The sequence below is a fragment of the Notolepis coatsorum genome (genome assembly GCF_963971535.1).
Source record: "Notolepis coatsorum genome assembly, chromosome: 7".
NCBI lineage: Eukaryota > Metazoa > Chordata > Actinopteri > Aulopiformes > Paralepididae > Notolepis > Notolepis coatsorum.
In genome coordinates this window covers 36,714,947-36,786,449 of record NC_140171.1, presented here as the reverse complement: position 1 = coordinate 36,786,449, position 71,503 = coordinate 36,714,947, and the positions used below count along the sequence as shown (strand labels likewise).

At 42.1% G+C, this 71,503-nt stretch overlaps 5 protein-coding genes across 5 annotated transcripts in view; 2 read left to right on the top strand and 3 right to left on the bottom strand.

Annotated features, from left to right (window-relative positions):
* The window catches only part of wdr19 (WD repeat domain 19), a 42,560-nt gene extending 31,680 nt beyond the window's left edge, over positions 1 to 10,880 (top strand). The window contains 8 exon segments of the mRNA XM_084319028.1: positions 294 to 390; positions 684 to 808; positions 1,248 to 1,329; positions 1,423 to 1,573; positions 2,101 to 2,130; positions 2,132 to 2,222; positions 6,662 to 6,738; positions 10,596 to 10,880. Coding sequence (XP_084175154.1) covers positions 294 to 390; positions 684 to 808; positions 1,248 to 1,329; positions 1,423 to 1,573; positions 2,101 to 2,130; positions 2,132 to 2,222; positions 6,662 to 6,738; positions 10,596 to 10,710 — 768 coding nt within the window. The 3' untranslated portion in view covers positions 10,711 to 10,880.
* A 2,040-nt stretch (positions 10,881 to 12,920) lies between these two features.
* On the bottom strand, positions 12,921 to 34,376 carry rfc1 (replication factor C (activator 1) 1). The gene is made up of 23 exons (XM_084319030.1): positions 34,285 to 34,376; positions 33,662 to 33,805; positions 30,144 to 30,219; positions 29,717 to 29,821; positions 29,128 to 29,462; positions 28,884 to 28,958; positions 28,260 to 28,340; positions 27,474 to 27,854; positions 27,242 to 27,355; positions 26,571 to 26,750; positions 25,787 to 25,891; positions 22,687 to 23,092; positions 22,409 to 22,524; positions 22,188 to 22,302; positions 21,517 to 21,605; positions 19,079 to 19,216; positions 18,864 to 18,959; positions 18,229 to 18,482; positions 16,520 to 16,637; positions 16,103 to 16,248; positions 15,675 to 15,888; positions 15,272 to 15,463; positions 12,921 to 13,528 (listed from the first exon to the last, which is right to left on the bottom strand). Exons 1-23 carry the CDS (start codon positions 34,285 to 34,287, stop codon positions 13,415 to 13,417), a joined length of 3,597 nt encoding a protein of 1,198 aa, XP_084175156.1. The 5' UTR covers positions 34,288 to 34,376; the 3' UTR covers positions 12,921 to 13,414.
* A 3,862-nt stretch (positions 34,377 to 38,238) lies between these two features.
* rpl9 (ribosomal protein L9) lies at positions 38,239 to 47,103 on the bottom strand. The gene is made up of 8 exons (XM_084319037.1): positions 47,069 to 47,103; positions 45,606 to 45,652; positions 45,140 to 45,255; positions 44,834 to 44,929; positions 44,444 to 44,576; positions 41,093 to 41,173; positions 38,930 to 39,064; positions 38,239 to 38,403 (listed from the first exon to the last, which is right to left on the bottom strand). The coding sequence occupies exons 2-7, from the start codon at positions 45,649 to 45,651 to the stop codon at positions 38,955 to 38,957; spliced, it is 582 nt and encodes a 193-aa protein (XP_084175163.1). The 5' UTR covers position 45,652; positions 47,069 to 47,103; the 3' UTR covers positions 38,239 to 38,403; positions 38,930 to 38,954.
* Positions 47,104 to 47,355: 252 nt separating this feature from the next.
* On the top strand, positions 47,356 to 59,594 carry lias (lipoic acid synthetase). Its single transcript, XM_084319035.1, has 11 exons — positions 47,356 to 47,482; positions 48,149 to 48,321; positions 48,959 to 49,052; positions 50,281 to 50,361; positions 50,587 to 50,743; positions 51,160 to 51,217; positions 51,449 to 51,577; positions 53,384 to 53,529; positions 53,700 to 53,770; positions 55,654 to 55,765; positions 56,125 to 59,594. The coding sequence occupies exons 1-11, from the start codon at positions 47,399 to 47,401 to the stop codon at positions 56,184 to 56,186; spliced, it is 1,167 nt and encodes a 388-aa protein (XP_084175161.1). The 5' UTR covers positions 47,356 to 47,398; the 3' UTR covers positions 56,187 to 59,594.
* Positions 59,595 to 61,520: 1,926 nt separating this feature from the next.
* Positions 61,521 to 70,753, bottom strand: ugdh (UDP-glucose 6-dehydrogenase). The gene is made up of 12 exons (XM_084319034.1): positions 70,476 to 70,753; positions 69,439 to 69,600; positions 68,697 to 68,798; positions 68,364 to 68,564; positions 68,076 to 68,273; positions 67,635 to 67,782; positions 67,419 to 67,513; positions 67,063 to 67,193; positions 64,551 to 64,687; positions 64,199 to 64,290; positions 63,983 to 64,093; positions 61,521 to 62,463 (listed from the first exon to the last, which is right to left on the bottom strand). Exons 2-12 carry the CDS (start codon positions 69,598 to 69,600, stop codon positions 62,377 to 62,379), a joined length of 1,464 nt encoding a protein of 487 aa, XP_084175160.1. The 5' UTR covers positions 70,476 to 70,753; the 3' UTR covers positions 61,521 to 62,376.
* Between the last annotated feature and the right edge of the window lie 750 nt (positions 70,754 to 71,503).

Genomic DNA, 71,503 nt, shown 5'->3' with positions numbered 1-71,503 from the left:
ATTGAGAGCTAACAAGTTTGTCCTCCAGCGATGTCATCGGAAGACACGTGTTGTCTTTATTACAGCTCAGTTAAATGATGTAGATGAAAAAAAAAAAAAAACTCCATCATTTTATTAACTTTCATTAACACAATGCAAGGATTCATTTATTGAATGTGTACTACATTAGATTTCTCATTCGATTTAGAATCTGAATTGTTAGACCCCTATGCAAAAAGTAGTGTTTTCTACACACCTGGAGTGCTGAGAGAGAAGGAGAGAGGTAGAGCTGACCTGTGTCCCCCCCTTCCCAGGACGCCAAGTACCTGTTCCGTCTCTACATGGCCCTCCAGCGCTACCCTGAGGCCGCGCGCACCGCCATCATCATCGCCAGGGAGGAGCAGTCTGCAGGTACTCTCACTCTCACTCACTCTCACTCTCTCTCACTCACTCTCACTCACTCTCTCTCTCCTGGAGAAAGGCTGTTTTTACATTGTGCTATGTTGTGTTTTCTGTTTAGTTAACTCCTGTGTCTTTACATGGTTACATTATGTTTTCTGTTCATTTAATTCCTATTTTCTTTATGTGCATTATTATTATTCCTTGCTTTTGGTTTTCTGTAAACTCTATTTTAGATCAGTGCTACAAAAGTAAGGTTTTTATTACTATTCGTTATAATTACTGTGTGTTTGTGTCTGTAACAGGGAACTATCGTAATGCCCATGATGTATTGTTCAGTATGTACACGGAGCTGCAGACCCAGAAGATCAAGATCCCTGCTGAGATGGCCACCAACCTCATGATCCTTCACTCCTACATCCTGGTCAAGGTCCTCACTGCTATCCTTACTATGTACTGAGTCATAAAGGTCCTTTCCGCTCTGTTAGCTACTGCTTTATCCATTCCATCTTTACTATGTACTGAGTCATAAAGGTCCTTGCCGCTCTGTTAGCTACTACTTTATCCATTACATCTTTACTATATACTGAGTCATAAAGGTCCTTGCCGCTCTGTTAGCTACTGCTTTATCCATTCCATCCTTACTATGTATCATGTACAATCTGCATGGCTGAAACTACCAGCTGAATAATACAAAATACTGTGCCTTTTTCTACATTCACACTTGTGGAAATTATGATAATTAATTGAACACAATTTCGTTTTTATTTTCTTTGTCCTTCTACCTTTACACCTTTTGTATGTTATAGTGGCCTTCATAGTTTCATCATCACTCTAATATGCTTTTGTAAATGGCCTGTTCTCTGCAGATCCATGTGAAGAGAGGGGACCACCTTAAGGGCGCCCGGATGCTCATCCGCGTCAGCAACAACATCAGCAGGTTCCCCACGCGTGAGTCAACACATAGTATTCATTCCCCTTCATTCTAACTAAGAGTTGTGTCCAGTCTTGATGCTCAGAAATAAACGATGTGCGTGTCAACAGACATCGTCCCCATCCTGACGTCAGCCGTGATCGAGTGTCACCGCGCTGGACTGAAGAACTCTGCCTTCAGCTTCGCCGCCATGCTGATGAGGCCAGAGTACCGCAATAAGATCGACCCCAAGTACAGGAAGAAGATCGAGGCCATGGTCCGGTGAGCAGCCGCATGGAAACAATCTCTCTCTCTCTCTCTCTCTCTCTCTCTCTCTCTCTCTCCTCTTCCTCTCTCTCTCTCTCTCTCTCTCTCTCTCGCTCTCTCTCTCTATATATCTTTCTTTCTCTCTCTATATATATATATCTTTCTTTGCTTGCTCTTGATCCTCCACTCTGCTTTTAAAGACTGGAATATTACAGACATAAACAAACCTTTTCCAGCCACAAAATACAACAAATACAATAAAAAATTTTGATCTGCTGCCTAGTGTTAGTCATGCAACGAAAGAATTAAAATATGGCTCCATAGCTTTTTTTTCTTTGCTACTCATTTATTTATGTTTGGATTACGGATTGAGCCTTACATGTCCATGTTTCTTTCTTCCACTACCCCTCTGTCTCCTCTTTGTCTCACTCTATATATCTTTCTCTCTCTCTCTCTCTCTCTCTCTCTCTCTCTCTCTCTCTCTCTCTCTCTCTCTCTCTCTCTCTCTCTCTCTCTCTCTCTCTCTCTCTCTCCACCCCTAGTCGTCCAGACACATCAGAAGTGGACGAGGACGACTCCCTGTCCCTTCTGTGGCTTCCAGCTGCCTCAGAACGAGCTGCTGTGTGTCTCCTGCAAGAACAACCTGCCCTACTGCATCGCCACGGTAGACACACACACACACACACACACACACACACACACACACACACACACACACACACACACACACACCTCACTAGGGGTGTAATGATCTCAATCCAGAATCTAGAATTCAGTTCAATACAGTGTATCTAAAATGTAAAACTATTGACGATTCCCTGGGTCAAATTTCTTTCTCTTGGTGGTATGGTATGCGTAGAGGATGACATCTTTTCGGGATTCCCACGGGATGGGAGTCAATTTCACTTTGAATCATGTGATTGGGCAGGACCGGGAGTAAAAGTCAACGGGAGCAGAAGGGAGTTGGAACTATGACAACAAAATCAACGGGATTTGGACGGGAGTGATATTTGAACATTTCTCACCCTCGTAGTTTTCATTCAGTCACCAAACACTGCAGCACAAGCTAACTACACCGGAAGTCTAGTACTGCATCCGGCATGCAACACACTTGTGTGTGACCTCAAGCCTGTTAGGCTGAGCAGAGCGAGAGTAATGGAGGCTCGTATTGCAAACACTTCCATGGCTGGTCAAGAGCGGTTAAGTCCGAATTGTCACGTAAGGTTAAAAACAAGGACCCGTCTGTCAAACTTAGAGATTTCCAGGAAATATGCACTTTGTGAAAGGTTTGCGAGAGTCGAGTGTGACGGTGTCGACACAGAATATGCTGCTTGTGTTATGTGTACGGTCTTAGTGAAATACACAAGTGAGTCGGGTACGAGTGGCCTCAAAAGGCAGAAATGCCAAACGCCAAAGGCTGCCGACAATCAACCAAAGATGACTGCGTTCTCCAACACACAAACACACACACACAAATGTTACATTGTTCTTGTGTGACTTTGAGTTCTCCAACACACACACACACACACACACACACACACACACACACACACACACACACACACGCACACACAAATGTTACATTGTTCTTGTGTGACTGAGTGAGTTCTCCAACACACACACACACTCAAATGTTATATTGTTCTTGTGTGACTTTGTGAATGTGACATGTGTTCATGTTGAAATGTGCTGCTGATGAAGTATTATTATTCAATAAATACAGTGCAATGTTAGATGTAAATGTTTGGTGGTTTTATATTTAACTAAGGCAGACATGATGTGACCCATGTACTGCATATTTTATGCTGAGGAAGAAAAACGGAGCAGGATTGGGTGGGAGTAAACAGGGATGGGAGTGGGATTCAATAAAAGTTTGGCTCTGGATTGGGATCAGTCCTCTGTGGGAGTGGGGGGGAGTGGGATTTTTTTTTAAACTCTCACTTGGCCCGGAGTCAGCATTGCCCTGCGGCTTGTGCCGGTCGTCATACTAACTCGTTTGGCTGAGTTAGGGGGAGGGAAGTCGTGGGTGGTAATCTGGCGTTGTGGACAGCGACGCCTACAGGTCAGGTCTGGGCGCCTGCTCAGCGAAAGGCAGGAAATGGTGAAGGCAGCGTGACCTCCCACGCGTTACGCTTCACCAATGAGAGTCCTCGCTGCCAGGTGAGAAGAGGGCCACTGGCTGTCTCCACATGTGTTGGAGGAAGCATGTGGTGGACTTCAGGGTTCCCTTGTACCGACCAGTAGGAGGAACATGCGCACAACAACCAGGTAGGGGAGGGGGGAATTGGCATAACGACTAAATTGGGATGGGGAGAAAAATTGAAAAATCATGCGGAGAAAAAGAGGATATAAAATAAAAAAATAAAATAAAAACTCTCACTTGGGATTGGGATGGGATGGGATTCTTTTTGTGGGAGTGGGAAGGAGCGGGAGTCAAAATCCACTCACATGTCAGCCTCTATGGTATGGCTACTGCTATTAACTCATTCAGCACCAGCGTGTATCCCCATCCCTGTGGTCAATGGGCCATGCTTTAAAAGATAGGCATTTTCACGATGCGTCACATATATCTATATTCTATATTATAGCTATGGAAACTAAAAATTGTAAGTTTTTCATGTATAGGTTTGCGTGTTATCCCGTGGTGAATATTGTATAGTTTCAGTGTGATCCGGGCTAATTCCTGGAAGCTGAGTTATGGAGCGCTATGTGCATTTTGTGAAAATCGTTTGCGTTGCTCGCCTGGACACGATACTATTTCCAAATCAAAGGTATATAATAGGTATTATGTTTCATCATGAAGGCATCAAAGGGGGGGGGGGGTCGTTTTGTGATGCTCTGATTGTCAGCAACGGCATACCTTTTGGAGTACGTAACATATGATCGTTGAGATCTATGTGAAATCATTGTAGGATCAAAGTAGGATTGATGTCATATAGTCCTTACCTTTGCTAGGAGGTATTGCAAAAAGAATATTCCAATTGTCTGATCGCAATTTCCAGTATTGATGTCCATCGGGTCCCTGACATGAAATGGGACAAATTATGCATGAAGTGGTGCTGGACGCGTTCCAAGAATGAAGCCTTTTACTTGCCCGGGTACCATTTCTCTGCCCGGACCGCGTCTAGTTTTTTACAGTTCTATTTTTTTCCAGTTCCGCGTTTCCACTGACGTTTCTGGTCGTGTGACATGTGCTGCCAATCGTGTGACGCCTGTTTCTTTCACCGGTTAAGCTTAGGCACTCTTTTGAAGTTGGTTAAGGTTAGAGTTTGTCTTAGAGCAGGGCGATAGAACACCAGCCCTGATTCCAAACTCTAACCTTAACCAACTTCGAAAGAGTCGCCTAAGCTTAACCAGTGATAAACTAGGCGTTAGGTAGTTTGCATGCTGTTCGAGGAGGAAATGGGCAAAGACACAGGCGTCACGCGATTGGGCGCACATGTCACATGACCAGAAATGTCAGTGGCCAATCAGATCGCACAAGAAACGTCAGTGGCCAATCAGATTGCAGAACGCGGAACTGGAAATGGTAAAAAACTAGACGCGCCCGGACCATATAAAATGTAACACACAGTGTGAAATAAGGTTTCAAAGGGTAGGCGATACTGCCACCTAGCAGGATTCGGCCGGCATTGCAATCTCGGGGTCTCAGAATGAGTCCCAATGATACACCGAGGTCCGTGAGAGTGTATAGAATAAAAAAAAATGAATAAAAGAAAAAACGATAAACGATCGAAAACCCGACTATACTCTGGTTTTGGTGCTCAACGCATGGCGAGATAACCCGACTATACTCGTGATTGGCGCTGAAAGTGTTAACATAATATCTTGAAATAAAATATTTATTTCTCTGAGCCAAACCAAGCTGTGTTGAATAATATCATTTATGATTAGAGGTCCTGTATGTAGTACGGAGGAAACATTTTAACACTTTGGGTGCCGGGAGCCGTCTTTAGACGTCTTTGCTGGCCATGCTAAAGTTGCCGGGGGACGCTGTACGTTGTCTTTATATCAATATTTCAAAAATCTGCGATCGGATTCATAATGTCCCTCCGCTGGCCTGAGATCCACCAGCAGGACCCACTGAGCTCTCTGGCGGTTCAGGAGCGCCATCTGGTGGCCGATCGGCGCAAGCGCTTAACAGGAAGCGCACTAGAGGTTTTGCTAGACGTCCGTATTGCTTCCGGCCACTCGGTACATGTCCCGTGACTCTAGCTCGTCACTCTACATAGCGATCGATTGCCAATAACTCGATAAACAACATGATTTGGACGTATATACCATTATACAAGCTGGAGATGGACCGGGTAATAATATATCCCATAATGATAAAATTTCTACTCGACGATGATCGCCCAACGGCGCGCAGAGACTGGGGTGAGTTTCAGCGTGTAACGTTACCGTCTTCGATAATAACTGATATTATCAACATTTGACCCACATTAGATGATTGGTATAACGCTGCCCACGGAATTATAAACGCCCCCTCGCCCATCCGGTCAACATCAGATGACGTGTAGTAACTTCTAGAAGTACGTCTAGTTGGAATTTTTTATATCGCGCTGATTGCCATCAAACTGTATTTCATCATCAATATAATGCATTTGGGGCTATATATCACGTTCTGGAGAAAGCTGCAGAAAGAGATGAAAACATACTTATACATTAGACCATACTTTACTATGAATATGTGAATGAAAAAGTTTAACGTTGCTACACAATGAACAATACATATAGGACTTTGAATGGGCCCTAATAATGGCAATGTAGCAATAGAATTTAAAAAGTTATAGCCCTGCAAAGAAGGGGACTTTCTCCATAGACAAATAGCGCTGGCAATCTATGGTATATCATTAATTTAACCTTAGGCAACCAAAGTGTTAACATTAAAATCGAGATGGTGACCACCAAAATCTAAATTCATATTGATTCTGAAGATGTGTGTAAATGGTTACACCTTCACACCACACAATGAAGAGAATACATGAGAAAAGTTCTACCTGCTCACATGCAGTAATAGTTTCCTGTCAGTGATATCATCTTCTGCCACGCGTCTCTAGTCTCGGATGCATCGTCCCCCAACACCCTGTTTCCTCTCCGCAGGGTCGTCACATGCTGAAGGAGGACTGGTCTGTGTGTCCCCACTGTGAATTCCCTGCTCTCTACTCCCAATTCATCCTGTGAGTGAACACGCATACAATCACACCAACACAGTTCAAAACAGTAGTAAATATAAACGTGAACAACTCTCCTCCAAAGCTAGAAACCAGAGGACTGGAAAGAAGACAACTGGAGTTGTTACATTGATGTTGAATTGAATACTGACCATTTTTTACATCCAAATTATGCTTTTTTTATCCACTTCTTCCTCCTTTTTTTCAAATTTTCTCACATCCCAATTTAGCCGTGCCAATTCTCCCCTCCTCTGTCTTGATCGTTGCTCGCATGTGCCCCCCACTGGCCGATTGTAGGGAGGATAGAAGCCCATCGCATGTCCCCTCCGATACATGTGTAGGCAGCCAGTCGCATCTTTTCACCTGCCAGCGCGGACTCTCATTTGGCGAGGAGTAACGTGTAGGAGGCTCACACTGCCCCCGCCATTTTCCTGTCTCTGCTGTGCAGGCGCCCCAACCGACCTGTAGGAGTCGCTGTTTACAACGTCCAGATTACCACCCATCGACTTCCCACCCACTAACTCTGCCAATTGAGTTAGTATGATGGCCGGCCCAAGCCGGAGGCAACGGATTCGATACCGGTGTCTCATGTGTTGGTGACGAGCGCAATGTCCGCTGCGCCACCCAGCCGCCCCAAATTATGCTTTTTATATTGTGGGACTAACAGTTAAAACCCAGAGAATGTGCTCAAAGAATCACTTAGAGATACTGTCACACCCATGTCCCATACACTGTCAGTGGAGCAGGATTTCTCTCTCGGTTACATCATATTGGGTCTCATTCTCCAACGGACTTACGACAAGAAATTTGCTCTCAGGGCCATTTGAGACATCTTAGGGCCGGTTGTGGGATTCCCCAACCGTCCCTAAACTTGGATTCGGCCGTGGCTGAGAGCAGGATTTAGGAGTGCTGAGGAGCACACTTAACTTGACAGACTGGTGTGCTCCGTGTTCTTAAGGGCTTTATTTGGGAGGAATCATAGTAATTCCTTCATGTCAACCCTACAGGCCTCATTGGAATTAATAAATTAATCAGAATTAAAAGAAATATGACTATTTGTACGATAAGAAATTACGCATTTGATGTCGGAAAAATAAATCATATGGATTAATCTGATCACAGGGCAGCTGGATTAACCATATCTGAACCAGCTATTTTGGACAAATGTATAATTACTTAATTACTCAGATATTCAAACACAATTATGCAATTATTGTGAACTGATTGAAAATAATAATTATTGAATGCCTTCTGTGGAATTTGTATTCCTTATTTGTTAAATATCTGTTTAATTGATTAATTATATATTTGAAATAATGCAGGTTATAGCCAACATGCAATATATCCCATTGATTGGTACAATGGGACAGGCATTTGTTTTATATAGCTATAACCTGCATTCTTTCAAATATATCATTAATCAATAAAACAGATATTGGAATACACTATGTAGCCTACGTGTCTAATGAATGTTTCAAGTTTCAAGTTTCTTTAATAGTTGTCATACAGAAGTACAGAATACTTTTATACAAAATGCTTCTTACTGTTACGCTCCAGAGACTGTGCAAGACAAGATAAGTATGAAATAAAATAACATAGTATAGCATGTAAATTAGAAGTAAAAAAATGAGGTCACAGTGTTCAGTATAGACATATGTACAATGTTCGATGCAGAATAGACGTAACTGAGTTACCATATAATATACAATATACTATGCAGTGTACTAATATACAATACTATATAGTGCAAGGCAGAAATGGGATGAGGTGCAATTTAGGTACAATTTACAGTAGGTGTACGATTTGTAGTGCAAATCCTTTATCAATAAATATAAAGTGTGTTTGTGTGATCTAAAGTGTGGAGAGTGGGTGCTGCAGTGTGTTGTTTGTTTAAGTGAGTGTGGGTGTGTGTGCTGTTTGCATTTGATGGTTGTTGCATAGTGTTTATTGTTCGTTTAGCAGCCTGATGGCCTGGGGATAGAAGCTTCTTCTGAGTCTTTCTGTGCTCGCCTTAAGACTCCGGTATCGCTTGCCTGACCGCAGCAGTTCAAAGAGGCAGTTGTTCGGGTGGCTGGAGTCCTTGATGATTCTCTTAGCCTTCCCCCTGCACCGCTTGTTGTAAATGTTCTGGAGGGTGGGAAGCCCCCCTCCAATTGTGCGTTCGGCTGAACGTGTCACTCTTTGTAGTCTGCTACGGTCTTGTGCAGTGCTATTCCCAAACCAGGAGGTGATGTTGCCAGTCAGGATGCTCTCTATTGTACATGAGTAGAAGTTCCTAAGGATCTTCTGACTGACTTGGAACTTCCTTAGGCGCCTGAGGAAGTAGAGGCGTTGTCGTGCCTTCTTCACAACACTGTCAATGTGTGTGGTCCATGTCAAGTCCTCGGATATGTGGGCTCCGAGGTACTTGAAACTGTTCACTCTCTCAACCGGTGCCCCGTCGATGCTGAGGGGGCTGTAGTCCTTGACCCCCGACCTCCTGAAGTCCACAATCATCTCTTTTGTTTTGCTGACGTTCAGGGAGAGGCAGTTCTCCTGACACCACTGTGACAGATTCTCTACCTCTTCCAGGTAGGCCCTCTCGTCGTTGACAGAGATCAGGCCCACCACTACTGTGTCATCAGCAAATTTGATGATTGTGTTGTTGTTCCGCTGTGCCACGCAGTCATGTGTGTACAGGGAGTAGAGGAGGGGGCTCAGAACACAGAATGAACAGTAGGCTTATATTATTCTAATTAATTGTTTAATTAGGATTTAGTAGATACTATATATATGCTCTGCCCTATACGTACAGTAAGTATAGTACACATATTAAGGCCGCCAGAGTCAGGCAGCGGACTGGTGGACTGTACTACTATAGGCAGCGCAGTATCAGCACAGTATTTCCTAATAAAACAAGTCATTAGAATAATATAAGCCTACTGCGTTCATTCATTACGCACGTAGACTATACAGTACTGCGAGTGTGTGTGTGTGCACGTGCGCTGCGGCAGGTGGTCACGAGCTGTAGTAGCCTGTATATATGATGACAATACATTAATCTAATCTCATTTTGATCGGTCGCAAAGCGCTTCCGCCACCATTTTTACACGGCTTCATCGCATCAGTTGCATTTAATGAGCTGGACAGGTGTGTCTAAACTCTCGACTTATTGCGATTTCATTTGCACACGGCACAGAGCCTGGCTCATAAGGAGCTCTCGGAGGCGTGTCTTGTATGCAAATGACCTAGACGGGAACGTGCGTTCATAGTGACATTCCTCATCGCCGGCATCCCAGCTGGGATTGTTTGGGCCACTTAAGACAGCTTCCCCACGCGTTGGGGAATCAGGCTGTACTTGTCGTTGATTCTGTCTCAGTCGGTTCCAAGATGGTTGTCCTAAGAGAAGTCTTTGGGAAATGTTGGAGAATGAGACCCATTGTTCTTAGCTTTATAGAGATTTGTCCATATGCACAGGATTAAGATTGATCATAGCAATTACGTCTGATTTATTTAGCACATAATCTCACACACACAAATCCGAAATCTCTTGGAATATGGCCTCCGGTGATGTCATCCTTGTGTTGTGTTAATTACATAATTTCATGGTGCTGTAATTAATACAAGGATTCAATGTCCCCGATGACATCACCGGTGGCCATATTCAAACTAATCTACATAACTGTCGAGCTAAATTAATCTGTGGAAGAGTGTGTTTAGAGTTTTTGGATGTGTGTGAGATTTATGTGCAAAATAAATTTGTATTGTTTGTGCCTAAGAATCATAAGTGAATTAGGTTTTGCCTGTTTAATATGAAACACGACCAAAAGCTTCAGTTGAATCAGCGATATAGTAACAGAAAGGTGTTATTTCTTTGTGTCCAGGCTGCTGGAGACGGAGAGCGTGTGTCCCATGTGCTCAGAGACCCTGAGTGTAAACCAGGTGAAGAAGATCTCCGACTGTTCCAACTATTTACAACCTGATGAGCTGGAACAATGATATGAAATCATTCTTAAAAGATGATACACAAATGTACATATTTATTCATATTATTGTGCAAGAATTTTGGGCAACAGGTTTTTGTATCTTGTAAAGACTTGGAAGATTTTAACAATTTTGATATTTATATGTATGCCGATATGTTTATACCGATTAAATGTTAATAAAATTAAGAGTGTCTGAAGGATGTGATGTCAATTTCAGATACAAATGTAGAAAAACATTTAGAAATGTATACATGCACTTGTTACAGCTCTGAAGATGAAAGGTTCACATTGTTACTAGTCAGCAATGTAGCCCACTAAATGATGCTAGATACACAAGTGAACAGAGTTATTCTATTTGAAAGAAATATATTATTTGCTCAGGAGAAAACATGGAAACCTAGAGTATGTTGCTATGGCTCAGTCTTTGCATATTTCTTTTCAACAGTATTTTAATAATATTACTAAACACAACTATATTTTTAACGGTATTTTAATAACGCTACTAAACATAACTATTTCTATTTTGTAATCCCAGTGCATCAATAGAAGCCTCCTGCTGTGTCCTGGTTAGACTGCCATGATGATAGACTAGCTCTTTCCCAATCTATGTATCTTTGTTTTCACAAGTTGGATCCATTTCTGTTATATATCTGCTGATATAGAAAACAACGATAAAGGATTCTGTGACTGTATTTCTATAGTGCTTTTCTAATACTAGGACACTTAAGTACTTTACAGTGGAATTACTGCATACTTTCTCAGTAATGGTGGCCCTAGTTCCCCCGGCTTGCATGAGTACATGTGTACATAAACCAGGATAGGCCCCAGTGGGAATCAAACTACTGGCAGTGTACCAGTGCACGGTACCCATACAGGAGCTATACAGTGTACCAGTGCACGGTACCCATACAGGAGCTATACAGTACCAGTGCACGGTACCCATACAGGAGCTATACAGTGTACCAGTGCACGGTACCCATACAGGAGCTATACAGTACCAGTGCACGGTACCCATACAGGAGCTATACAGTACCAGTGCACGGTACCCATACAGGAGCTATACAGTGTACCAGTGCACGGTACCCATACAGGAGCTATACAGTACCAGTGCACAGTACCCATACAGGAGCTATACAGTACCAGTGCACGGTACCCATACAGGAGCTATACAGTACCAGTGCACGGTACCCATACAGGAGCTATAGTGTACCAGTGCACGGTACCCATACAGGAGCTATAGTGTACCAGTGCACGGTACCCATACAGGAGCTATACAGTGTACCAGTGCACGGTACCCACACAGGAGCTATACAGTGTACCAGTGCACGGTACCCACACAGGAGCTATACAGTGTACCAGTGCACGGTACCCATACAGGAGCTATAGTGAACCAGTGCACGGTACCCATAGAGGAGCTATAGTGTATGGTACCCACATAGGAGCTATACAGGACCACGTCAGTTTGCGGTGTAATTAATTACTTAATGGTATTACACAATTGTCATTCAAACCGAATGACAAATGGTGAATTGAACTATAAGAATTTTCCTACCGTTTACATTTTGTAATTTAGCTGACGCTTTTATCCAAAGCGACTTACAAGTTCTGGACAACATGTGTACAACTCTGGCAGCTAAGGGTAAGTAACATTGTTCATCAAACAGTGTTGAACTTCAGTGCTGCAGTCTTGAGTGCATAGTAGTATAGACGTATTAGCATAGTAGGTAGTAATATAGGCATCCTAAGTAGCAGAGTAATAAAAGTATGTTTCAACAATGCCAACAATAAACTAAACTTACGTGAGACAATTACAAGTGACAAGCACCTAACATGTTAATTCAAGGTTCATAAATAATTATTCCCATATGGATAAGACCTTTATTGTCCACAAGGAGACCTTTTGTTGACAACAGCACCCTATGGTAATGAATGGAGCAACTTTTTATACTGTATATACAGGTGTAAAGGTGGCAACTGAAAGTTAAGAGTATCCTACTATGTGACCATATAATACAGATCAAAAATTGTATTGCTTTCATGAATGAGGCCCTTGTTGGTCCAATTATGATGATTTATTTTAGGACTAGGAGGCGGGATTCTGTAATATGTAACATGCAGGTCACTTAAAGATGTAGCGTGGTGTAGCCTTCCCTTGTCTACCGTCAGTCAGCATTCTACAGTAATACAAGTTAACCAAACAAGACGTCCTTGACACTGAAGGAAAATATTTTACATTTCTTTATTCATCATGAATTTGTACAAATATGCCATGATGCACATGACAGCTTGGTGGTTCTCCTCTGGTTAAGTGCTCACTAAAGAAAACAAGTATTATTTTTGTACAGAGTTCCATTGCAGTAGTAAAAAAAAAAGTAAGTCTTTCACACTACAAAGTTATATTTACAGCTAATGCTCCAAAAAAACAGAAGAAATTAGTCGCACACGTGACTTTTGAAGAGGAGATACGCATGATATGTAACAGACTAAGAGCATCGGCTCACTGCGGAGACAGTGATGAAGATGACACTTAGGAAAAGAGAGGAAAGGCTTCAATCTCAACACATCAGAGTTTAGACTGGACCAGTCCCTCTACCTGGGTTCTCTTTAGACTGGACCAGTCCCTCTACCTGGGTTAGCTAAAGAGAGGAGCTTTATGGTCCCCTGTGGTGTTTCCAGAGGAGGCAGGAGCAGTTTTGTTTTTCTTCACCAACCATGGTTCACTTCTTGGCCTTGCCCCTCCCCTTGCCTTTACCCTTCCCAGAATCCCCTGCCTTCTCCTTTTTGGGCTCCTTTTTGGGCTCCTTGGTTGCCTTGGCCTTGGCCTTCTTCTGCTGTGGGGAAGAAGATGCATGGAAATTGATCAGATATGAAGTTAATCGCATGATAGGCTATGATTAATTGCAATCAACACAAATAAAGAATTACACAGCAAAATGCACCTGTAGGGGCTGTGGTCATAATGAAATGCATGACAAAATGGTTAGGAAGTTAGGAAGACACAGGAGTTTTAACATGATAACAATAACATGAATGGCAATCCAGTGTGTGAATACATTTGTTCTAATGTAACAATATCTTTGTTGACAGACGGATTATTTAGATAAGGCCTTAAAGAAATAAGAAAAAAGGTCAAGGTGTTGCTGTTTCCTTGACAACAGTTGGAGGTTCAGTGCCCACAGGACACAAGGTACAAAACAATGTTCTTGTACATGAAGGTATGGTCACCGATGTGGAAGTAAATGACTACTGAAGTGCTGACTGGGACAAGCTTTCTTTTTTCTTTTCCCTCCATTTTCTTCCGACTTTCTCCCATCCCAATGTTAGTCGTTATGCCAATTCCCAGTCCCCTTCCTGGTCGCTGCGCACTTACCCCCCACAGTCGGTCTGGGAGAGTGGAGGCTACCACGTGCTTCCTCCGACACACGTCCAGCCAATCACCGCTTCTTTTCACCTGGCAGCGCGGATATTCTCTGAGAGGGCGTAGCGTGTGGAAGGATCACACTATCCCACTCAGGTCCTATCCGCGCTTAGCAGGCGCCCCGACCGAACTGTAGGAGTCGCTGTTTACAACGACCCGGACCCACCCCACCAGCTTCTCCCACCCTCTAATACTGCCAATTGTATTAGTGTGAACGGCCAGCCAAGCTGGTGACAACCCCGGAGCTGTGAGCTGGATTCGAACAGGCGAATCCTAGCGTCTCCGAGGTTGGTGACAAACGCAATCTCCGCTACGCCACCTAACCGCCCTGGGGACAAGCTTTCTGAACGTTTCATTCACTGAAATAGAATCTGGTCCCAGTCAGCACTCCAGTAGTCATTTACTTCCACATCGGTGACCATACCTTCATGTACAAGAACCATGCCTTTGGTCTATCTGATGATAACGACACCGCTAGCATAATTAGCATATTGTAGCTCAGCCTGCATCAGTGACCATACCTTCCTTATACAGGAACCTTGCCTTTGGTCTGTCTGATAATAACAACACTGATTGAATAATTAGCAAAGATAGCGTAGCTCAGGCCTGTACGGTGGTATTTCAAATGTGTTGCTTCGCTGGGAAAGACCCTTCATTGCTGCCATGTGCATACAACTCCAAAATCCATTTAGGAAACTGAATAATGAAATGCAAATGCGCCATTCGGCGGTTGTTGACCCTCATTGTTCCGGTTAAGCCTGTCAAGAGTGATTGGGAACCACACTGGTCACTGCGGCTCGCTTTCCAAGGTATGGGAGGCAGTTTGGGTCAAAAAGGGTATTGTGTGATTATTTACACAAATTTTTTACATTAAAACTTTCAAATGAAATCTCCAAAATGAACACATTGATATTGTAACAATAGTATTGTTGTTCCTAGGTTGGTGTTCCGGGGACCAATATAAGGGTAACACAGACTTTGAGTAGGAGCGCTAGCGATGCATGAAGTGGATGCCTGTCCGGATATAATAAAGAAGTAAGTATAATAGAAGTGCTTTAATCGTCCATTCTGTAAGTTGGAGAACGGAACAGAATGAAACAGATACAGTCCTAGTTACGTCATCTTCATTTGTCATCTGGAGGTTAAGTGCTCTTACTTTGATCATGGCATCAACCGTGAGGCCTTCCTCCTCCTCTTCCTCAACTTCCTGTGATTCGTGTTCCGTCCCCTCCCCTCCCAGCTCAGACTCCGCCCCTCCGCCACCACGGCGACCCTTCTTGACGGTCTGCAGGGAGTAGGGTGTCAGGTGCACCTCCCGGTTGTACGCCCGCGTGAAGGCTGCCTTCACCTGGAGCAAGTAGACGGAGGTGTCATCAGTATCAGAGCAAGTGGACGGATACCAAGAGCCACGTGTAATAGATCACAAGTCAAAGTGTGTGCATTTTATACATAGAAATATCCTTAAAATTATGAAAGAAATATCTCAATCAATTTAGTCCAACGTGACCCCAAAACAATAGATTAGAATATCATATCATCTTTCAGACTCCCCTGCTGACCTTGGGGTCCAGTTTAGAGTAGGGGTCGGCCTGTCCTCCCCAGACGCTGATCTCCATGATGTTATCCACGTCCTCCCTGATGAGCTGGTAGTCGTCCAGCAGCTGTACGGCCTGGCCGGCCCCCTCCGCCCCCTGCCTCTGGAGGGGGTTCAGCAGCGCCCCCCGCAGGTAGGGCAAGTAGTCCTGGTTCACTGCCTCTCTGCTGCTCAATGTCCTGGGGGTGAAGTGTGTGTGTGTGTGTGGCGGAGGGGGGGGGGGGGGGGGGGGGGGTGAGAAGATGGAAAGAGAATAGAAGCAGCAGCACAGGAGTCAAAAAGAAGATCAAAGTCTGTATTTTAAGGATTAAGGATTAGAATTGATAGCGGGCATGAGTACAGTATCTGTTGATTTGAATAATCTGACATGTGTGTGTAGGACGTGCTACTCACTTCAAGCTCATGTGCGAGGCCAGCTCCTGGACGATGCGGGAGTGTTTGCTGGTGGAGGAGTACTTGCCCAGCCAGCTGGGGAACGTGGGGAACTGGCTCATGTAGCCCCGCATCAGCTCCCCTGGCAACACGCTGGCATAGACTGCCTGGAACACACACAAGAATGAGAACCGTGCATTGATTCTGTGTGCATTGATCCTGTCACAGATAGATAGGATAGTAGATGAGAGAATATTGTCTCTACTGACTGTATATAGTCTTGTATGCTCCGATGAAGGTCGCTTGACCGAAAGCTCAGTTTAATCAGGTGGATTATAGCATTTGGTATAAGTGTATATTCAGAGTCGGACATCTACTATGGATATGTGTGTGTGTGTGTGTGTGTGTGTGTGTGTGTGTGTGTACATGCATCGTTACCTGTGTGGGGAGCAGCGACCAGTTCTGTCTAGAGCGGATCTGTCTGTCAACCAGGTCTCCATCACAGATAGAGTCAGCAGTCTTACTGAGCAGTACCAGGTGAGACTTCAGATTACCACTGAAGAGGGAGAGAGACAGAGACAGACAGACAGACAGACAGACAGAGACAGAGACAGACAGACAGAGAGAGAGACACACACACACACACACACACAGAGACAGAGAAAGACAGAGAGAGACAGGACTGTTACACACCATTTCATAGTATACGTTTGGGGAAAATAGATGAAATTCATTAACAGGCTAATTAACATAATATGTTTATACAGCCTTTCATGTGGTGAGTGTGTATTAGGGTATTAATGCAGACATGCTGCTTCAGGTAGGGATGAACCCATATCGACAGGTTTGGGGGTTAAAAAAAGCTTTGAATCGGTCAGATTGCATTTTATGGAAGATTGTGAAAGTGGTGTTTTTTGTGACCTTTTCACTGAGAGTGTGTTGTCGGATGAACAGAAGAATAACAAGTTAAAGATATAACTTCTGGCGGCTACGTGGCGTAGTGGGCAAGGCGCTCGCCACGAATGCGGAGACGCTGGGCTCGCCTGTTCGAGCCCAGCGCTCCACATTGCTTTCAGTTTAGCTGGTCGTTCATACTAATACACATTGGCCGTATTAGGGGGTGGGAAACTGATGGGTGGGGATCGGGCGTTGTGGACAGCGACTCCTACAGGTCGGTTGGTGCGCCTGCGCAGTAGAATCAGGAAGTGTCGGGGGCAGCGTGAGCCTCCCACGCGTTACTCCTCGCCACTGAGAGATCGAGCTGCGCAGGTGAAAAGATGCAACTGCTGTTACCTCAAGTACCGGAGGGGACTTTTTTCAAGTTTCAAGTTTCTTTAATAGTTGTCATACAGAAGTATAGAATACTTTTATACAAAATGCTTATTTTTTTTTTTAAACTTTGGCCATTCCGCTGGCTCTTTTTTGCGTTTATCGCATTTACTCTGGTCAAGAATGACCGACAGAAACAGGCTGAAGGGGTACAGATGGGGGGGAAGACACTCTGGGAAAGGCACGGCTGCAGTCCGGGATTCGAACTCGCTAAACCCCAGATCCGTGACGAGCACGGTTGTCCCCGGCGCCGAAATAGCGCTCGAGGTATGCGGTGAGCTACTGGAGCTCCCCTACAAAATGCTTCTTACTGTTACGCTCCAGAGACTGTGCTAGACAAGATAAGTATCAAATAACATAGTATAGCATGTAAATTAGAAGTAGAAAAAGAGGTCACAGTGTTCAGTATAGACATATGTACAATGTGCTATGTATGACTTAGTCCACATTGCAGCCGGCTTGTGGGAGGCAAGAAACAGCGTTTGTGACAGGGGAGGGTTGAATTGGATGATACGAAATTGGGATGGGAGAAAATATAGAAAATGGGAGAAAAAGTGGATAAAAAAAAAAAAGATATAACTTCTATACACTCATGATAACACTTGATTATCTGAAGACGGGTTGCAGTGAGATGAACAGACTGAAAACGATAAAACGGATGTCGTATATATAATTTGCAGTTGAAAAAAGGTAATATATCGTAGGGATTCGCACCCCTAATGAAATGCACCATATCAATGCCTCCCTAGTCTCAACCTTGCTTGTTGTATGAGCAGGAATCTCCCCTCTCCCTCCCTCCCTCCCTCCCTCCCTCTCACCCTGCGGCTGCTGGTCGTACGTGTAGGTAGTTCTCCTGGACGAAGAGCGGCGCTAGCGAGTAGTCGTGGAAGAAGAGGTCTGATTTGTCTATGAAGCTCATGTGAGAGGTCTCCTCCCCAGAGGCGAAGACCCTCCTGCAGACGTCGAAGGGCCCCATCTTCATGTCCTTGCGGGCGCTGGCCGCGTCAGTCTTGCACTGGTCGTACGTCATAACCTTGTCCTTAACCGACCACATGCACAGGTTGTGGAGCACCTGGGGAGACGGGACAGGAGGGATAGAGGGATGAAGGAGAGGCAGACGCACCAGCTGCCACACTCCACACCTGGGAGCTGCCTTGTAAAAACCACACCAACCACTGGAGTAGTGAAGGGGTTAAGCACCTTGCTTATGGCACTTTGGCAGAGCTTGTTGAGGGAAAGAGGGGTTAGTGGTACAGTAGCTTAAGACTTATATAGTCTTGTGTAACTGGGTTGATGATGGCATCACCATTGCCAATGTCCACTGGAGCCGTCATGTATGCAGTGCACTCACCCCAAACCCACTGTATCCCAATATGTATGCGGTCATGTTACTGTAAGGTGCTGGGGATGAGGTTCTTTTCAATTAAAGTATGTTATTATTGGGTTTCTTTACCTGTCTGATGTCCTGATTGGATGCCAGAATGATTTCGTTAAGTGCTGGGGGCGGGACTTTGAGGCCCTCCTTGAAGGCTATGGACATCATCGCTCCCTGAAAAACAGAGGAAAGATGAGGAGGAAGAGAGAGTAGCAGGAGGGAGAGACGTAGTGAGAAGGTGAACATGTAAGACACTCTGCAGCTCTGGGTGTCTCTACACGGGTGTCCAGTACCTTGATCATCTCCAGCCGGGGTCTCTGGAAGCGCAGATCGAAGCAGTGGTTGGCCAGCGACCTGATCTTCTGGTGGTTGCGGTCATTGCACATAAAGATGATGGGGATCTTGGACTGTTTGATCAGGCCGATCATCTCCTAGAGGTCAAAAGGTCAGGTCAGCGGTCACAGAGAGATCCAGAAAGAATAGCAGGATATATCTATAAGCAACAAAAGTACATACATAATTTGATGAATGAATGATTAACAGCTTATGAAGGCTGTGTTTTTGTTTTGTAGCAAAATAATCATTTGGTGCGTTATAAAAATTCATGCGCATTGCAACGTAAAACCAGATGATTTAGACGCAAGGACAGGAAGCAGTCATGAAATTGCCCTAGTCCTAAGAAAGAGGAGACCCAGGGCTTTCGATGGATGTCTAGATTTCATAGAACTACACTACCCAACTCACACCAGCAGCAGACAAATGCAGGCCAACCATTTTTTAAATTCCAAATATTTACGTAAATGTCATGTTTCGAACAAACCTCAACGTTATTGCCATAAAATACAACGCATATTGTTTCTATACCTTTCTGTGAATGTCTAGGAACAAACTGCATCGCAATCCGGAGCTATGGACATTATACAAAAGTAACTGTACTTACAGTAGATTTCATTCACAGCCTTTGCTGCCCTGTAACAGGCGCCAGGTGATACTAAATCCAGATTTAAGTGCCATTGGAAAGAGGAGATTTAGCCTGATTCAAAGATTTATGACTTGGCTATAATAAGGTCATTTATATTCTATATTCATATTGCATGTGTTCGGATGGCAAAATTCAGTACTGCATCTACAAAAAAAACCTGTATATCATCTGAACTCTTCGGTTCAAATAAACTCAGCAAGACCGACGGCTTCTCAGTTACAGTGGGTGACAATATTGTCACAAGGACAGATCAAATTACCTACCTGGGTTCCATCCTAAAGGTTAATCTTTCCTGTGACAAAATGGCATCCAATGTAATAAAAAAAAGTCAACCAACAAACTCGATTCTTGTACCGGATCTCCTCTCTGGTAAACAAGAATACCCTGAAGACTCTGGCAGGAGCACTCATTCAAGGGTACTACGACTATGCTTGCACCTCATGGTACCAAAGCACCTCAAAGGCACTAAAAACCAAATTACAAACATCTCAAAACAAACTAGTCAGACTACTGCTTGACCTTACTCCTAGAACCCACCTCACCCCTGCCCACTTTGACAACCTAGGATGGCTTAGAGTAGACGACAGAGTACAGCAACTTGCAATGGGCCTGGTCTACAAGATACACTACACGACCAAGGTACCCATGTACATGTCAAAATACTTCCCAAAGGTCAGTGAATACCACGATCACAACACCAGAGGTAGCTCCACAAATCATGTTCAACCCAGATTCGGCTCAAACAAGGGACTAAACACGTTTCGCAATTATGCCACATCAATGTGGAACGCCTTACCCAAAGCTGTAAAGGAATGTGAATCACTACCCACTTTCAAAAACACTCTCAAAGAACACCTACGGGAGACTGCAATTCGAAACTGGCCCCTACAAATGTCCTAACCCAGTTGTACAGTAAATGACCAAGTATGGCTTTGTCAGTATTCCAATGTACAGTGTGTCCCCCCCCCCCCCCCCCCCACCTACCCAACCTCTCCCAATGTACAGTTTCTACGTCAAATGTATATACACTCTTTTTCTGGACACTTTTTGTATCACAAACAGTACTGTATTTGCAAATCTGGTATGTCATAAATGTATAGATGTAGCAGTACTGTCTATCTGTATGTCGTGTGTGTCATATATGTTATGATGAATTGAAAATGGGGGACCCTGATGTAAACCAGACGAAAGTCTTTCTCTGGTCTGCATTCCCTTAACAATTGTATGTATTGAGCTGTACTGTACCCATTCTGCAATCTGTTAATACACTTTTCAATCAATCAATCAATCAATCCCTTTGTTCATTTGCTTAGATGTTTAGTACACTTGATCTCAAGAAGGTGCCGAATAAGCTCAGTGGCAATTTCTCTCTTTTGGTCAATGTTAGCATGGTGTTATTCAGCGTCAAAGATGAAAACATTTTAATAAAGTTATAATTATTATATTCTCCTTTGGTTCATAAAAATGTACTCAAGCATAGTAACCGACACAACATTTCTGACACTGTATTGTACCTGTGTATTGTATTATTATTATTGTACCCGTGTAATATGTGTATTGTACCAGAATTATTGCATTATTATTGTACCTGTGTAATGTGTATTTTACCTGTGTAATCTGTGTATTGTACCTGTATTATTATTGTACCTGTATTATTATTGTACCTGTGTAATCTGTGTATTGTACCTGTATTATTATAGTACCTGTGTAATACGTGTATTGTACCTGTATTATTGTATTATATTGTACCTGTATTCCTCCTCGGTCCTCGTTACCCGCCATGCCGTCCACCTCGTCCATGATCAGAACATGTTTACTGCTCACCGTCTGAGATGTGCCTATATTACACACACACACAGTCCACCTATTAAAATACACATACACTCCCAACTGTTAACCCTTTCAGTTGTATGATATTACATGTGAGGTAGAACTTTGTATATCTGTATAGTCAGTTTATCTTTGTGTATACTTGTATATAGTCCATTTCTCTTTGTGTATACCTGTATAAAGTCAGTTTGTCTTTGTGTATACCTGTATAGTCGGTCTTTGTGTATACCTGTATAAAGTACGTTTGTCTTTGTGTATTACCTGTATAGTCTGTCTTTGTGTATCCCTGTATAGTCCGTCTTTGTGTATAGTCGGTTTGTCTTTGTGTATACAGTCAGTTCATCTTAGTGTATACTTGTATAGAGTGTTTATCATTGTGTATCCCTGTATAGTCAGTTTGCCTTTGTGTATACCTGTATAGTCAGCTTGTCTGTGTGTATCCCTGTATACCGTAGTCAGTTTGTCTTTATGTATAGTCAGTTTGTCATTGTGTATACCTGTATAAAGTCAGTTTGTCTTTATGTATACCTGTATAAAGTCAGTTTGTCATTGTGTATACCTGTATATAGTCAGTTTGTCATTGTGTATACCTGTATAAAAGTCCTTGATGCTGGTATTATTGAGTGACTCTGCAACCACTTGCTTCAGGCTGTTCTTGCTGCGTGTACAGCTGGCATTCATCTCCACGTAGCTATAGCGCAACTCCTACAAAACACACACAGAGCAACGAACAAAGAGTGAGAGGGGAGTGAGAAGTCAAAGTGCAGGGGTGATGTGCTGTGTGTGTGTATGCGTGTGTCTTCAGACTGACCTCGCAGACGAGGGCAGCTGTGGTGGTCTTCCCCACCCCCGGAGGCCCGGACAGCAAGGCAGCCTTAAACGATGAACCATCATCCTTCGCACCTGCATACTTGCCAAACTTGGCAGCTGCAGAGGGAGAGCAGAGCGAGTGTTACATATACACTACTCAGTCCTTCGTGTATATCCACCATTTAAACAAGCTTAGTTCACTCATGTCGGTACTCGGCATCATCACAGAATAGGAATAACAACGGTACATGTCAAAAACGTAGAAGCGCTCCGTCCTACCTGGCGGTTTAGCCAACCCGCCGGCCTGGTGCCGGTGCCAGTTCTTCAGCCAGCGCAGCAGCTTATTGGCACAGCTCTGGTCCCCCTGCTGCCCAATCACAGCCTTCAGAGAGCGGGGGCGGTACTTGTCTACCCACAGAAGACTCTCCTCTCCAGACTGGGTAGGAGAGGAGGAAGAGTTGGAAGACGACAGGCCGAGTCCCCTGCGGACCTCAGACCCTGAGCCTCTGCCGGGTGGGGTGGTACTGCATCCAGGACCAGCGCCTCTGCCCTGGATGCGGCCCGTCTTGGAGGGGCTGGGGGTCTGAGGGGACCTGGAGTTACCCTTGGAGGGGGATATTTTTTGACCATGGGGGGTGCTCTTGGAGGGCTGGCTGGTGGGAGTTCTGCTCTTGGAAGTCTTGTTCTAGACAAAAAAAAATGAAATAATATATATGACATTTTATATCATAAATTACACTGTTAAAAAGACTCTAGTACAAATTACTCTAGACTAGAGTCTAGACCTAGCTTGTAATCATATGTGTTCTAGTGTTGTCAAGATACCAACGTTTTGACTTAGATACCAATACCAAGTTTAGTAGTACGATAATCGATACGGGAACGATACTCGAAACTGATGGAATACTGATTTGATACTCTGTACCCAATAGATCAGAAAGAGAATGTCCACAAGGGTTGATCACATTTTCAAATTCACAGTGAGTCTTTCTTACTGTCCGAGCTGTAGAGCCAGTAACAGAGCTAGAGCCACCATAGTCTAGAAGTGAGTCCATGTCCAAGTCCATGTCTAAAATATTGGAGAAGCTGGTTTATACCAGAATTTTTAAACATCTTAATGACAATAATATATTATATGAACATCAATACGGTTTCAGACAAAAACATTCTACTTACATGGCTCTCTTACAGTTTATTGATAGAATCACAGATGCACTAGACAATAAGACATTTTCAATTATATATTTTCCCTAATAGATAGTGTGTACGTAAATGAAAATGTATGTGTCTGATAAAGAGATAGGTATATATGGATGAAAAGGCATGTGTCTGATATGGATATATTATTAAAATATTGTATAATTGGCTGATATGAACATAGATAATGTATGTAAAAGCTAAATACCGGTAGTATATTATGCTGTATTGTATTATGAATTAATTATGAGTAGGTATTATTGTATTATGAATTCATAAGGCGTATATATTTTTATATTGTATTATGAATTTGATTAGGGTTTTTATTGTTGTTTTAATTGTCTGTATGACATGTAAATGTTGTGAGTGTATAAGGGTTTTTATTGTTGTTTTAATTGTCTGTATGACATGTAAATATTATGAGTGTATAAGGGTTTTTATTGTTGTTTTAATTGTCTGTATGACATGTAAATGTTGTGAGTGTATAAGTCTGTAACTGTATTTTATGTGTTATGGACCCCAGGAAGAATAGCCCCAGCACTGCTGTGGCTAATGGGGATCCAAATAAACTTAAACTGGATTTATCCAAAGCTTTTGATACTGTGGACCATAAAATACTTATATCAAAGCTTCAGAGGTATGGTTTGGCTGGCGACGTGATTAAATGGCTCAGTGACTATCTTTATAATAGGGAACCGTTTGTTTCCATTAATAGCGATGACTCTGACAGGGCAAAGCTAGTTTGTGGGGTTCCTCAGGGCTCTATACTTGGCCCCCTTTTATTTTTGATTTATATAAATGATTTTGATTGGGTATCTCCTAGAGTATTTTCGACCTTCTTTGCTGATGACACCAACATTATAATGTCACATGAGAATTTTGCAGTATTAATTAGGGAAGCCAATGATTGTTTATCTTGTGTCTCAGATTGGTTCCAGACTAATAAACTATCGTTAAATGTAGAAAAATATAATTGTATTGTATTTTGTAATAAAGGTAAAATTTATTCGAAAAAGAAGGCAAAGCTATTAATCAGTGACACCGAAATCAAACAAGTAACTTCAACAAAGTTTTTAGGGATCTTAGTTGATGATAAACTCTAAACACATTTATCATGTTTGTAAAAAAGCAATGAAGTCAGTAGGTATAATTAGGAAGGTGTGTTCATTGATAAATAGAAGTTGTTTTTTAATCCTGTATTATAGTCTGATCTTACCTTACATATCTTATTGTAACATAATATGGGCTAGCTAGCACTCATTCATCTAATCTTCGAAAAATTATTTTACTTCAAAAAAGATTCGAACCCTCTGCTCCTCTTTTCAAGAAACTAAACATTCTGACTGTGTCTGAGGTTAATTCTTTACAGATATGTATATTTGTGTACAAATGCATTTATGATCATCACAATCTACCAAATGGTTTTAATAGTTTTTTTTCTTTTAATTTGGATGTTCATTCATATGTTACACGTCAGTCCAGGGACCTGCATATACCTTTGTGGTACTTCACTTAGACAGTTCTCAGTGAGGTATAGAGGGTCCAATCTTTGAAATGCAGCTGATCCTATGCTGAGGAAATCTCCATCTCTGCTTATTTTTTTAAGTAAACTATAGGTCATACATGTAGGTATGCATTTGGTTATGTGGGTGGGTAGGTTTGTATGCAGGTGAGTGGGTGGTTATGTATTATTATGTATGCAGTTTGTGTTAACACATGATTTTACAAAACAGGGGAAGTTCTCGGTAAGCCTCTAGGCTTTTAACTTCTCCTTCACAATATAGTTATGTTTTTTTTCTTTTTACTTTTGTTTAACTCTGTTAATAAATAAATACAAAAAAATATATACAAAATATGCTTGTCATGCTATTTACGATACAGTAGGCCTGACATTAAGCTATGTATCGGAAGTGTTTCCTCTCTTGCACGACACTGTTTTATAGCATACAGGCTTCGTTATGTCAGTGGGTTCGCCATCAGCATCAGCTCTGTATGCAGAGTGGTCCCACAGTAGACTTCAGCAGCCCAGTTTGTTAAAGGCGTGGAGGTATTATTTCTGAAACAACTAAATAAGTACATACGAAAAGGTACATACGTTTCGGTATAGCGTGCAACACTAGTTATAACTCAGTACAATCATAGCAGTGTGTGTGTGTGTGTGTGTGTGTCTGTGTGCGCTGACCTCAGTCTCAGCAGCGATCTCATACTTGGACTTCTTCCCTGGTTTGGTTCTGATCAACTCCAATAAGCCGTCTTCATCCAGGATTTTAGTACCGAAACTCTCCGCCTGGACGCAGAAGCACCATAGAGGAGAAACTCAATAAAACAGAGACTAAAATGATATGAGACGAGCGTAATATGGCCACAAATCTGACCGGAACACAGGTTTTCACAGTGAACAATAACAACGTGGGAAGAAAGAAGATAAAGACAAATGAGACTATAAAAGCAAGATCAACTGATCTGGTCTCCATCAGATGTTACCTTGTGTCTGAAGGTGGTCTCTATCAGATGTTACCTTGTGTCTGAAGGTGGTCTCTATCAGATGTTACCTTGTGTCTGAAGGTGGTCTCTATCAGATGTTACCTTGTGTCTGAAGGTGGTCTCTATCAGATGTTACCTTGTGTCTGAAGGTGGTCTCTATCAGATGTTACCTTGTGTCTGAAGGTGGTCTCCATCAGATGTTACCTTGTGTCTGAAGGTGGTCTCTATCAGATGTTACCTTGTGTCTGAAGGTGGTCTCTATCAGATGTTACCTTGTGTCTGAAGGTGGTCTCTATCAGATATTACCTTGTGTCTGAAGGTGGTCTCCATCAGATGCTGTTACCTTGTGTCTGAAGGTGGTCTCTATCAGATGTTACCTTGTGTCTGAAGGTGGTCTCCATCAGATGTTACCTTGTGTCTGAAGGTGGTCTCTATCAGATGTTACCTTGTGTCTGAAGGTGGTCTCCATCAGATGCTGTTACCTTGTCGGTCTTGGAGGCTCCGCTGTCTCGTCCGAGCACCAGGTAGGTGGTCCGCTTGCTGACGTTGCCCGTCACTTTGCCTCCATAGCGCTCAATCAGGACCTTGGCGACATCCCTCTCCATGGACTCCATGACCCCCGTCAGCACAAACACACAGCCCTCCAGGCAGTTGTCCGCACCCTGGAAACGCACAGCAATGAACATTTAAAAAGATTACCAAAGGATAAATACTAGGGATGCTCGATATTGGCTTTTTTACCGATACACCGATATTGTCCAACTCTTAATTTCCGATACAGATATCAACCGATACCGATATATACAGGGTTTCCCGCCCCAAAAAACGGAATAATTTCAGGTAATTAACATTACATATCTCTTGTTGTGGAATTAACACAACATTATGCATACTTTTGACACTAAATAAAATCAGAATTTGTTCTTACTTGTTTGCCTGGGTAAATAAAGGTCATAGAAATGTAAAAAAAAAAAAAAAAAAAAAAAAAAAAATTTACAGATACCGATATTTTCCCGATATCACATTTTAATGCCAATATCGGCCGATAATATCGGTAGGCCGATAATATCGGACATGCCTAATAAATACAAATAAAAAAGCAGTAAAAGTAAGAGGACATTAGCCGTTTGTTTGTATTAATCTGTTAGAGTACCGTGGGTATTTCCTTTGAGCCCAGTGCTCGTGGTCCGTCTCTGTTGAGGAAGTTCCTGTAGGCTGTAGTGTTGCCTCTCTTCTTCTCTGAATCTTCAGGACTAGTACTGGTGCTCTGTGTTAACATAGGAGAGGACATGGCTTCCATCATGAGAATACACATTACTTTCAGTAATTAATCCAACTTTAAAGTGTTTGTTGTTTTTTTAAGATAAGACATCTCAGTGGCTCACCTCTGGTTTCTTGGGTGATGTTTTTAACGAAGTGGGTGTGGTTCCCACGGCAACACTTCCTGTTCTGGGTGTGAACTTGACCTCTGTGCTTGAGGGGGTGAGGGGTTCCTTTTTGGGAGAGATTTTGCTTTTCTTGGGTGAAATGGGTGTTTTGCTCCTCTCCTTCTTGACAACTTCCTCTTCCTCTCTCTTCATGGAAGCCAGTTTGGAGCTGGTTTTGGCAGGAGCAGGGGCCTTTTTAGGGGATGGACCAATGACATCATCCGCAAAGCTGCCCCGCCCATTGGTCTGTGAACGACTGCTGCTGCTGGGGGCGGAGTCTGAGCTGGTCTTCTTTGGTGATGTGGACGACTTGTGTTTCTCACCAGAGTCCTTACGAGCCTAAACGTACCCACCCACATACACAGTCATATGTTACAATCAGCCTAAACGTACCCACCCACATACAGTCATATATTACAATCAGCCTAAACGTACCCACCCACCTACAGTCATGTTACAATCAGCCTAAACATACCCATCCACATAGTCATGTTACAATCAGCCTAAACTTACCCACACACCCAGTCATGTTACAATCAGCCTAAATGTACCCACCCACCCACAGTCATGTTACAATCAGCCTAAATGTACCCACCCACCCATGTTACAATCAGCCTAAATGTACCCAACCACCCACATACACAGTCATATGTCACAATCTGCCTAAACGTACCCACCCACATGCACAATCGTATGCAATAACCAGGGGAATTCATAGTGTGTCCGAGTGGTACTATTGGTCACCTTCTTGGCATGTGGTTCCACCTGGTCCAGCATGGCCAGTGTCCTGGCAAACTCCTCATCTTCATGGACCTGCTTCTCCATCTGAGAGAGAGAGAGAGCAGGACAGGACAGGCGAGACACAAAGTATGGTGAAACAAACATGTAAGTAGTATTTTGTAACATTTTAAAAAGTATTTTTAATTATTCTACAGCATTCTGATCAAATTAACACTTAGGCAAGCCTTAGCAATTGACTTATGTCAAACCTTGCCCACTTTTCTTGATCCTCCAATCACAACTATTCCTTTCCTTGTAAATGGTAAATGGCTGCATTTATATAGCGCTTTTATCCAAATTTGTTCCTCACATTTTACCCATTCACTCACACATTCACACACCGACGGCGGAGGCAACCATGCAAGGTGCCACCTGCTCATTGGGAGCATTTAGGGGTCAAGTGTCTTGCTCAAGGACACTTCGACACGCTGCCCGGGAGGAGCGGGAATTGAACCGGGAACCTCCAGATAACCAGACGACTGCTCTACCTACCGAGCCATTGTCGCCCCCTTGTCTGAGGGAAGCAACAGTTATGATTGGAGGATCAAGAAGAGGGCGGAGCTCGAGATTGCATTGGGGTCAGCCTACCTCCATGTCCTCATCCATCTGCAGCTGCTTGGCAATGACCTCATCACTCATCTCCTCGTCGGGGTCCTGAGTTGGCTGAGGAGGGGAGAACATTAATTACAAAACAGCCCCACCCTCCACATCCCGCTACAGAGCTGCGTTCATGAGCACAAATACCCATTTTCCACCAAATTAGTGAACACTTGGTGAAGTTTAAAAGGAAGAAAAAGTAGAGAACATAATATACAGATCTCAAAACACTCACAGCCTTCCTCTTGGCGCTGGACACCAGCTTCTTCTCTGAACGCTGCACACTTGCACTGCCAAAGAAGTCCAGCACTGAGGTAGGGGTGCGTTTGGGCTGGGGTGGGGGTGCAGACTTGGGGGTGCGTTTGGGCTGGGCTGGGGGTGCCGACTTAGGGCTGACCGTTACAGGCGGGGACTTCACTTTCCCCTGGGTAGAGGAGGGCTTAGTGGGCGACTTGGTCCTCGCTTTGGTCCCTGAGGGAGGCTTCACTGCATCTTTTCTCATTGGTTTGGCGACGCCATTCTCCTTGGATTTCGAGGGCTTCAGTGACAGGAAGCGGTCGCTGTCCGAGTCTACAAGCACAAAGACAGAAACAAGAAACCATGAATGACAATACAACAAACATTATTCCTTGGGTTGGCTTGGGCAATGGCACTGGTAAATCCTTGCCTCTAAGTCTAAGAGGTGAAATTTGTCTTTTGGTTTAGTGACACTGGCTGCTGGTGTATTGAAATATCTAATGTAACTCCCGATATAGGAGCATGATAATATACCCTGTACATGCATTTCTGTTGGTGACATTAAGCGTATTCGACCTCCACCTGACCTGTTTCAGAGACATACTGCACGGGATCCTTCTTGGCGGGGGGTTCTGTCTTGGTGGTCTTCTGGCTCCCTTTCTGGGGTTTTGTCTCTGGCTCCTCCTCCGAGTCTGGGTCAGAGAGAGAAGGGAGATCAGCGGGACTGACCAGTGTGCCGGGACATGGCAAAACTTCTTGAGAAGATATCGAAACAGACAGTGATATTTCATAATGACGTTGTCTTTCTTCTTGGGCTATATCTAGCTATAAAGGAAGGAATCTCTGCACGTCTGTGGCACGCATATCTCCAGAACCATTCATCCAATCAACTGGCCCGATCCAAACAGGTGCTGCACTAGTGGTATAAGATTCAAGAGATTTATTTGTCACATACACATCCAGACATGTAGTGAAATTACGGTAAAAGATGGGAGTTAAGCACAGACAACCTACCCGATTCTATGACTGCACGCTTCTTGCGTTTCTTCTCACTGTCTTTCCGTTTCTCCTCCGTCTTGGAGGTTGAGACCTGAAGCACATGACCATAATTAACACTAGCTCGTAACCCAACCCATACTGTGCTCAACCACATAGGATGAGGTTGGCTGAAAATACCATATGCCAGAAAACAAATGCTCGCCAATTGAGCATGATGTAATGTAAAGACATGAAATTACCTTGTTGGCTTTGTTAATATACTACCTTAGTCGCGCCAATAGCGCAAAATAACAATATTCAGTCGATTGTTTGTAATGTGCAATAATCCCAGCACTGTTTACATTATGGTGTAGGAGCCAAAGCTATATATTTAGGTTATTGTATTGTATGAATGTTTATATGTTTATTTTTGTAACCTTACATTGAAACAGCATTAAGGAATATTGATTGGATTTAGATAGTCATTGAACCGTCTTATTTGTCATAATAGAACATTCTAGAACATTTGTGATGTCACAGTATGATGTCATAATCAAACATTCTAGAACATTTGTGATGATGTCATTATTATTATTATCAGACTGAGCTATAATCTGACCAGCAGGTAACTTCAATTAGGGAAACCCATAGGGAACCCTCATTCTAACATCGCAGGTCACCTGGAAATGCAATCATGTGTCAGATTGTGTAGCTCAGCTTATGGAAATATCATAAACATTGCACTTTACAAAAGGTTGACTGAATATTGAACTTTGGATAAGGTAGTATAATAACAAAGCCAACAAAGTAAGTTATTGTATTTACATTACTACGCGGTACGCGCCCAATTGGCAGCCTTTTGGCCTATGGTATTTTCACACAACAGCAATTGCGCATAGTAATAATAATAATAATAATTGGATTTATATAGCGCTCTTCATGACACCCCAGTGACCCCAGAGCGCTTACAGAGTCCATTATTCGTTCATACACAGTCATACCGGTGGTGGTAAGCTACAATTGCAGCCAGAGCTGCCCTGAGGCAGACTCACGCAAGCGTGGCGAATAATCATCGCCTACGGCCCCTCCGACCACCACCAACATTCATTCACATGCATACACATTCATACGAGGCAAGTAGGTTAAGTGTCTTAAGTAGAGGTTGGGTATCAGCTAAATTAACACCTGGCTGATTGATTTATTGAATTGATTAAAATTTGTATTAACAGATTGCTATAGTCAAGTTAGACCGCGCTCACAAGTTCTCACACTGGGTGCTGTAATCCCATAAAGTTCAGTATATCAAAGCAGGGTAGCCGGACCAGCACTCACAGGTTCAATGTTTTCTAGCCATACCACTGATGAAGGACATTGTCCGAAACATGTCTGCTTTTGATTCAGGCTGCCAATAAAAAACATTGAACCTGTGAGTGCTGGTCCGGCTACCCTGCTTTGATATATTAACAGATTGCAGAATGGGTACAATACAGTACAGCTCAATACACACAATTGTTAACACTTTGAGTGCCACGGACGCGTTTTGTCGTTAGTTCATGCCGCCAGTTGAGTGCCACCAACGACATATAGCGTTTGTCATATTGTTTTTATTAGCGATTTGAATTCATATTTCATCAATCGAGCCTCACGCTAGTGTTGCAGACTCTCTCTGAGCTCAATTGGGAAAATACCGCCCCCTATCGTCTCTCCCTGCGTAACTGCACCCCATTGGTTTAGACTGATGGGGGGGGGGGGGGGGGGAGTCGTTATTTCCAGTACCCAACGCTGAATCAATAAACGCGATCGATATTTGGAATGGCGATCAGGAATTGGAATAATCTTTTTGGATAACATCTGATCTGAGGTAAGCAATTTATTTGACCAGTCTTGGGGTAATCGGATCTGTTTTGACCTATATATCAGCGTGTGCCCCATGTGTGTGTGTGTGTGTCGGTGTGTGCGCGCTGATCAGGAAATGAGAATATATTTTTCAGATCGCTTCTATAGCGTGCATAAGTACACATACCATCGATAATCTAGTGTTTATTTGAAAACGATTCATAAATAGGCCGAAAAATGACAACGTTTTTTGTGTATTCCAGAATATTCCAGTAAAGGGCGTTTATCACGGAATCTAAATTTTTTCCTGAAAAACGAGGGCTTTTCAAAATGCTATAAAACGGAAATGAACTGATTAATTGATTAAAAGAAATCTGTCTCGACAATGTTGACTGCAAACAAGTCATTGATAAACGACGGGTAGATTAGACACATAGCCATAATTTAAGACAGAGATTATGCGTTTAGAGCGCTATCATTGAAGTGGGTGGTGGCATCCAACGATAAATAGTGCACACCACGCTGGCAATCAAAGTGTTAAGGGGATGCAGACCAGAGAAAGACTTTCGTCTCGTTTACATCAGGGTCCCGGATCTCCTCACTGGTAAACAAGAATACCCTGAAGACTCTGGCAGGAGCACTCATTCAAGGGTACTACGACTATGCTTGCACCTCATGGTACCAAAGCACCTCAAAGGCGCTAAAAACAAAATTACAAACATCTCAAAACAAACTGGTCAGACTACTGCTTGACCTTAATCCTAGAACCCACCTCACCCCTGCCCACTTTGACAACCTAGGATGGCTTAGAGTAGACGACAGAGTACAGCAACTTGCAATGGGCCTGGTCTACAAGATACACTACACGACCAAGGTACCCATGTACATGTAAAAATACTTCCCAAAGGTCAGTGAATACCACGATCACAACACCAGAGGGAGCTCCACAAATCATGTTAAACCCAGATTCGGCTCAAACAAGGGACTAAACACGTTTCGCAATTATGCCACATCAATGTGGAACGCCCTACCCAAAGCTGTAAAGGAATGTGAATCACTACCCACTTTCAAAAACACTCTAAAAAAAACACCTACGGGAGACTGCAATTCGGAACTGGCCCCTGTAAATGTCCCAACACAACCCCCTCAAATGTACAGTAAATTACCAAGTATGGTCTTGTCAATATTCCAAGTTTTGCTTGTACAGTTGTACAGTGTCCCCCACCCACCCACCCCCCCTACCCAACCCCCCCCCCCCCCCAACCACCTCCAATGTACAGTCCCCCCCACCTACCCAACCTCCTCCAATGTACAGTTTCTACATCAAATGTATATACTCTCTTTTCTGGACTCTTCTCGTATCACAAACAGTTCTGTATTTGCAAATCTGGTATGTCATAAATGTATAGCTGTAGCAGTACTGTCTATCTGTATGTCATGTATGTCATATATGTTATGATGAATTGAAAATGGGGGACCCCAGTGATGTAAACAAGACGAAAGTCTCTCTGGTCTGCATCCCATTGAGCTGTACTGTACTGTACCCATTCTGCAATCTGTTAATAAAGTTTTCAATCAATCAATTCAATCAGTCCCCCATTTTCAATTCATCATAACATGACATACAGATACAGTACTGCTACATCTATACATTTATGACATACCCGATTTACAAATACAGTACTGTTTTTGATACAAGAAGATAATTATTTCCTTGCCTTTGAAGTTACTTTCTTTTTCTTCTTCACGTCATCTTCTGAGGATATGGACTTCTTCTGTTTCTTCTTCTCCTCCTCTGAGCTGAGGCTTGCTGGTCTCTGCCCGGCGGGTTTGGTTGTTGGCGCAAAGAACCGCCTGATGTCCTGTTTGTTTTGCAGAGGAGAAACTCAATGATGCAGACCATGATGCAGAAACACAACATTTAGCGACTGGGCAGACAATTGTTGCGTCTTATATGAATGCATTATGATCTTTATCCAACTCTATCAATAATGCATTAATGCTATAAAGTTCAACTGTCACTTCATGCACGCAGAAGAGAATGCAGGTAAAGCGAGAGTCAATCAAATGCATGTGATAGAAAAACACGGGTGCCAAATAATGTTACCCTAACGATCAGAAACTGCAATACTGTTGGCTAAATAGTTATTAGCCTGCTCGCTAACTCATTAGTTAGCCAGTTGGTTATCTTTTGTAACGTCAGCTAGCTCGCTGGCTATAGTATGCATGATCCAAAAACAGCGAACACGCCAACCAGTCCCAACACGAATCCGATGCGGTACTTTTACGTTGACGGTTCATAATTCGGTGTAAATCAATCAAAGAAAATGCCATGGCATACCATAATCAGTGCTGTTAGTTGTCAGTCAGATTAGTTGTCAAAGCACATCCAACAAATCCTTGGCGCGAAGTGGATGTTCAGTTGTGGGTCCAGGTCGCCTGGAGATGACGAGCAGAGGGGAGTGGAGCTGTGCGTGTGTGTGCGCGTCAAATGCATTGATTACTTGCATCTTTTTCTCTTTTTAACTTTTTAATTTAGCCATCGTACAGTCGTTGTATGCATTTTATGGTCAGGTGTATTTGTTATATTATCGGTTATGCAATTTAATAATAATAGAATAATCTGCCACACAAAATCAATAATTTAATAATTGGTCAGATATGCACTTATGGGGACATCTATGCTTTCACAGTCTTTCCTTGCTCTTCATGTGCATATACAGGCCTATCCGTATATATTGCAAACACTGCTTTAACTGCGACCTATGGTGATTGGGGGGTATCAAAGAAAGGCCCCTACTAGTTAGTACTACTGACACACTACTTTCAACAACCATGCCATAAACACCTGACTTTGTTAACACCTACGGATGTTGAAATCATCCTTATTACCCATTTTCATTTTGTATTCCCGGGAAAGCACAACAGTGCAACATTGTTATGTGGGGAGGTTGTGGTACAGGGGTTTAGGTTCCATAGCAATTCTTACACCTGTGGCGACCACCTTTTGAGCCGCTTTTGCCAGAACTTCCACACTTCAACATGGACTTCTGTTGTGATGATGGTCAATACTTCACATGCCGTTGATACTACTGATCTGGCTCTAAGTGGCGTTGCTTTCTTCTATTGTAACAGGTTAAGGAACTCAAACTAGAGCGCAATAACCGCTGACAGACTTGTTTGAATAAAAATGTTCACCTTCATACTAGGAACGGGTTCAGTCCTGGACCCAAAATTAGTAGTTTTAGCAAAGTCCCGTCTAATGAGAAGTCGGTTCACTATGCCACCATGTCTCTGCTAGCAAGACCTCAACAGACCCTTCTTTGAATGGAGTCATACATTTTTTTCTTTCATATTGAAGTCACTGGTAAACGGCTGACACCACAGAATAGTACATTTGACAAGGAGAATTTTGTAATAGAAAAATGCCCTTTCACCCCCTTTATACCAGCTTCAAGCATGTTATGTCAGTCCTTAGTTAATATGGCAACCATGGTACAAAAGCACCTCAAAGGCCCTAAAAACAAGGCTACAAACATCACAAAACAAACTGGTCAGACTACTGCTTGGCCTTACTCCTAAAACCCACCTTACCCCTGCCCATTTTGACATGGATGGCTTAGAGTAGATGACAGAGTACAGCAACTTGCAATGGGCCTGGTCTACAAGATACACTACACCACTAAGATACCCATGTACATGTCGAATAAAGGTCAGTGAAGTCCATGACCACAACACCAGAGAGAGTTCCACAAATCATGTTCAACCCAGATTCAGCTCAAACAAGGGACTAAACACGTTTCGCAATTATGCCACAATAATGTGGAACGCCCTACCTACAACCGTGAAGCAATGTGAATCCCTACCCTCCTTCAAAACCGCTCTCAAAGAGCACCTACAATTAGAAACTGGCCCCCGGTAAATGTCAAAATCCCCACCCAACCCCCTCCAATGTAGTTTCATCCCCTTCGGATGTATATTTTTTTATGATCTTCTTACACAGTACTGTATATTTGTATGTCATAAATGTCTTGATGAATTGAAAATGGAGGACCCTGATGTAAACAAGACAAAAGTATTTCTCTGGTCTGCGTCCTCTTAGCAGTTGTTTGTATTGAGCCGTACTGTATTGTATCCATTCTGCAATCTGTTAATAAAGTTTTCAATCAATCAATCAACTCACTGAATGATTCCAAGCCGTTTATCGGATGGTGATTCATTGTAAACATCTTTAAGTCCCATTTAACCTCAAGATTAATGTAGTTTCTAGGGTATATTTTCACAACTGAATAAACTATCCTCAGGCAAATTGGATTCTTAGAACAGTTGAGCTATGAAGCTACCTGAAAAGTGACCATTTCATTGTTTACCAAGGCAGGGTCGGCAATTTCGTTAACATATTTTAGACTTGCATTTGGTTCAGTGCCTAAAAATGGTTATAATTTATAACATGAGATAATTCTAATAATTACAGTAATGTTACCCATCGCCCAAAACGGCATCTTTAAATACATTAGATTTACTAAACATAAAATCATTTTCTAGTAAGTATTTTGTCATTGCTATCATTGTTCATGAATACACATTTACGTTTGATGGGTGAGCAAAAGGAACCAGTGAGTGGCCCATTATGGGTTCCAACCCAGTTTAAACAGACTTGGTATAAATTACCCATCGGTTCCTTACGTGTACAACGTAACTCCTCTACACTGTATGCAGGTGTGGACTAGAGGGGTAGTAAACTGTGACAAGCGGTAAAGCCTTCCACTCAACCATCATGTTAATTTCCTCCCAGGTTACTGCCACAAGATGAGGCACTGTGATACAACAGGTTGGATAAGACAACTCATGAAAATGTTAATCTCCAGTCAACATATGGGAATAAAATATCTTTGAGAATGGAACCAGGAATTGACCACATCCTAGGGCTGGGCGATATGGCCTAAATATGATATCACGATATTTTCTGACCTTTCGGCGATACACGATACGCATCACAATGTTTTTCTTTTTTTCCCCAAACAATTCATTATGAGGCTTACCAAGACAGTATTTGAGTTTGCAAGCTAACATTAAAGACAAAATAAAATACCCATGCATTTAGCATTTTTATATTATATATTAGATTTAGATTATTGGATTATTAGATTATATATTGCATATATTTAGCAATGAGATATTATATAATTTAGATATGAAATATGATGAATCGAAAATGGGGGACCCTGATGTAAACAAGACGAAAGTCTTTCGCTGGTCTGCATCCCCTTAACAATTGTATGTATTGAGCTGTACTGTACCCATTCTGCAATATGTTAATAAAGTTTTAAATCAATCAATCAATAAATAGGATTTTAGCATTTTTATGAAACTACTGTATATTTGTATGTCTCTAAATGTTTTGATGAATTGAAAATGGAGGACCCTTATGTAAAAAAGCCGAAAGTCTTTTTCTGGTCTTCATCCTCCAGTCAGTCCACTGTTGTTGTATTGAGCTGTACTGTATTGTACCCATTCTGCAATCGTTAATAACGTTCATTCGTTCAATCATTCAGCCGGCAACAGAATAATTTTGATTGACAGTCGAGTCTGCCAATTACGTCACACCGCTTGTACCCGCCCTGCTGTTCTTAGCACCAATCGGCAAGCAGCGCTATTATTTTTTTACTTCCTGAATGCCCTCCTTGATTTTAACGAGAGCTCAGCTCAACGACAACAACAGCTCACCGCAGCCGACGAGTGATTACTAGCGCACCGCAGCATGACGAGGCATAATGATTTTACTGCAACAAACGTTATAATAAAAGCCTTTCCATACATCTGTCTGATTGAAAACTTTATTAACAGACCGCAGAATGGGCACGCACAACTCGGCACGGACTGAGATATGAACAGTAACGCTTGCTATCTATGTCGTCATTGGACGTTGCTATGTTTGGGTAAATACGCTGATGTGTAACTATATAACGTGTAACTATATAATGTTGATGCCACAAAACGAATGCCTTTGTTAATCATACGTACTAACTTTGATGCAGTAGTGTGTGTGTGGGAGCGGCGTTGTTCAAAAGTTTGAACGGGGTGGACCAGATTGACGCGACACAATCCTCTTGGGCAAAACATCACGATATCCACGATACGTTAAAAAAGTGTATCGTTAATGAACTGTACCCGATAATTATATAATATCGTCATATCGCCCAGCCCTACCACATCCCTTAGCAAACCTAGTGTTATTAATTAAACACTTATACAGCAAGCAATAAATAAGCTTAATAATCAAGAGAGACTACAGTTTGTTGTGGAAAAGTGGGGAGGGAGTTTTATTGGTCAAAAACAGGACAACGATTTTATTCTGCATCTGGTTCCACCACGGTGGTCTTCTCGCTGACGTAGATGCCGTCCAGGAACTTCCTGATGTCCTTGTTCTTGACCGTGGTGGCCTGTTGGATCAAGGCCGCTGTAGGGGACAGAAATGAGGCAAATATGAGAAGCATGTAGGGTCATGCAACAGCAAGGTGGTGGTTTTGCTTTTCTATTCATCTTTTTCCATTGCCATGCATGGCCAAAATAATGTTATATGCATAACGCATTCTGGACCAACAGCCACATGCGTTGCTTTGTATATAAAATGATCACTTTCAACATGCAAAATAATTTTAACTGACAGGTTAAGAGCTCAGTTGTATCCTGTGGTTAGAGATTGGTGTCTAAATTAGAGACACATGCAATGACAGCCACATTAAGATAACAAAATAGGAAGCCTAAATACATCAATATTCATATTTTTTGGTGAAGAACCTAAAACCACCTTGCATTGCATAACATTTTGGACAAACCCAGAACAAAAGAAACTGAAAACAAACATATCCACATGGCGCAATGGGCGCATCCATCAACAGGCAGAAAGGTAAGACTCAAAAACAAAACAATACATGGGCTCCCCCTGTAGGCCGGGGGGGGAGGCTTTGGCAACATTCTCTAACCTCTACAAGTGTTGTTGTAGCTGTTTTAGTGACGTTCAGGAACCTCTACCGTTCCCTTCTCAGATACGTAAATACCATCCAAGAACTTTCGGATATCCTTATTTTTGACTGTAGTGGCCTGCTGGATCAGAGCCGCTGGAATAGAGAGAAACTGGGGTGGTAAGTGGCGGGCACAGGTTACACAGGGTCATGGGTCACAATTAAGGATGCACAGATACTGGTATCGTATTTTGGGTCACTTAACAGGCTGAAAACATCAATGTACTCAAGTTTCACACCAACCAATATTACGTAATGGCACAACTTATTGACCATGGCTGTCATTTAATGCTAATCAGTTATTTGATAATCAAATTTGTAGACCAAGTGGTTTGAGATTGAATACAAAAATCAAGAAATGTTTAAACAAATAATAAATTTGATAATGCAACTTGATTTCTGGCATAGACATGTCAGATCTCTCCAATGGAGACACAATTATTGTATCTCAATATGTCATGACCAATCAACCCAAACTAATGGTCAGAAATATAGTAGGAACTTTACCAATACTTAAACATTTAGAACTGAGCCGATATAGGCAGTGGTCAAAGTAATATCAGTGCATCCCTACTAATCACAATCAATACAAGATACAATTTAGGAGAGGAAGAATGATTAGTGAAGGGGGAGGATTTGAGAGACGGGAAGGGAAAGGGGGAGAAATTATAATTGACTCATTTCAAACACGACCCTCTTTTCTTGATCCTTCAATCACAACTGTTGCTTCCGAGGGAGGACAGGGTTTGAGATGAGTCAATTGGGGAGCATAGCAAATCTAGAATCACAACACCGATATTCACGAAAGAGGAGAGCTGCTTTGACAATCTAGATTCACAAAGGAATGGTACTGACTAATATGAGGGGTAATGACAGGAGAGCATGACACCAAGCAAGGGATCAAGATGCAAGAAAGAAAGGTGAACTATCAGCCAACGGTCACCAACAGTCTAAATGACGGAGGTCTTAAAAGGGAGATTGACGAGGAGAGATGAGGATGGTGTATTTAGAGGTTCTACATAAACCAGGATGAGGTTAGACAACAGGGATTATAGACCTTTTCAGAGGAATTCCATTGCTAGGGAAACAGCTTGGAAACAGTGTATCTCCTGTCAGCTATTGCATTAGCAAACAGGAAATAACTGGGCCCATTTATGAAAAGGTCTATAGGACTCATTTCTACACTACAGTAAATCTAGTAGAGTTCATAGACATATCCCAATGTTAAAGAAATGTCTATTGTGCTTTATTCCAGTTTCAGAGGAAGCAGCCATTTACCAGTCAATCACATGTTGTTAGCGTGTCCTTGTTTATATTTACACAAGTCACATGCACAAGGATATCCAGGTATTTAATGGGTTAAGTGCCCCTGAACCTCTTGCACACCTTACCTGCGTCACTGCTAGTAAAAGCTGTAAGGGGTAGTTAGCCTAAAGTCACTCACTTAGTCTCAAGGTACAGGGTGCATACACTATACAGACAGTCTGCAGTCCTTTGCCTTTTATAGTCCAGGCATAGCAGCTCTTCGAAGGACAACGGGATGGGTCAAGCGCACTCGATTTCATTGGCGACCCAAAGAAAAATTGCATGAGTGTTCCTGTGTGTGCCGCCCATCGCATGCGTGTGTCACTGCATGATGATTAAAGACTTCTTCAAAAGTCCAGTTATTAAATTATATTGATTGTGCCTTTATGGGGAATCTCTGGATCATGGATGGTTTGTATGCATGTCCCAAAATCTGAAATAAGACTAGTTTAGATTTTTGTGGACAGGATGCAAAACCTTTTGGCACCAAACTGCAAAGGAAGAGTAATAGAACTAAATAAATAAAGCGAGGAATTCCATTTAGGTCATTAAGAGTTTCTGCTCCTGCTCCATTAATTGAAACGGCCAGGAGTGTGGTGGATTCAGATTCCTTTATTGGTGGAGTGCACTTGAATATAATAGTGTGAAGTGGTGGAGGAGAAATCCTAAAGATATAGGCATGAATGGATAGTGGATAGTAGATGGGGTTAAAATCCTTAGTGGAGAAAATGAGTATTAAAATGATCCATTATGTTTGAGGAGAGATGGGCAGATCCTGTAGCTGAGGAGTGCAGTTAAGCAGCAAGTGGTTGAACATACCAGAGTTTGACACCAGCTCAATGTCATTACCCTCCAGGATCAGCTCGTCCTTCTGGGCTGCAGAGACAGTGCATGCGACACCTGGGAGACACAAGGAAGACGGCAAGTTATGAATGAATGAATTTATTCACACACGATACATTACATGCAAGTATCCTCATGTGATATAACAATGTCGCAATTGTGTGCATGTGCCAGGTCTCCCAAGAAGCTATTTAAAGCTTTGAGGGAGCCTGAACACAGATATAAACAGAATATAAACAACAAAACATACGTGGGTAGGTTTACACACCTACCTACTAACTGACATATAACAGAGATACATAATACAGACAATTGTATTCCTAAGTTATAATTTTAATTAGAAATATGATTTAAGCAGTTCCTCTTTCTGTGATTTTTCAAATGTTTTAAAGGTTGTCATTTTCAGATTTTCGTCAAGCTTGTTTCAGATCTGCATGCTATGCTTAGGCTAGCACAATTGAGCCTTCTCCTCTTGCCAAATATAAGATGCTTATTTCTTGTGTTGTGGATGTGCAGTGGTTGGCAGACTGGGACAAGCTCAGACAGTCTGTGATTCATGTTGTTGACATCTAGCTTTTAATCACAGAACCATGCTGTACACAATTCATGTTTTATCCAAGAAGGTATAATTATTGTGGAAAACAAAAACTTCTTAGCCAGTTCTTGTGTACATCTTTTGTAAAGTTTTTTTTTATTTTATTTTAACCAAGTATGATGGTAGGAATAGATTCAAAATCATTCATTATACAGCACAAGTATTCATAGTTACGTGCATGCAGCACATAGCAGGTTTGGACAGTGGGAACATTGATAGCAAATAAAGGAGTAATCAGAACTAATGACCTTGTTGTTGTCAGTCATAATTGTAATCCATGTCCTGGGGTGCGTTCAACTACACCGTTTGCTGGTAGCGTTTACAATAAACACTGTTTACTCTCAACGTTACCAAACACTCCGAACCAAAGTCAGATACCAAACAGTATTAGTGTTCAGTTTGAACTAGAGTTGTTCCGATACCGATACCAGTATCGGAAATGACGCCGATACTGCCTAAAATGCTGGTATCGGTATCGGCGAGTACCCTCTAATTCTGCGCTCCGATACCATATGATTTATCAACAACACTGCGGTCTGCTGAGTGAGCATTATAAAACCGTGTTTACGGTGTTTTTAACCGACCGTGAATTAAAGTGTCAATGCCATTTGTCATTTTAACAGCAGATACTTTCCAGATACGTTGCCATCGTCCCAACAGAGCGCTGTTGACGGGGAGCTCTGATGGGTTCGCTTGGTGGTGTTATTAGCATTGAACAGCTAACCGAAAGCTAGCGTTAACCGTTAACTAACGTTAAAGTTTTAGCTTTAACGTTACCTTGGCTAAAGTTAGGGCTATTCATAATCCAGCAATAATGGCTGCAGACCTGCAAGCAAAGTACAGCAAGTTGGCAAATGAGTATTCAAAGTTAAATCACATTTTCACCAGTAACGTTACAGTCTTTCCATCTACCGGTAGCTCATGCTAGCTAACCTAACGTTAGCTCACGTTAACGTCGTCACTGATCGACCACCTCGCGTACACAATTAATGACATGTTGCGGACAGCCATATCGGTGACAATGTTTAGCTTTTAGTGCCAAATGATAAGAGTCTGAGGCGGAGTCTCAAAAGAGAATGTTGAATATTTATTGTGCAAAAATCACAACAAAAAAACGGAGCCTTGTGGAAGCAAGTGCAGCAACGAATAATGTCCGTGTGGAACTAATGTGCCAACAACCTTTCCGTGGGTGAACTATAGTTTACTATAGAACTACAATTACTGATACTAATCTATACAATCACCTGTTGTTGAATAAATACCATTACTTTATAGTTATTACTAAAAAACAGTATATATAAAACTAACTGCGTTTTATTTTTTATGTATGCACTGGTATCGGATCAGTATCGGTATCGGCCGATACCCAAAGCTTAGGTATCAGAATCGGATCGGGGAGGAAAAAATGGTATCGGAACATCTCTAGTTTGAACCTGTAGGCATTGGTAGGCTGGCTAATTCATGCAAAAGAAAGTCCTTTGCAAACATAATGCCTTGTTGAACACACACCTCTGGTGTTTAAGCCAGTAGAGGAAACACTAGTGGGTAGGCATCCCCCCCCCCCCCCCATTGTATCCTCACTTCTCCTGTTCCATTTTCAGGCACTCCCTCACAATTAATTTTGTGGGATCTTGCAATCTTTATAAGCCGACCTTCACCAATCTCTCCATGCGAGAGCAATGCTGTCCTCGCACATCAAAGTAAATGCTGAAAGCGCAAGTCAAGTGAGCCAATCACAGTGCCTGCCTCCTCATCCTACACGCAGTTACATTCTAGGAGAGATGCACGTAGGCTCTGCAGACTACACCTGCCTTCTGCAGACAAGAGCTCCAGCCATATTGATACATGCAATAACCTACTGCCAAACCATTTGTAGGGCAGGAAACCTAATTCTTATTCACTGGCCACTGTGGCTGGCGAATTCATAAATGCTCGCACGCTGAAGCGTCTATGGCAGAATTGACAAACCTAAAGCTAGGGCTGCACGATTTGGTGAAATTGCGATTATTGTGGACAATATTGCAATAAAATAAATATATGGCATCATGGTTATCAAGGAAAATGCAGATTTGAAATGTGTATTTCTGAACTAAAAAACACAGCCCGGGGTCTGAAAGCTCGGAGTTGCTAATAAACATTTTAAATAATTTTTATAAAACGAGTGGTACTCAGAGCGAGCCGTGTATTTCCGTATTTGGCTGCCTGGTGCACCTGCGCTGTGATCACAGCGCATGCGCATCATGCACCCAACGCCGTAAATAATGCCTTGTTGACCAGTTTATAAAAATGATTTCAACTATACCGTAATAACAACTATAGGCTTAGACCAGGGTTTAACCCCTGGTCGTCAAGAGAGAGGAGAGATGAGGAAGATGAGCTGGTGCTGATGGGGAGTGAAGATGAGCTGGAGGACTGATCATACAATATATACCCCACACACAAATACACTGTGTAAGTTATTAAATCATAATTGTCCAAATCTCTTCGGTTTTATTGATTTTTAAATAGGCCTTTATTTTCACAAGTACATTTCGGACAAGTAAGTTTAGCTTTCGGACAAGTAAAATATCTGACAAGTGGCTCAAAAAGTTAACGTCAAGCCCTGTAATAGCACAGGCCAACGTCGCGATTGTGATTAGATGAATAGTGCAGCACTACTACCAGCCACAGACAGAATTACCCAGCATTTGGCTTGTGTTCACTTCCCACCCCAACAGACCAATGTCACTCACCAGCCCTCATGCGGACACGGCGGATGTACTTCTCTCCCAAGAAGTTCCTAATCTCCACCAGAGCCCCGCTCTCCTGCATCACAACGTTGATGGGGAAATGGGCGTACACTGAACGCATCTTGTACCGGAAACCCTGGAGGAAGGACGGAGAGTGAGCGACACAGCCAAACGGATAATGAAGAGACAAAATGTAATGAAACAAAAACAACCGCAGCAGCTATAGACAGGCAAGACAATAGAAGAAAAAAACACTGAGCCCTTCATACAGACAGCGCTGTGACAAGGCAATCCTACCAGTAGTTTCAAACCGAGGGACTAAAGCGCAAGCTGTGTGATCATGATTCTCAAGTAAAACGCAGCAGTCTCGTGAAACCCAGTGTAGTCTCTCACCATGGTGACTCCCTTGATCATGTTCTGTACGTGGCTGCAGATGGTACGGACGGTCGCCAGCTCCTTCCTGTTGCCCCACCATTTGTCCACACGCAGCTGAGGGAGAGAACAGGACACCAAACTGACATCACTGTCGTCACACAAAACACCAGAGGTCCATAGGAAACTATTGGGACTCACTCTGGTCATACTCAACTCAACTTGGAATTGAGACGGTAAATCCTATGACATTAGCTTCAGAATGGCCTTTTGACTTATTTTCATTCAGAGAACCCATAGTGTTAAAAAAAACAGCATCTTGCTTACCTTCTTCTTTTTCTTGCCCAGTAGGCTGAGCTCAAGGTTGATGTGGCTAAACTCCCTTTTGAGAACACCACGGGGCCCCTTGACGATCACCGTCCGCCCCTTCAACCTCACCTCGACTGGCGACACACAAGGGGCATGTGATGAGAACCAACACATTTTGCAACAGTGATGGATATACTAAATCAGTTATTAGTACATCGATGGAATTTGGTGTAACAGTACTATATACCTGTATGTCATGTACTTCCCCATGCCATAAATGTCATGATGTCATATGTTGTGTATGTCATATATGTCACTGAATTTAAAATGGGGGACCCTGATGTAAACAAGACGAAAGACTTTCTCTGGTCTGCATCCCCTTAACAATTGTGTGTATTGAGCTGTACTGTACCCATTCTGCAATTTGTTAAATAAAGTTCTCATTCATTCTGTCAAATTTCCAAGCAAAGAAAAAGCTTCTCACCATTGTCGGGGATATCGACAGTCTGGTTGCTGAGAATGGTCTTCATTCTGCAAGGTGGATAAGATCAAGGGTTAACGTTAGACAGATTCTGCCAACTTGTGTACTTCAGATTAATTCAAATCGATATTCACGAAAGGTCAGTGAATACCACGATCACAACACCAGAGGGAGCTCAACAAATCATGTAAAACCCAGATTCGGCTCAAACAAGGGACTAAACACGTTTCGCAATTATGCCACAACAATGTGGAACGCCCTACCCAAAGCTGTAAAGGAATGTAAATCACTACCCACCTTCAAAAACACTCTCAAAGAACACCTACGGGAGACTGCAATTCAAAACTGGCCCCTACAAATGTCCTAACCCAGTTGTACAATAAAGACCAAGCATGGCTATTCCAATGTACAGCCCCACCCAACCCCACCCCACCTACCCAACCTCCTCCAATGTACAGTTTCCATGTCAAATGTATGTCAGTATTCCAATGTACAGTGTCCCCCCCACCTCCAATGTACAGCCCCACCCCACCTACCCAACCTCCCCCAATGCACAGTTTCTATGTCAAATGTATATACTCTTCTGGATTTTTTTAGTATCACAAACAGTACTGTATTTGAAAATCTGGTATGTATCAGTACTGTCTATCTGTATGTCATGTGTGTCATATGATGAATTGAAAATGGGGGACCCTGATGGAAACAAGACGAAAGTCTTTCTCAGGTCTGCATCCTCTTAACAATTGTATGTATTGAGCTGTACTGTACTGTACCCATTCTGCAATCTGTTAATAAACTTTTCAATCAATTCAATCAATCAGAGCGCCGTTTACATCCATGTCCATAATAGTAGATCGAGTCAAGCTTAAAACGAGAACCTCAGTCCCCTACAACAACAAGAGTGGGGATAGTTGACAGCAAAGAGGGATAACACCAGGATGCACTATTCTGACGCCAAATAACTAGCCGGACCTTCTACAGGTAGCAGTCAGTTAAGTGACCCCGTCTTTACACAACTGGCCATTCAACACATATAACCCAAGTTAGAATACGTTCACGTCTTCAGCTAATGCTAACGTAGCTCAATATGCAGTTACCCGTGAAAGGGCTATAACACGTATTAGGAACGATAATTCAACCGGACCGATTGTGAATTGAAAGGTCACTTTCAAACAAAACATGCGAAACGTCGTTATAATTCCATAATATTATAACTATTCTCTGAAAGTCCACATTGCCCCCATCACACGATAAGTGTTGTGGGGCCTGTGACAAGATTGGAGGTATCGGTTGGAGAAACAAGACATTTCAACAGCAACATACACTATATCGGGGGGAAATACAACGTCGATATTGTACTTTAGTCATTCTCGGATCAGGGAGTTGAAAAGTAGGTGATAATCATGTTTAAGGGACACAGATGAAGTTAGATTATACACCCGAGATATTGTTTTCAGGATCCTCACCTCGCCGGTAGTAGGGGAAAGGAGGCAGGAAGGACGTCATCACGCAATTGTACTGTGCGTGCGTGCCGCGTCATCAGACATTACAAGTCGAATTAACTGTGATTACAAAATTAAGACACCAAGTTCCTGCAGTTTTTTTTATTTGATATAATTAGAAATGTTTATGTGTTTATTATTTAAATAGGGGAAAAATTAAGTAGAAGATACGTTTTATTGTTCACTTTAGTTGAGGCTTCATTCAGACCAAAATAGACGCTTACCGAGGGTTGTTGTTTTCAATGACAGACGCCTGCTAGAACAGTTACAGGCAGTCAGGCTTGGGGTAAAGTCATGGCGCTGGTTAAACAAAGTTATTTGATTGCTGGTCGTTTCTCTTGTCATCGTATGTGGTTGAATCCAAAATGCAACCGGCATGTAAGTTTATGTATCTTTCTGGAATATCTACGCATTACACCGTTTCCAGTATTTACCTGCTAGTGCTAGCTAATGGTGGCTAATGTACTACCATGGTGCTAGCTAGTTGTTACCCAGGTCATGCGCCTTGAATTAGCAGGTTGTTGAGTGTTCGTTGCTAACTGGGTCGCAGTATTAGCAGAACATGGCTCATTGGTTTCTCAAATATTTATTATTAGTTATATCCGCTTCTGTTGGGGTCATTGATTGATTGATTGAAAACTTTATTAACAGATTGCAGAATGGGTACAGTACAGTACAGTACAGCTCAATACATACAATTGTTAAGGGGATGCAGACCAGAGAAAGACTTTCGTCTTGTTTACATCAGGGTCCCCCATGACTATGAATTGAAAATGGGGGACCCTGATGTAAACAAGACGAAAGTCTTTCTCTGGTCTGCATCCCCTTAACAATAGACCTATCTCAAACCCTGCCCCTTTTCTTGATCCTCCAATCACAGCTGTCGCTTACCTCCCGAGGAAGTCCGAGGTAAGCGACAGCTGTGATTGGAGCCGTACTGTATTACCCATTCTGCAATCTGTTAAATAAAGTTTTCATTCATTCATTCATGAATGTGAAATGACTGGGTGACAAGCGAAATGACACTGACTGAATCTTTCACAGGTGTACGCCACTGGTCTGTCAACAGTGGCCAAATCCTCTCCAACACGGACGGACAGAACTAAGCTGTTGAGTGACGACGGACCCGACCTACAAGACTTCATCTCAGGGGATCTGTCAGAGAAGAGCAAGTGGGAAGAGTACAGGGGCAACCTGAAGAGACAGAAGGGAGAGAGGTCTGAGACTAGATACCAGTCGCATGAATACCTTTATGGCATTTGGGAATTATTTGTTGATTGCTGGTGCATGTGGAACTTGTCTGACAGGAGAGCCAATAAAAGGGTTCAAAGATCAACTCTGAGACCGCTTATTACATACTATTAGACTGGTAAATCATAGACGTTTGAAGAGTAGACTGAATGTCACCTACTCATGCGCACACAGCGTACTTTCGCATTGTAGTTAGGGATGTCCGATATTATCGGCCTACCAATATTATCGGCCGATATCGGCAGTAAAATGTGATATTTTTTTTACATTTCTATAACCTTTATTTACCCAGGCAAGCAAGTAAGAACAAATTCTGATTTTATTTATTGTCAAAAGTATGCATAATGTTGTGTTAATTCCACAACAAGAGATATGTAATGTTAATTACCTGAAATTATTCTGTTTTTTGCGGGGGGAAACCCTGCATATCGAACCCTGCGGTATCGGTTGATATCGGTATCGGAAATTAAGAGTTGGACAATATCGGTATATCGGTATCGGTAAAAAAGCCAATATCGAGCATCCCTAATTGTAGTCATCATGAAACCTGCAGCTTTATGTATGGGTACACTTATCTTAGTTTGGGTTGTTTTGTTGTGATAGGCTGAGGCTTCCACCATGGCTGAAGACGGAGATTCCCATTGGGAAGAACTTCAACAAACTGAAGAACACACTGAGGGACCTTAACCTGCACACAGTAAGTCAGAGTGAGATAGACTGGACTGTCTTGTAACAGGGGCCCCAGTGGGCTTCAAGTTCTGGACTCCTGCAGAAACCCAGAGGTCAGCCGTATGTCCATATGTGTGGACTGGAGTCTATTTGTCAGAGTGACATTAGGCTATTGGCGTGTGTGCGCCTGCGGGTGTGGGTGGTCTGCTCTCAATGCAGATTGTTGAGTTTCCACACGGTTTTCCTGGTGGCCATTGAACTATATCGTCATTGGGGAGTTGACTCGGGGAATAAGTGAAGCTCATCGTTAGCAGAAGTTATCGAACACTGCAATTGCCCAGTGGAAGTTGATGTCATATGATGTGAAAAGGGCCTATAATATCCATATGTTTACCAAAAGAGTCTCTAAACATTTAGTAACCCTTCAGGATTCAGGCCAGACAAATATATTAGTGCACTGTTTTATTTGCCATATTGGCCTTTCACATATAAATAGGTTTTAAGCCATATCTCACCAATAATGCACTGCTTAAATCAGGAAAAACAATTGGCCATAATGCGTATGTATTGACTATGATGATAATCATTGGTACGTGAAAATAAATGTAACTAGTCAAATAGGTTTAAATTTGCCCCTTTTCACAATTACATGTTGAGAGCCAGATTGAAGGAGCACTTTACAAGGCAATGTCCATCTTTCAAGCAACCACCAAATAAATATTATATTGGTAGGTATATTGGATATCCGTAAAGGGTCATTACACCAAGAAACGATGCTGATTTATTTTGCACATAATCTCAGCCCATAGAAGAGGCTAATCAATCGGACGTGCCGGCGGGAAATCGGTAACATATGGATCCTAATGGAACAAGGCCAAAATTTCCAGATCTGGTGGAATTTATAAACTATCAATCCAGTTGTTACTGATATATTTAATTTCCTTTCATTTGTATTTGTTCTGTTCATGGTAATGCACAGTTCCATAAAAGAGAGAAAAAAAGTGTTTCATAATCAAAGCACATCTCAATTTGCACATTCCATGAGTGAAAAGGAGCAGGGAGAAGAAAATATTATTTTGCCTGCCCTTTACTCAAAACAATAAATAAACAAATAGATGGTCTGCCGATTACAATAATTTACCAATTAATACTTACGATAACCTATATCGGTGATTAGCCAATTTTGGGCCATCCGTTATATATTTGGGCTCTTGTTAAAAAATGTGAATCCCTGTGTCTTTATCTGTCTTTTCCAGGTGTGTGAGGAGGCTAGGTGTCCTAATATTGGGGAGTGCTGGGGAGGAGGAGAGTATGCCACAGCTACAGCTACTATCATGGTGAGTCCTCCTCATCTCCGATTCTGATGAGCTACCGTTGTATTTTAACTTCACTATAACCTCAATAAGGGCTCATCCCTTATGTAAGGGGAGAAACACACATGTATAATACACACAATACATGTCATGAAAGCCAAGCAACTGCACTGGACTGATTGCCCAGGATGGATTGCCATCTAAGCCCCTCCCCTGTATCTCTGTTTATCTCTCCCTTTCTCTGTGTAGCTCATGGGGGACACGTGTACTCGTGGGTGCAGGTTCTGTTCTGTCAAGACGGCCCGGAAGCCCCCTCCACTAGACCCAAATGAGCCCTATAACACAGCCAAAGCCATTGCTGCCTGGGGCCTGGACTACGTGGTCCTGACCTCCGTAGACAGAGATGGTAACAGGACATTCTCTGTGGACCAAATACTGATAATATGGCACCTTCTCCCACAGCCAGAGATTGAATTTAAGGATTTGATGTGCTAGGCGAGCAGGATTACTTATCTCCATATCATCTTCAGTGAGAAGACTACCAGAAATAGCTGGACTGAGAAGTGATGGCCACTTAGTGGATTTACATTCCAGGTCATAGCTATAGAAGCCAGCTATCCCTAAATATACCAAATAGCACTGTAGTATGCTAACTCTGGTACCCAGAACTAGCTGAGTGAAGGATGGCCAAGTGTTTATATACAGTAAGAGCACTGGAATGATATTATAGCACATGTTCCTGACAGTCAAATCTCAAATGATTCATGTTTTAATGCTGGTTGTTGTTGTTGTTGTTGTTGTTGTTCTTCTTCTTTTCCCCAGACATTGCTGATGGAGGGGCAGACCACTTTGCCAAGACTGTTTCCAACCTAAAGGAAATGTACGGCGAAACCTGACACGTCCATCCACATATTTCTTCACCTTGTTATTCAAAATCCGAAGTGATTGTTTCTCATCTCACTGAGCTCAAAAACCCCTCAAAGCTAAACGTGCTGCTTTTCCTCTATGTCTACATCCATGATGATCTATTCAGTCATTCAGCAGTATTTGTTCAGGAGTTATTGGTATTGTTATTGTTATTCCTTTTTTTCCCTTTTTTGTTTTTTTTAAGGAATTCTCGAGTCCTGGTGGAATGTCTGACCCCTGATTTCCGTGGCGACCTGGCAGCAGTAGAGACCATCGCCCTGTCAGGGCTGGACGTGTACGCTCACAATGTAGAGACTGTCCGTCCACTGCAGAGGTACAGGCTGCTGAACTATGTGCAGATAACAACATTGCATAAACAGTAACGGGTCTATACACTAATCGTAATGTAATGTAGATGAATGAATTTAGTTTATTTGTCGCATTATAAACAAAAACAAGTGCATTTTGAGATGATCTTGGATACACATTATGTCAGAATATTAGAACATGAGCAGCGATGTGAATGCGGCTCATAGGCCGTCAACTTCAAGATTCAATCATGTATTACCATTTCAATTAAACATTGATTGGAATTTTTCTTGGTGAGTGCACAGGTAAACAACAATCATACACATAACAGTACAGTATAATACTCATCAGCATAGATGTGGAAAGAATACACAAAGTAAGCAAATAAAGTAAATACTCATAGGCATACAGATACATTAAGAGTGTCTGGAGTATGTTTTAGCATTTTTCTACCAGGATTCATTGAGTTGTCAAGGTGCAAACATGTTGAGTTGACAGCTCCATCTCAACGTCCATTTTGAGTACTTGAGAGTAAGCATGTCCATAGTGGACACAGCGTTAGACTTGTCTGATGGACTTGAACAATAAACTAAAGCTAGTGTGAAGACATACAAAAATGCTAAAACATACTCCAGACACTCTTAAATGCACCAGACACTTTATTATGTATATGAGTATTTACTTTATTAGCTTACTTTGTGTTGGGTCTCAGAAAATCAGATCAAATAAAATGTATTTGTAAGGCCCGACAACACACGTTAATGTCCCCATGGGCCGGTCACGTCTTTTTTAAACAAGTCAAGAAGAAACATCACAATAAATCAAGAAACAAAGCATCAGAAACAGTAGCATCATCGATATTTACATGAACTGGACCATTTCTAAATGTATCCTATTCGATATATATATAGGCTACGGTGCATTCATAATTATCAATGTCTATTCCATATTCTTTGTGAAGAGAAAAGCCCATGTTTGCTTTATTGCGGTGGCAGGTTTCTTGCTTGAGTTGAAAACGTCTGGCCTCCTTTTTTTCAGTTTCCTTTCACTACCTAGAGCAGAGCTGTGTCCCTCCTGCTCTGCTCGCCTCCTTCCATTGACTTTCCATACATTAATGCCGTTTCTCTTTGTGGTCTATGAACGCACTTTGAGACTCATTCACATCAGCCTGCCACTGCTCTAAATGCATGGTCTTCTTTCACACTGTTATTAGCAGGTTACCAACCACAAACAATCATTCTAGACTCGTAATGATGTTGTATAACGTCCCATGAATAAATACCTATATGATAATAGAAATGAATTTTTTTAAATAGCATGAACACTCAAAATGATAACTAGCCTATGCGCTAATCGTTATCAATACTTTTGGTTATAATAATGCTCCATGAAGGAGTTTTCTTTTCTGCAGTTTGTTATTGCAAGTGTCATCTTGGCCTAATAATGTTCACAGCTCTGCCACAAGGGGGAGGTAGTGACAGCTGTGGTGGAGTGGAAGTTGGGAGAAGGAAGTAGGGAACTGTTTTTTCAGAGAGACTGCATTACAGACATTGACCAGCAAGCGGCACAAAGAAGCCATTTCCCACAGATCTTCCATAATGAAAAATAACATATACACAAGTATGAAACAAAGAAATACACAAGTATGAAAAAAAGAAATACACATTTCATGGATATAGATGACATATAGAGAGGGCACAAGAAGGGCATTTAGTTTTGCATACAGAATGTCATGAATTATCATGATGACCATGGCTTTCACTAGTCGGGACATTCATTAGTGTATTATTTGATTCTCCCACGATGTTCGATTTGACACCTTTGACCCCAGGCAGGTGCGCGACCCTAGAGCGAACTTTGACCAGTCGCTGAGTGTTCTGAAGCATGCTAAGAAGGTCAAACCCAACTTGCTCACAAAGACTTCCATTATGCTGGGACTAGGAGAGACTGACCAACAGATACTCAACACCCTGATAGGTGTGTACTTCCACAGAAACACAGACACCACTGACATTTTGAATAGACCTATCTCAAGCCTGTGTCCGAGGAACACAATGGTTGTGATTGGAGGATCAAGAAAAGAGGGTGAGGCTTGAGATAGGTCAATAGCACTATTTCCATAACACACTGTTGTGTTGATGTTGTAGAGCTGAAGGAGGCAGGAGTGGACTGTCTAACGCTGGGCCAGTACATGCAGCCCACCAAACGCCACCTCAAGGTAAAGTGAACACAATACAATTATAAGCACTCTATATATTAAAAGAAATCCGACCATAAGCTATGCTACAATTAGGGCTGTGTATCGCCACTGATTTCCAGAATCGGTTTGATTCCGATTCACAGGGTCCCAAATATCAGTTAGATTTCTGGTTAAATTAGATTTTTTCTTTTTTTATTATCTTTTTCCCTTTTTCCGTTTTTCTCCCATCCCAATGTTAGTTGTTATGCCAATTCCCCTACCGTCGGTCTGGGAGGGCGGAGACTATCACATGCTTCCTCCGACACATGTGTAGCCAGCCCGCGTGTAGTCTTTTACCAACCCACTTTCAGTTTTCCGCAATCTGATTGGCCACTGATGTTTCTCTCAGCGCCAATCGCGTTACGCCTAGTTCTATCACTGGTTAAGCTTGGCGACTCTTTCGAAGTTGGTTAAGGTTAGAGTTTGTCTTAGAGCAGGGCGATAGACCACCAGCCCTGATTCCAAACTCTAACCTCAACCAACTTCGAAAGAGTCGCCAAGCTTAACCAGTGATAGAACTAGGCGTTAGCTAGCTAGCAGGCTGTTAGAGGCAGAACTAGGCGTAACGCGATTGGTGCTGAGAAAAACGTCAGTGGCCAACCCGAACGCGGAACTGAAAGTGGGTTGGTAAAAGACTACACGCAGACTTCTTTTCACCTGGCAGTGCGGACTCTCACTGGGAGAGTGTAACATGTGGAAGGTCACACTACCTCTCCCAGATCCTTCCCTTGCTGTGCAGGCGCCCCGACCGAACTGTAGGAGTCGCTGTTTACAACGACCAGGACCCACCCACGCCGGCTTCCCACCCACTAACACTGCCAATTGCGTTAGTATGGACGGTCGGCCAAGCCGGAGGCACCACAGCCGGATTCGATCCCACTGGCTCTGTGGTGGTAGACAGACACTTAGTCCGCTGCGCTACCCAGCCGCCTAGTTAAATTCGATTTCTGATTCAATATCGGTTAGGGAATTGTAATTGGTATTCCAATTTTGAGACCAGCAGAGAACTAATTGCTGTAAATTGTACAGGGAACCCTCTAACCTGCTGCATTATTAAAGATATTAATGTTTACATTAAGAATTGACCACAAAGCAGTTACTTTTTATTTAACATGACCAACACACTACAGCAATCAACATAAGATGGCATATATATATATATATATATATATTAGTGCTGTCAATAGATAAAAAAAATTTAACTAATTAATCTCACAATTTTCTGTAATTAATCTAGATTAAAAATTGCATTTTTCTATTTAAGACCGAAGCTTGTAACAGATATTTACTTGAGTAAAATCATGGAATTAATGTAGAATCAACACAAAGAAAGTATATTTAGATTAATCTTTGATCTTTGAATAGTTTCTCTCCTGTGAAATACAAATGTTCAACAAAACCATCAACATTGACTCAGCACCTCTTTCTTATATCCGCGGCGCTAACAGAATAAAACAACCCAGGCCTATGTTAAAGTGCAGATTGGCTTAGAGGACGATGTCTTGTATGAACTACTAGTAATATAAATCATATTAACAACAAAAATGTGTTCCATCTTCATGTCGGATGATTTTCAAAAAGGTGCATGAGTCGATGCAAAAAAAGAAAAAGCAAAGATACTGCTGAAAGTTCAGAACGTTGAACATTTTTCACTCCATAGATTAATCTAGATACATCTTTTTTAACGCTTTAAATCATTTAAATTAATCTCCAAAGTTAAAGCATTAACTTTGACAGCCCTAATATATATATATATATATATATATATATATATATATATATATATATATATATATATATATATATATATATATATATATATATATATATAAATAAAATACATTTGTGACTTGTGTGTCTAGGTGGAGGAATATGTGACACCTGAGAGTTTTGCTCACTGGGAGAAGGTTGGCAATGAAATGGGTTTTATTTACACGGCCAGCGGACCTCTGGTGAGATCCTCTTACAAAGCAGGTGAGAGACACACACACACACACACACAAGCTACGTGGAGCCCAGTCCATGTGATTCTTTACATGTTAATCTATGTGGAGCCCAGTCCATGTGATTCTTTACATGTTAATCTGGAGCCCAGTCCATGTGCTTCTTTACATGTTAATCTCAGTCCATGTGCTTCTTTACATGTTAATCTCAGTCCATGTGCTTCTTTACATGTTAATCTCAGTCCATCTGATTCTTTACATGTTAATCTCAGTCCATCTGATTCTTTACATGTTAATCTCAGTCCATCTGATTCTTTACATGTTAATCTCAGTCCATGTGATTCTTTACATGTTAATCTCTTTATATGTTAATCTCTTATCTCTCCTCAGGAGAATTCTTCCTGAAGAACCTGCTGGAGAAGAGAAAAACGGAAGCCACTATAGCAGAGTAAACACCACAGTAGGGCTGCAACTAATGACTAATTTGGTAGTCGACTAATCTGCCGATTATTTTTTCGATTAGTCGACTAATCGAAAACCAATGTAAACAACAACAATTTTTTTTTTTTTTTTTTTTTTTTAAATTACCTATCTTTGTGAAAGTGGCTTCTCAGCTCTGGTCCAGCTGAAGACAGAGCAGAGGAACAGATTGGACATTGAGCATGACCTCAGAGTTGCTTGTCTACCATCACCCCAGACTTTGAGACTCTTGTCAGGACCAAACAACAACATCATAACATGATGATCCCATAGCAAATTAAAATAATGACTCATGAAACATTTGAATTTGGATCTTTAAGCCACTTTAAATGAAAATGTATTTGAAGAACAATACAGCAATCACTCATAACAAGATAAATAAATTAAATAATACAAATTAAAGTGGAAGTGTACTTTAAATAACTTTTGTTTGCTGTGTGTGAGAGGAGTCCGTGTGTGTGTGTATGTGTGTGTGTCTTACTCTGATCGCTGTGTGAGTGAGAGGAGTGTGTGTACTGTGTAATTTGTGTGTGTGTCTTACTCTGATCGCTGTGTGAGTGAGAGGTGTGTACTGTGTAATTTGTGTGTGTGTCTTACTCTGATCGCTGTGTGTGAGTGAGAGGAGTGTGAATGTGTGTGTGTCTTACTCTGATCGCTGTGTGTGAGAGAGAGGAGTGTGAATGTGTGTGTGTCTTACTCTGATCGCTGTGTGTGAGTGAGAGGAGTGTGTATGTGTGTGTGTCTTACTCTGATCGCTGTGTGTGAGTGAGAGGAGTGTGTATGTGTGTGTCTTACTCTGATCGCTGTGTGTGAGTGAGAGGAGTGCGTGTGTAATGTATTGTGTGTCTAGTCTGATCATCATCTCCTGCAGGGGAACAATGTTTTCAATGTCCAAAATTTGCTATGGGATCATCATGTTATGATGTTGTCTGGAACCCTGAGAAGCCACTCTCACAAAGATAGGTAGTGCACAAAAAAAAATTAAATAACGTTTTTTTTTTTTTTTTTTTTTTATGACTAATCGACGCAAACATTTCTCGTCGACGATTTTTTATAATCGACGTCGTCGATTATGTCGACTAATCGTTGCAGCCCTACACCACAGCATCTTACCTGCTCCATGCCCTCAGTTTAGACCACAATATTGCAACAGTATACTACTCCAACATCACATTCACGTAGGTTATTGTATATTCATGGCACGGGGGGATAACTTTACTAACACAGGAAAGCAAGGCACCTCTTCCTACTGGCCTGTCTCCTCCTCTCCTGGATTTCCAAACCCCTGTGATTGAGTTACTAAGGCAGTGCAGGTCATGGTGTTATTTCCTGGTTTAAGTTTGCTCCTCAAGTTCACCCTTTCTTTAAGAGTCTGGCTGAAGAACTGTGTGGACTTGGTACTGAACGACCCCTCGCTACGCTTGCATCCCGGATCCTGCGTGATGAAACTGGCTTCTGACACTGCCATGTGTGATGAGCAGCTATCTGTATTCATTGAGACAATAGGTCTCTGTGTTGGACCCCTTACTTCTATAGAGTGATTTCAGATTCGTTGATGCAGAAAGAAAGGCAGGGTATTATGGCCCTTCTCTTCCACTTGGTCGTCATGGGTCTGAGTGGTAACGCTGTTTCCCTTCTCTTCCACTTGGTCGTCATGGGTCTGAGTGGTAACGCTGTTTCCCTTCTCTTCCACTTGGTCGTCATGGGTCTGAGTGGTAACGCTGTTTCTCTTTTGATACGGCGGATTTTTCAATAAAGCGCTCTGGAAATGAACAGAGAACTCGAGAGGGAATAAGGAAACGCTATCATGGGAACCAGGATGGACACAGGCAAGAGTCGCCGTCGTCAGACATCTACTCAATCAAAGTATAGGGTCTTGTACTTGACTGTACTTGCAGATGCTTCTCCCTTTCACCTCCTGAAGAGTACACTTGTCAACGGCCATTTATTGGGGGTTAATGGAGGACTATGCGTTTTAGGGTGCAGAGAACAAAGTTGGACTGGAGGGGGCCATTAGGGACTTAATTACATAAGTACATAATGTCAGCCTGGAGTTCTTCCAGGTGAGCAAGACAGGAAAGAAAAGATGGTTCTAATATAGATGGACCTATAACGGTAGCCAGGGCTCTAACCATGAATAGAGGCCTTGCACCGAATGTTTGCCTGTACCAACATGGCTACCTGTACCTACTTGAAATACAAGAAAATACATGTAACATTGCAGGTCCTCTGCTAATCATTAGCTCTGCCAGTGAATGAAGTCTGAAGGCGATGATTCTCTGTTACTGCCAGGACAGTGTTTTATTGATTCACACACTCTTGGCAGTGAGGGCTCACACCAAAAACAATACATCCTGGCTAATTACAGGGACTATGCAGGATTTGACGGTCTCTCTGCATTTTTTGGAACCGCCCGAATAACCTAAACTGTAGGTGCAGCCCTCCCCCATAAATGTTCCCCTTTCTTTAACTACCTACCTACCCATAAACATTATACCCACATTATCCTCTTTACACCTCCCCCCAGGCTTGCTACCATGCCTTGTTTCTGTGCAGTGGTAGAGTGTAAAACATGGCATTACTGTTCCATTGCAACTTCACAAGATCCAGCAATAAGACATCAAATGATTAAATTTGTTGATGTATTTCTCATATACAATAGCAAGCAACTGTTGTCTTCCAACATGGAGGACATTCTGAACATCCAGTGAAAGGCCTCTGCTGTTTCAGGACTAATCAAGAAAGTGATATAGATTTAGTTTGAGGCTATTTATATTTGTTCATGAAAATACCTGAAAGGTGTAATTATGATACATGGATTTGAGAAGACTTTCAGATGAACTTTGTATAATGTAACTCATGTATGTATGGAGTATTAAAATAACTATCTAAACATTTTGCTTGTTTTAATTATAGTAGGAAATGGTTAATAATCTGCAGCCACATGGAAGAACATGGATACAGACGTCAAAGACTCTAAGGACACGTCATGTTTGATTGCATTAGCCCTTTTTATTAAACAAACAATCAAGACACACATTGATGACATGACTGACCAACATACAGTAGGAGAAGATGACTTATATATATATTTTTTTTAAATGTATAGAAAACTTGTGCCGTTTCTATAATACATAATGATTTTTACTGATCAAATCCCATAAGCATGAAATGTATTAGGACACGTATGCGTGTGTCTGGTGTAGGGGTGTAACGGTACACAAAAACCACTGTACGTACCTTACTCCTAAAACCCACCTCACCCCTGCCCATTTTGACAACCTAGGATGGCTTAGAGCAGTGGTTCCCAACGTCGGGGTCGCGACCCAAAGGTGGGCCGCGAGCAGCCACGGGTGGGCCGCGAGATGATAAAAAAAAAATATTTTTTTTATTTTTTATTTTTTATTTTTTTATTATTATTTTTTGTCAGGCCACTGAACTTAGAAGCAGGCCAGGACAGTGTTTCTAGTTGTATTCTAAAATTCTATTCTATTGTATTCTAAAATGTGACTATATGGTTTTATATTAACTTAATAAATAAACAAAAACGAAAAATCTACTTATTTCAACGAACATTTCAAACTAAATAACAGATTATGCACATAAAACGCTGAAAACAACCGAAGCAACAATAGTATTTTAATGAGGCTATTATTATTATCATTATTATTTTGCAACAAGTTAGCCCTCTCATAAATAGCACATATAAATGAATAACTAACTTGAACTAACTTAATAGGATTGAAGTGATATTTGGCTTAAAAAATCGGTCGCCTGAAAAAAAAAAGCCTGACGATGTGCTTTGGGCCGCGGCTCTCTGACGCCTTACTGTAAATTGTACCTAAAATTGTACCTCATCCCATTTCTGCTTTGCACTAGATAGTACTGTACATTAGTACACTGCATAGTATTGTGTATTGTATATTATATGGTAACTCAGAACATTGTACATATGTCTATACCGAACACTGTGACCTCATTTTTCTTCTTCTAAATTCATGCTATATTATGTTATTATGTTATTTGATACTATCTTGTCTAGCACAGTCTCTGGAGCGTAACAGTAAGAAGCATTTTGTATGAAAGTATTCTGTACTTCTGTATGACAACTATTAAAGAACTTGAACTTGGCCTGAAAAGTTTGGGAACCCCTGGCTTAGAGTAGAGTAGACGACAGAGTACAGCAACTTGCAATGGGCCTGGTCTACAAGATACACTACACCACTAAGATACCCATGTACATGTCGAAAGATCCGTGAATACCACGACCACAACACCAGAGGGATCTCCACAAATCATGTTAAACCCAGATTCGGCTCAAACAAGGGACTAAACACGTTTCTCAATTATGCCACATCAATGTGGAACGTCCTACCCAAAGCTGTAAAGGAATGTGAATCACTACCCACTTTCAAAAACACTCTCAAAGAACACCTACGGGAGACTGCAATTCGAAACTGGCCCCTACAAATGTCCTAACCCAGTTGTACAGTAAATTACCAAGTATGGCGTTGTCCGTATTCCAATGTACAGTGGGGGGACCACTGTACATTGGACCCAACCCCCCCACCTCCAATGTACAGTCGTCGTCCCCCACCCAACCCCACCTACCCAACCTCCTCCAATGTACAGTTTCTACGTCAAATGTATACACTCTTTTCTGGACACTTTTTGTATCACAAACAGTACTGTATTTGCAAATCTGGTATGTCATAAATGTATATATGTAGCAGTAGGCTACTGTATCTGTATGTCGTGTGGGTCATATGTTATGATGAATTGAAAATGGGGGACCCTGATGTAAACGAGACAAAAGTCTTTCTCTGGTCTGCATCCCCTTAACAATTGTATGTATTGAACTGTACTGTACCCATTCTGCAATCTGTTAATAAACTTTTCAATCAATCAATTGAAGTCGAGGTTCGGTACAGTGGGGGAAAGTTTGGCTTTCTATGTTCCACTCAGGGGTGATGTAGTGTGCAGTAACTAATTGTACTTGTAGGGCTGTTAACGAATATTCTATATTGAAATTATATTATACTGTAAACATTTTTTTTAATAATAATTATATTAGATTAGTGGTTAACGTACCGTTGTATTCGTTCAGTACACTACACAGCCATTCGGTACGGTACACTGAAACTTGTTCGGTACGGATACGTGTACCTTTACACCCTACTCTGGTGTGGTTGAGTATGTATGGAGTATTAAAATAACTAAACATTTTGCTTGTTTTAATTATAGTAGGAAATGGTTAATAATCTGCAGCCACATGGAAGAACATGGATACAGACGTCAAAGACTCTAAGGACACGTCACGTTTGATTGCATTAGCCCTTTTTATTAAACAATCAAGACACACATTGATGACATGACTGACCAACATACAGTAGAAGATGACATATATATATATAAAAAAAAAATTAAATGTATAAAAAAACTTGATAATGATTTTTACTGATCAAATCCCATAGGCATGAAATGTATTAGGACACGTATGTGTGTGTCTGGTGTGGTTGAGTATGTATGGAGTATTAAAATAACTAAACATTGCTTGTTTTAATTATAGTAGGAAATGGTTAATAAGTTAATAATCTGCAGCCACATGGAAGAACATGGATACAGACGTCAAAGACTCTAAGGACGCGTCATGTTTGATTGCATTAGCCCTTTTTATTAAACAAACAATCAAGACAGACATTGATGACATGACTGACTAACACAGTAGGAGAAGATTACTTATATAAAAAAAAATATTAAATGTATAAAAAACTTGTGCCGTTTCTATAATACTTGATAATGATTTTTACTGATCAAATCCCATAAGCATGAAATGTATTAGGACACGTATGCGTGTGTCTGCTATGGTTGAGTTACTCGGACCACCAGAGAGATGAACTCATCCGTGCCGTGGTCACTTTCACGTGGCCTCGTCTTGTGCATCATCCCAACTTCCCACGCTGATCTTCAGCCGGCAAACCACTAGGTATCTGTGGTCATCGTCACGCATGTACCAACATGAACAGGCTTGGAATCTTGACTGAAAATTGTTTACAGCGGTCGGGGGAAGGGCTGATGAAAGGAATGTGTGAGTGTGAATGAAGGTGTGTGTGTGTCGGGGGTGGAGTGGGACTTCAGACTTTGGCTTTCTTGGTGGGAGGCTCAGGGGCGACTACGCGCGGGGGGGCACACAGCTGAGGGGGTGTAGGGCATGCGTGTCGCTGTCACCTTCTTGCCAATGGTCTCAATCTGCAGACAGAAAAACACACACTTAACATCAGGTTTGTCTAAAGGAAGATAGTCTACAATACCCATTGTATTGTAGCGACCATTTTGCTCACACGTCATGATTCCTTTCCACCCTGTCCTCTGTGATGAGAGTGAGGTGAGCAAATTATAAGATAACAGGGATACATTACAACAGGTTTGCCCTGAATGGGAGGTTCGGAGGGTCAAAGTGGGTATCAAACATGAGGGAAGACTGTCAGGTTTTAAACTGTGGATACCAAACGGAAGGTAAAGACGACTTTGAACTGTTAGGGCTTGTGTCCACAGCGGACGTTTTATGAGTTGTCAGCTCCTTTCTGTCATTCATTTATATGCTACAGGCGCGCTCCTTTTCCCAGCGCCGCGCCTCGCGGTTATACGCTCTCGGCGGCAGCGTTTTTGGGCGGAGCACTCCCAGCGCCTAAAGTTGAAACTAGTTCAACTTTTGGAAAGGAGCGAGCTCATCAAGGTAACTTTTTTCGACCGACCAATCAACACTGAGCAAGTGGGGGAGCCGCGGGAGTCACAAGCTTTCTTTTTTTGCTTTTCAAATCGGTCCGTCTTGAAAAAAACCTCTGCTGTGGACACAGGCCCTTAAACAGTAATCCAGAACTATTTTTATTGCACTGTGAATATAGTATGGTTTATAGTATGTCTGCACTTTATGTGCTCATTTCATCATTCATGTCTTTTCTATTCTACTAAAACTGAATCAAACCATAAACAAGGTGGCATGTTGGGATGTTAGATCATATGTGAAAAATTTATTTTATGTCTGCTCATTTCACCCTTGCTATTATTTTACTTTTATCTCTACGCCCCACTATCCGCTGGGTGCATACTATGACCTTTATCATGTTTTGTAACAGATTACAGACATTGGAACATATTCACATATTCTGATATGATTTAATTAATATATCTGCATTATTTGATCCCACTTTATGCTTTGCTCTTGCTACTTGTTTTACACAGATTTTATGTCTTATTTCTTACTGATGTAAAGCACTTTGAACTGCAATCCCCTGTATGAAAAATGCTATACAAATTAAGTTATTATTATAAATGACTATTTACTAGTTTTGTAGGCCTTTTCTGGCCTGTGCCACTTGTCCACGAACACAGCTGGTGGCTTTGCACAGCTGTAGGAAAAGAGCTGGCTTTGTCTCTAGTCCAACGACTTCGCACCAGAACTATTCTCATACAATTATTATATACGCTTGTGAGCTATAAATCCAGTAATGAGATGCACTACATTGATAATAAAAGTAATTAGAAGGTTAAGAACAACACCTGTGTTAAAGATGAGGGATGTCCTCTCATATCGGCTCAATCAGAAATGCAAGAAAACTTAACTGTCGACCCCAGTTTCATTCAACTGGTTATAACTTTAACCACAATATCAGACTGAGCAGGTCAAGAACATTTAGCAGATGTTCTCGCCTTGAATCTGTCTGCTTACCATAACCATGTGTGTGTGTGTGTGTGTGTGTTCACTCGCCTGGAAGCCTATGTTCTGTAGATGATGGTGGAGGTGGTCCAACACTCTCCGACCGTCAAATATGAAGGCCGGCTTCAGCATCTTCTTGTAGATCTTCTCATAGTCCATCTCCTGTAGAGCAACAGAGAGGAGTGAGAAATAGATTTATAACAAGTTATTTATTTTAATTTTTAATAAATAAACAATTTCTCAAGTGGTAGAAAATCTGTGTGTCACCTTAAACATGTCCCATTCGGTGCAGATGACCAATGCGTGTGCACTCTGGCATGCTTCATAAGGGTCTGTTGTCACGGTCACCAGCTCAGACACTTAAAAACACACATACACACCCCAGAACAGTCAGAGCAAGTAATGAGTCACTAAAGGCAGAAAACGTGTGAAATTGAAGGCTGTGGATTATTAGATTTTTTTATGATTTTGTTGCTAAGCAATATTATCCGTGTGTTGAACATTCGATCAGGAAGCACTGTTCTGTTGGGATCTTGTTCATTTTAACAGCATGCCTTTAGATACTGAGTTCTTGACACCTTTACTAGCTGTACTGAGGTGAATCAACACACACACACACCTCTCTGTGGGTCTTCAGAGATGTTGGGCTGGGAGAGGTCATGGATGATTTGTTCCTTTAGGACTTTAGGGTCGTAGATAAAAAGCTTAGCCCCCTCATCCATCAGATACTTGGAGATGTAAATACTGGATGACTCCCTGGAGTTGAGAAAATAGATAAACACACACACAGGTAAGTGAACTCAGATCATCCTGGGCATAGAGCAGTGCTTCTCAAACTTTTTCTGTCAGGCCCCCCTTTGGCGGACCAAAATATCTTGGGCCCCCCCCCCCCTCGCCCCAACAAAATAGTCATGAAATGGGCCATGTTTAAATTTATTGAAATAACACCAATATCGTGACCTTTCAAATTGACAACACCTTCCCTCCCGAGAGCCACCTTGCCTCGCTGTGAAATAGCACTGCAGAATGGTCAGCTCCCATCTCCTCACACAGCGCAGAGAAAAGGCGCGCTTTCAGGGGTTGGGGTTTTGATTAAATTTACCACGTTTATAACTTCTGTCAACCTCATTCAGCTCAGGGCTAAGTTGTCTTGACGCTGGCGCCTCTCTGTGAATTTACAGTGCGTCCATTGCGCGTTTGGCAAGACCCCCTTGATGAGCGCCTGTAGCCCCCTCCTTTTCCCTGCCATGGCCTGCGCACCGTCAGAGCAAAAGCCCACACAGTTCTCCCATTTCAGTCCATGTTCTGTCAGGTAACTGTCAATAATTTTGAAGAGCTCATCAGCTGTCGCTCTGTTTTTGACATATTTGCAAAACAGCAGATCTTCACTCAGTGACTGGGAATTTACAAAGCAAACATAGGAAATAAGCAAACAGTCTTTATTGCTGTCAGTCTTTGACAAGGCAACACGCATGTCATCCTCAAGGCTCAACTTGGCCCTATATTTTGTTTTCAGAGCTGTCATGGATGAAAAGCCAGCTTCATATGTGGTGCTGAATGGTATCAACACCTTTAACTGCTGCATCATGAGATACTTGGTACTCAGCACCACACTCTGAAACTAGCTCTCCAGGTGGTATCAGATGAGATTTAAATGAGTTCTTCCAAGAGTTTGGATGGAGATGTGTCAGGAAGCTTTGTCTCAATGTTGCCTGTAAAGTTTTTTTTTATCGAGAGTAACTTGGTGATCCTTTTTTGTGTTTTATTAAATAATGATTTTCAGATTTTGAGAAATGGTCAAACTTATCCAAATATGGTATTTTCATGGAGAACAGTGCAGCTGCAACAGATAGCACTTTAGTGATAATTTTCTGTAATCCAAATGTTTTTTCTTTTTTTTTATCTCAAGGCCCCCCCTGTCATGCCTCTGCGCCCCCCCTGGGGGGCGCGCCCCCCACTTTGAGAAACACTGGCATAGAGGATACACTGTACTACAGTATAATGCACTGTGAGCTGCAATTCTTGTATGAAAGGTGCCATACAAATAAAGTGTATTACAGTATAGACATTTTCAGTGGAATTCCATTGCTAAGTGTATTCCCTGTCAGCTAATGATATACATGTATATGATAAACACTGCAACAAGAAAAAAACTTGGACCCATTTAGAATGTTCACATTGTCATGTTCCAAAAGGTCTTGACGTTAAAAGATTGCATGCATTAACCTTCTATGGATAAAGGTGAAAGAAAGGCAACTAGACCAGCGGTTCTCAAATTATGGGCCGCGACCCAAAGTGGGTCGTGGGTAGGTGACAGTGGGGTTGCACTTTGGAAAGTAAAGAAAATTAAAATAATTGGCAAATTTCTGTTCTGGCAACATATTTTGGCTAAATATGCCTTGTTTTATAAAAGTGTATTGATAACATAGTGCTGTAATTAAATGTTCTAATAAATATGCATGATCAAGTTCAACAACGTGTGCTTTTATTTTGATATTCCTTAATTCCACGTTGAAATTACGCGATACATTAAGTGTGGGGTGGCCAAAAAAAATATCCTAAATAGAATGGGGCCGTGGTATAAAAAAGTTTTAGAACCCCTGAACTAGACACATACTGTAGGTGACGGTTCAGAGGGTCATGAGCAGCCATTTATACACGCTTAAAAATGGCATAGAAAGTATATTATTAAGATAAGATATTCCTTTATTGATCCCCCTGGGGAAATTCGGGCAGCATGGAGGAGGGGGGGTACAGGTATGGGCAGGGTAATAATAGAAAGACATAAATATAGGCAATCAAATTATAATAAAAGTAAACGGTGTAAACAATATAATCAACTCTGAATATAAGAATATGACAAAGTAAACAGCGTAATCTAAGGTGCAGGGTCTGTGCCATGTATCAGTTATAATATACGTTACAATAATAAATCATTTGAATCTGAATATATACTATGAGTAAAGTAAACCCTATACACAGGTGCAGTATACACAATGTACCCAAACTAGCATGATCTACGTCATACGTTGACGTTAACACCGAAAACATATCTTCGAGAGGGTGACAATCTTTTTCAGAGGTGTCTTAAACAAAAATGGAGCGAGTGAAGATGAGAGAGAAAGAGGTACCTGGTGTCGCCGGTGTCTTTCTTAAAGGAGAAGCCGAGCAGAGCGATCTTCTTGCCTGTGACGGTGTTGAACAGACAGTCTATGATCCTGCAAGCAAACCTCCTCCTCTGATATTCGTTCATATCGATCACCTGTTGAGGGAAAGAAAACCCAAAAAGACACCGGGATGATAAGACGGGGAACGACAACATGTTTCTGTGTGACGTTGTGCTCAGAACAACACAGCAAAGCCAGACATGGTGGATGTCCACTATAAATGAACAGTCGAGTCCCACAAGACCCGATATCCTGAGGAGAGAAAAAAAGTAAAAGAAGATGGGGTGTGTGGGTGTCACATTCCTGTGTGTAGTTCCCACCTGCTGCCAGTAGGAGGCCACTTCAGGGAGGTTGAGAACCTCGCACAGGTACACCAAGTTCAACACATCCTTCTGGAAACAGCTACCACCGAAACCTGGTCAGGGTGAGGTGGAGAAGGAGACAGACAGAGATAGAGAGGAGCTCAAATAAATAAGAGCTAAAACCAATAACATCTGTACGTTTGGTGTATGTCTGTCCGTGTGTCTCTCTCTTACCCACGCTGGCTTTGAGAAACTTGCTGCCTATTCTCTGATCCATGCCGATGGCCTTGGCCACCTCCTCCACATCAGCCCCTGTGGCCTCACACAGAGCACTGATACTGTTGATGCTGCTAATCCTCTGGGCCAGGAAAGCATTGGCTGCCTATATGAGATTCACAAATCAATATTAATAACGTTTGTTCACACCGAACAAACATATACAGGTATGTTCGACACTCATCTCACACAAACTGCAATACATGTGAGCCACCACTGGGGGCAGAGTGGCTAACCTGGGTTAGTGAATTACAGAGTGACAGAGTTAGTGACAATGCATGTCTATGAGGTGCTTCGCATCTCATAAGAAATACACATAGTAGACGGCAATATTTAATTTCTTACAGAATAAACACACAGAATTCCCAGCACACAGATTAATTTAAAACACACACATACCAGTTTCGAGAGCTCGGAGGACCAAGTATTGGTGGTGATGATGCGATCCTTGGGAACCCAGTGTTCGTAGACGGCACATAATGCTCTGATCGCCCTTTGTCCTTCCGCCGTCTCATCTCCACCAATCAGAACGCGGTCTGGCTCCTTCAGATCTTTCACCGCTGTTCCCTCTGCCAGGAACTCTGGGTTGGACAGCACCTATGACACACGTGGTAGAATATTAAGATATGTCTTCCACAGCAGACCAGGTGAGAGATGCATCACTGAGCCACACACACAAGCACACACCTGTAGGTTGAGGCTGGGTTTGGTGTTGGCATCAAATATCCGTCTGATGCTCTCTGCCGCTCGCACAGGAACCGTGCTCTTCTCTGTGACGATCTTATAGCCGTCAGACACCTCCACGATCCGACGGGCACACGCCTCGATGAACTTGAGGTCTGCCGCGCGGCCCTTCCCCATGCCATAGGTCTTAGTGGGGGTATTCACCTGCGAAGGAAGGGGTACAAACCTCATCAAAAGTGGGGAAACGTGTGTATGGGCAATTGTAAAACAAGGTTTGTGTATGAATGTGGGGGTGATGGTGGGGGGTGTGTGTGTGTGACTAACTAGAGGACTCACAGAGATGAAGACAAGGTCAGCGTCCCTAATGGCAGAGTCGATGTCTGTAGAGAAAAACAGATTCGTCCCTCTGGATGATTCAACTACCTCTTTCAGCCCGGGCTGTGGAAAGAGGGAGGGAGGGAGGGGAGTAGAGGGGATAGAGGAGTAATTGATGGGTGGGGTGGGTTTAGGGATATGAGGAAGGCATCGGTGAACATACATGACGCAAAGAGAGTTGTGTGTCACTGTGAGTGTCACTGCCCTATTACACAAACACCAGATGTCATTCAATCATGATGTCATCATGCCTCGTTGCTATGGCCAAAGCCTTGCATCTATGAAAGCTGAGACGCTGAGGTGTCTGGAATGAATTTAAACCACCAATGATTCAGTTCTTACTTCCTGACAATACACATCCTTTTGGCAAAAAAAATATTGGCCAAAAACTCTGCTTAGTGGTTGGAATGGAATTTATTGCCTGGCAGCAACAGCTTGTTAAACTTTATCAGCAAATACTGAGACATACCGGAGCCTGGCTGCTTTCAATGGCATAACTCATTATATAGATGGCTCAAGTGTGTTCCACTTTGAGAGGAACGCAAACACAGAAAAGCACAAAGAAAGTTACATCAATAAGTAACAACTACGGGGGGCGTCACCCGCTGCCCTTTATTCGGGATTGTTGCACAAGAAAGAACCAGTCATTAATCATGTCATACTTTAAACTATGGTTTTCCGGGCCGTTAGATTAGTGCCATACCTCATATATGGGAAGAGTGTCCGAGTTCCAGGCTTTGATTCTGGACTCGTTGACATCCACGACAGTCACCGTGACCTCTGGACACATCTGGGCGATCACACTGCACGTTGGGCCCCCCACGTACCCAGCCCCTATGCAACAGATCCTCTTAATCTGAAACATCTGGGGGCAGAGAGGAACAGAGAACCAAGAGAAAGATGTTAGATGACTTGTCGTACAGAACTTGTAAGTCGCTTTGGATAAAAGCGTCAGCTAAAATGACTAAATGTAAAATATGTTGTAGATGTAGTGGCATTAATATAGATATGTGTAGAGGTGGAAGAGATTTTGAAGGCAGCAGAAAATGTTACCTTTAGGAAGGTTAGTTATCGATTTAGTATCTGCTAATATAGGGATCCTGATCAAACTCTAACCTACTTCTTAGACTCAAAGTCACTAAGAACAATCTTGGCTCAATATAATATAACTGTTATGTGGGAATAATAACATTAAGAACACTTGACCCAAGTGTTGACCGATAAGTCACTTTATATAAATGTATCACTTTTGTATGTGTTCCATCAATGTAATCGGTGTAGATCTAGATGAGTAAAAAATAAATAAACAAAAAGTAGGAATTTACCCAAGTATCTCCCCTCAAAACGGTACTTCTAATAACGTTACGTTATTACGTAGCGCACAAGCTCTGCACTGAGTGAATAAGACACGTATTACCATTAGCCAATAAAGAGCCTTTTGTTTCACCTAACGTTAACGTTGCTGACTTTGACCATTAACGCAATGATCCATAGCTAAGATGCAGTTTGGTAGGACTACACTTTTAGTTTTACCTCATTGCAGTTGCATTCTTCGAATGCAAAGAAAAAACAAATGAATGTGCGCAACCGACGTTATAGATGGTTTCACTGGTGGAATTATATTGCCACAGGGAACAATTTGGAGCCAAGTGTATTTTCTGTCAACTATTGCATAATTTGCAAATATTAGAAACCATCTATAAACCAAGTTAGCTAACGGGCTAAGCTAAATTACGTTACCTCTCTGCCAACTCGACACACAGTCGGGGCCAACAACTTCCAACAATGCGTTGATTGTACTTCTTTTTCCAAATCCTCTTGAAACAACCGCAAATCCTTAGAACACCAAGTTGTTGGACGTATCTTAAATGCTATATAAACAAAAGCTGAAAACAGACAGAAAAAGTCAGAGCAGCTAAGTAGATTTTTCTTCCAACTCCGTCTCAGCTTGAGAGAGAACGCTGCGGGGTCAGAGTGGCTGCGTGGAGCAGGAGGTGCTGGAGAAGTGGAACGCCGCTCTCTCTGCTGCACAACCAGTCCTGTTGTAACCCGGTTGGTAAGCAACCATGGGGCTTCCGGTTCGTTATTTCAAAATAATAGCACGAGTCAGAGCCATAGACCACCGTAACACTTCCGGGATTCTGAAATCAGGGAGGAGATTGCGGGGGGGTCAAATGAGACGAGAGCCGTGATGTAAGTGGTTGCCGATACGGCTGTGGGGGTGCTAGACATAGATATCTATGGTGCTAGAGACATGATCGAATAGACGTTTATGCGCCTCGCTCTCCTGAACACGGCGTGACCCATAACTAATCGATTTTTTTACTAATTTTTTTACTTTTTTTTTTTTTTTTATGTCAGCATCCCCATTGTCTGTGCTGAATGTTTGTTAGTGTTTGGTATTTTTTGTTGGTTTTTAGTACTTTTAAACATTTTTAGTAAGTAGTTTTCATTTGATCCTATAATTCTTTCATTCACCGATTTGTGGACTTTTTTTTTAGTGTCCTGAAAGGCGCCTTATAAATCAAATGCATTATTATTATTATTATCATCCAGGAGGGAAAAGACACTTTGGATAGTAGGGACTGCATCTCTGCCTGTCCTGACCAGGAAACACTTTGCAACTGTGATCTCCTCTGGCAATAGTTGGATATTGTAATGTGTGGCGAGGGGTTGCAGCAATTCCACTGAGAGAAACTGGTCTGAGGCTGGATAACATGCCTGTATGCCTCTCATAAATTGTTATCCAACTCATGAGAACCTGCTCT

Coding starts and splice junctions, on each gene's coding strand:
- rfc1 (XM_084319030.1), bottom strand. Junction 22,303..22,408: donor CAGCTGCCCTCGTCTGCGAG/GTCAGTCTGAAG, acceptor TGTGTTTTGTAG/GAGTTGCGCTATAGCTACGT. Junction 15,464..15,674: donor ACTCTAAACTGGACCCCAAG/GTCAGCAGGGGA, acceptor TACTTGCTCCAG/GTGAAGGCAGCCTTCACGCG.
- rpl9 (XM_084319037.1), bottom strand. CDS start 45,651: ATGAAGACCATTCTCAGCAACCAGACTGTCGATATCCCCGACAATG. Junction 45,256..45,605: donor TGTCGATATCCCCGACAATG/GTGAGAAGCTTT, acceptor GTGTGTCGCCAG/TCGAGGTGAGGTTGAAGGGG. Junction 44,577..44,833: donor TGATCAAGGGAGTCACCATG/GTGAGAGACTAC, acceptor TCCTTCCTCCAG/GGTTTCCGGTACAAGATGCG.
- lias (XM_084319035.1), top strand. CDS start 47,399: ATGGCGCTGGTTAAACAAAGTTATTTGATTGCTGGTCGTTTCTCTTGT. Junction 51,578..53,383: donor ACTGTCCGTCCACTGCAGAG/GTACAGGCTGCT, acceptor CTTTGACCCCAG/GCAGGTGCGCGACCCTAGAG. Junction 55,766..56,124: donor GAGATCCTCTTACAAAGCAG/GTGAGAGACACA, acceptor ATCTCTCCTCAG/GAGAATTCTTCCTGAAGAAC.
- ugdh (XM_084319034.1), bottom strand. CDS start 69,600: ATGTTTCAGATTAAGAGGATCTGTTGCATAGGGGCTGGGTACGTGGGG. Junction 68,799..69,438: donor ACACTCTTCCCATATATGAG/GTATGGCACTAA, acceptor CTCTTTCCACAG/CCCGGGCTGAAAGAGGTAGT. Junction 68,274..68,363: donor AACCCAGCCTCAACCTACAG/GTGTGTGCTTGT, acceptor CGTGTGTCATAG/GTGCTGTCCAACCCAGAGTT.